The sequence below is a fragment of the Spea bombifrons genome, chromosome 4 (assembly GCF_027358695.1).
Source record: "Spea bombifrons isolate aSpeBom1 chromosome 4, aSpeBom1.2.pri, whole genome shotgun sequence".
NCBI lineage: Eukaryota > Metazoa > Chordata > Amphibia > Anura > Pelobatidae > Spea > Spea bombifrons.
Window position 1 is genome coordinate 87,037,243 of NC_071090.1, and position 68,563 is coordinate 87,105,805.

The 68,563-nt window shown below is 40.4% G+C and overlaps 1 protein-coding gene across 1 annotated transcript; it reads right to left on the reverse strand.

Annotated features, from left to right (window-relative positions):
• Positions 1-17,632: 17,632 nt before the first annotated feature.
• Positions 17,633-41,037, reverse strand: RHCG (Rh family C glycoprotein). The gene is made up of 10 exons (XM_053463525.1): positions 40,735-41,037; positions 30,079-30,265; positions 24,982-25,132; positions 22,619-22,766; positions 21,795-21,961; positions 21,350-21,487; positions 20,711-20,847; positions 19,757-19,881; positions 19,090-19,163; positions 17,633-18,084 (listed from the first exon to the last, which is right to left on the reverse strand). Exons 1-10 carry the CDS (start codon positions 40,919-40,921, stop codon positions 18,025-18,027), a joined length of 1,374 nt encoding a protein of 457 aa, XP_053319500.1. The 5' UTR covers positions 40,922-41,037; the 3' UTR covers positions 17,633-18,024.
• Between the last annotated feature and the right edge of the window lie 27,526 nt (positions 41,038-68,563).

Here is a 68,563-nt window from a genome sequence, read left to right on the forward strand (position 1 = left end):
CAGGCTGGTATCGGAATTATCTACCTGGATACCAAAGGTATGTACATTTCTAGTTTCCTATTTTTCCTTCTTGCTATATAACCCTGCACCCACTGATCTTTATACTTTTTTAACCTGGTCCATGCTATAAGCACATAAGCTTTCTAGACTTCAGAGGTCTTTTCGTCACCATTTCTTCTTCTGTAGGAGAGTCCAAACATACACCTTTCAATACAAATCATACAACTTATGCAGTTAAGTGTCCATTTTGCTTGTGGAGCTCAGTAAGAACAATACCAAGACTTTGCTACACTTTTAATTTCATTTCAAATATTTTAAATACACGATGGATACTTAGACACAACTGTACAATGGAACTGACAACATGTTGATATTGTTTTAAAGATACAACACCTGGCTTCTTCAAAATATACATAAATAAAAATTCATTAATTCAATCTGAATCCCGTTATGAGCGATGTATTCCTGGTTTTCATCACATTGGTTACAGATCTTCAATTTTATCTGGCAAGTGGGTCCAATACAAAAGCCTGACAAATGGAGATATTATTATATTGTGGAGCCTTGAACAAGTTTTCTAGTGTGAACTCTTAATTCAACTGTTTCTTATTCATTTATTGAATATCAATGCACTTATTTCACTTTTTTCAATTGTTTTTTTTCCCGCGAATTAATGATATAATTCGTTATGTTTACTATGTTTTCGACATGGTAAGACGTGGTAAGTGGTAACTAGGTACCGGATAATTTAAGAGTTCCTCTAGACATATATACAGTGCACGCGGTCCCAGTGTCCTTAAACAGTTTGGTGGTTTCATGGGAACGTGAAAGTGGCCATACCAAGTCAGGACTCTAGGAACGATTCTTAGAATCATGTTTATGCATTGTCATCTTTAAAGAGTTTCTTCTGAATCAATGTCATCGGGAAGGTTCATACAGGTTATCAGAGAAATATAGAGAAGAGCATCTCTGGATAGCTTCACCCTACTAATGGGAATCTCCGAGCGTGGTTTCTCCTTCTCTGTAACATAAGTTACATGCACGGGGCCTTTGAAGTCAGTTGTGGAGATGTTGTCATGTGTGTTCCGATTCATGTTGACACTTGAGTACTTCTGCGTACTCTTTGTAAGAGGAGTCGCAGCCACCCCAACGCCTGTGCGAAGGACAAAGAACCATTTACACAAGTGATATTCATAAACTGAATTGCAAATCTGATGTCATAATCCAACTCCATGAGTAAAATGACTACATTAAACTTATTGCACGGCTTAAGGACAGCATTAGAACTCTTTGCTGTGTGATATGTATGCTCTATGTATGTTGTGCGGATATATATATATATAGGCAATAAAGGTTGCTAAAATTGTATGTAAATACCCTTCTGCTCTCAAGCGTTACCTGCAAGAGGAGTCCAGACCGCCCAGTAAAGGGTTATAGATTTCCACATATCCACACAACTATTTCCAAAGCGGGCAGAAAGGCCGGGTGCCCCGGGAAGGGCTCCTCGTAGCTGCGAGTTTGGGAGTTGCTCTCAGACCTCCCATATACGTGCCAGCCTTCCTACCGCCTGACACATCGCATCTCTCTCCTTCTTCGTAGCACGGGCTGAACAATGACAAGCGCAGCGCACATACGAGGTTCTCTTCCTGGGTACAAATAAAATGTTAGCTGCCATTGGCTGCACTGTTCAGCTCTGGAGTTATTTTTGTATGGCACCATATGATTGGTCAATACATAACAAATCCCCTGCAATGCATGTGTTCTTCCTGTGTGTAAGTGTAAAGTGTCAGAGAAATGTATGCCCCGGGGGTATCCTAATCTCATTCTATTGGTGAGATTATTTCAAGTGTCACAAATCAGGGATTTGTATTGTTAAAGTGATGCTAAAAGGAAATTTGGGGCTTTAGTCAGGATTTTGGCCATCTTGCCTTTGTTAAGGTCACAGACTCCAGCTTTTACTGACTATATCTCCCCAAATTAACTGGATCAAAAAAACACCCATAAAAACTTCCTATTGCACTGGATGGTGAGTGTGTGGCTTTGTAAACCAGTGGCCCTCTGGGAATTTGCCTCGTATGCCAGATGACCAGTCCAGGCCTAGGTCTATTTCTTAAAGGGAGCTGGAACACATTTACAGAAGGGGGGTACATAGAAAACTAATAGTCACATAGAAAGGATCCAGTTGTGATGGAACTGCTGCGTTTAGTCCTTTTTACACTAGGCATCACAATGGATGTGTGGGGGATTGCAAAACGAACACAAAAAAGCTTCAGTGAATTACCTAAAGCAGGAGTTGACAAATTTGTTTTGAATCTAGGAGCCAACCAAAAATTTAGGAGCCAATGTTTTTTTCTTCCCCAAACATGTTTTTCTTTTCATTTATTACCTCCTGGTCTGCTGTATCACTTTGTACAGTACTGCAGTTAACCCCATTATGACAAAGGGTTATTTTACACCATAAAAAACTCAAGCTTGTATGTTTAACCATTCTTCTTACACTTACACACACTAACACATACAGTAACTGACACGCGTGTGCTACACTCATGTACACACATGCTAACACTATACACTAATTCACACATCATATGCTGACATAATGCCAACATGGTGGACATACTGACTGGCACTATACATATACACACACAGACACACTGACTCTGACATAACAATGTAAACACACTCAGACTGACCCCAGTAACTATACAGATACACACTGACTGACACTACAGTATACACATTCATGCATTACCCAAACCCGCACACACACATACGCCTCGTAGAGACCGGCAATGCTGCTGTCCATTGTGAATCTGGCAACATATGCTTTTTGGGGGGGAGGGGGTTGTAGTGAAGCAGGTGCCATGAGGCGCACAGCAGGGTCGCATAACATGCATTACATGACCCCGCTGGGGTGTCAAACACACAACACATGGTTTACAGACCATTTGATGTAGCACCTAAGCAACGCAACATACGGTAAATAATGCATGACACAGTGCAGTAAATAAAATATGAATACAAAGTATGAATACAAAGGTCACATAAAATAATATGGTATTCTTCCATACATATACCAGTGACTTGTTCTAGCCTTGGCTGAATATGCCCACGGCAGCAGGTCATGAGGCATTAGACCTTTTAACACAACCGGGAGTAGATTACCCTACTGAGCAATCCAGATCCCCTATGCACTACAGCATTATGGGTTGATTGGGGAAATCAATGATCTCGATTGTAACCAGCCCAATTACATCTGGATGGAATAACCCCCTGTGGCAAGCTTCCACAACACTACAGGTCCTTAAGAGACCAACACTATTATATTACAGTGCCCTGCAGAGAGGATGGCAGCTGCATCGGTGCAGGATGTGGGTAATGTGCTGCCCTGTGTCAGGCCTGGCATGTGCATTACTAAAGGAATCGAGGAAGAACGTTCAGTTTCAAACAGATTTATGGGTCCTGCCATTTGTTTTGGTTAGTTACACATTACTATGTTTGAAGCGATAAAATAGAAACCACAATAGGCTGAGTGTAGTGAATGATTAATAGCCACTGGACCTACTTATACATTGATTTTATGTGGTTTTATTAAGGATATAATTGAGTAACATATTTTGTCAAAACCACTATATCTATTTTTAGCCCAAGGCCTATACCTTTTATTTTTTGCTTGGGACATAGATACATATAATGATTATATATGTATATATATATATATATATATTATGTATATACATATTATGATGTCATATCTTTGTGTGAAGCAGTGGGACTGTCGCCTCAGGATCACACACAGGATTTCTGCAAGGTAAGTGAGTAAGAAAGGGGTAGTAGGAACATGTAGAGATAGGAATAACGATATGGATAATGAGGAGAAGAAAGAAAGGGGAGAGAAGAGAGAGATAATGAGAAAGAAGAGAGAAGAAAGGAGAGAGATAATGGGAAAGACATGAGATGGAGAAAAGTTATAGAAATAACAAAAAAAGGAGATAATGAATTAAGACAGATAATAGATAACAGACAGATAATAGAGAGGTAAAGAGAAAGAAGAGGGTTAAAGAGGAAGAGAGATAAAAGGGAGAAGAGAGAGCAGGAGAGATAAACTGAAAGGGGGAGAGAGATGTGGACAAAGGGTGAGGTATACAGAAAGAGGAAGTGGAGAAAGAGGAAGAGATGTATATAGATGAGAGATGTAGGGGGAAAATGTGATATACTTACAGCAAGTCAGCTCTAGCACTGGATCGGTGAACACTGCAGGAGAGGGTCTATTCAGACCCCCATGCACAAGCACGACAAGCATTCCCATTGATTTGAGTGAATCAGTGGCACACAGTGACCACAGACAAGCAGGGCCGGACTGGGACTGAAAAGCAGCCCTGGAAAAATTTGGAGACCAGCCCCATATAGTTTATCTCACGGTGAAGCTCTTATACCCACACGCACCCCTTATACACACCCGAGTCACACTATGTGCCATTCTTTTTATCTCATTATTTGTATTAAAATGCCAGAAAGCAAAAGTGTTAAAAGGCTCTAATAAATGAAATACATTACACATAATGGGATCAAAACATTTACTACTGCAAACATTTTTAGATGAAAGAGTTCCATTTTATTAAGTGGAACAAAACACTGATCACATTATTCTTCACAATATTCTGGTAAGAAACTTTTATTTCTTTATTAATTCATGTAGACTATTTTTTCCATATTTAATAAACGCTATGAGTGAGACATGTTTGGTTTTTATTTCCTTTCATTTGACAACCTACCCCCGAGTTATGCACCTCTGCCCCCAGGCTTGCCACTCTGCCCCCCTGATATGCCTTCTAACCCCCTATATGCCACTCTGCCTCCAGAAATGCCTTATACCCCCTATATGCCACTCTGTCCCATGATATGCCTTCTAACCCCCTATATGCCACTCTGCAATATAGGGGGTTAAATGGCATATCATGGGACAGAGTGGCATATAGTGGGTATAAGGCATTCCTGGAGGCAGAGTGGCATGAAGGGGGTTAAAAGGCATATCATGGGGCACTCTGCCTCCAGAAAAGCCTTATGCCCCCCTATATGCCACTCTGCCTCCCTAATATGCTTTATACCCTCCTATATGCCACTCTGCCCCATAATATGCCTTTTAATCCCCTATATGCCACTCTGCCTCCAGAAATGCCTTTTACTTCCTATGTCACTCTGCCTCCAGAAATGCCTTATACCCCCCATATGCCACTCGGCCTCCCTGATATGCCTCAACCCTCCTATATGCCCCTCTGCCCCGTGATATGCCTTTTAACCCCCTTTTTGCCACTCCACCTCCAGATATGCCTTTTGACCCCCTATATGTCACTCTGCACCCAGAAATGCCTTATACCCCTATATGCCACTCTGTCCCATGATATGCCTTCTAACCCCCTATATGCCACTCTGCCATATTGGGGGTTAAAAGGCATATCATGGGACAGAGTGGCATATAGGGGGGTATAAGGCATTTCTGGAGGCAGAGTGGCATAAAGGGGGTTAAAAGGCATATCATGGGGCACTCTGCCTACAGAAAAGCCTTATGCCCCCTATATGCCACTCTGCCTCCCCAATATGCTTTATACCCTCCTATATGCCCCTCTGCCCCATGACATCCCTTTTAACTCCCTTTATGCCACTCTGCCTCCAGATATGCCGTTGACCCCCTATATGTCACTCTGCATCCAGAAATGCCTTATACCCCTATATGCTACTCTGGCATATAGGGGGTAAAAAGGCATATCATGGGACAGAGTGGCATATAGTGGGGTATAAGGCATTTCTGGAGGCAGAGTGGCATAAAGGGGGTTAAAAGGCATATCATGGGGCACTCTGCCTCCAGAAAAGCCTTATACCCCCCTATATGCCACTCTGCCTCCCTGATATGCCTCAACCCTCCTATATGCCACTCTGTCCCATGATATGCCTTCTAACCCCCTATATGCCACTCTGCCATATAGGAGGTTAAAAGGCATATCATGGGACATTTTTGTTTACTTTATATGGCAAGCCGATCCAGCTTGCCATATTAAATAAAAAATAATATATGCCACTCTGTCCCATGATATGCCTTCTAACCCCCTATATGCCACTCTGCCATATAGGGGGTTAAAAGGCATATCATGGGGCACTCTGCCTCCAAAAAAGCCTTATGCCCCCTATATGCCACTCTGCCTCCCCGATATGCTTTATACCCTCCTATATGCTCCTTTGCCCCATGATATACCTTTTAACCCCCTTTATGCCACTCTGCCTCCAGATATGCCTTTTGACCCCCTATATGTCACTCTGCATCCAGAAATGCCTTATACCCCTATATGCAACTCTGGCATATAGGGGGTTAAAAGGCATATCATGGGACAGAGTGGCATATAGGGGGGTATAAGGCATTTCTGGAGGCAGAGTGGCATATAGGGGGACACACTTACATACACACACATGCCGATTTTTTTTGTTTTTAACAAATACAAAAAACATTATACAGTACAAAAAATACATTATTTTACTCACCTTCTACTTCTCTTGACTTCCTGGTAGCTGCACACTGTTCTCCTCTATGCTGACAGGATGCCACTGACCTGACATCCGGTGCTGCAGCAGTCTGAGTGCGAGGGGGCGGAGCTTCCACCTCACGCTGCTCCCATCACTATGCAGCCATCAGACTGCTGGGAATGTAATCTAAACGGCCGATGCGTGCTGATGCCGCCGGCCGGAGCTACTTTAACACTTTTTTTTTATTTATATGGTAAGCTGGATCGGCTTGCCATATAAAGTAAAAAAAAAGTATTAAAGCAGAGGCGGCCGGCGGCATCAGCACGCACCGGCTGTTTAGATTACATTCTCGGCAGTCTGATGGCTGCATAGTGATGGGAGCAGCGTGAGGGGTGAAAGGTCAGTGCGAGGGGGCGGAGCTTTCACCCCTCACGCTGCTCCCATCACTAGACGGCCATCGCACACGGTTGCTGGGTGCTGATGCCGGCCAGCCGCATCAGCACCCAGCGGCCGCTTTGATTAGATTTCGGGCAGCCTGGGGGGCAATTGTCCCCCTGCCCAGCCCGCCCCTGGCACCGAGGGAGGCGTTCAATGCCATTTGCAGCCGCTCAGCGGCTGTCTTCATGGTTAGTCTGCCGGCCGCCCAGCCCACGGACCTTCCGGCCCACCGGGAAATTTCCCGGTATCCCGGTGGGCCAGTCCGGCCCTGTCTCTTACCCATGACTGGTTTGCACATATGTGAATATATTTTGTAATATCAGTAAAAATGAGAATACAGGAATGCAATTTCCTCAGTATTCAGATTCCAGTAGATGACATGTTCCGGAATATATTGCAGGTCACATGGATAGGTATGAAGCCTACCTGGGAACTTCTGGGCTCCAGCTACCTTCCCTTGCAGGACGCGGCCAGAACTGCCCACTGACGTAAGTGGGCGGTCCCATGACCAAATTTGGTGTGTTACTTACCTTTAATAAAAGTGTGGGGTTTTTTTTTGTTTAAAGATGGGGGGGTCATTTTTGGTTTCGGCCAAGTGAATGCTGAATTTTTTGTTTCGGTTTCAGTTCAGAATTTTTATTTCGGTGCATCCCTACAATATACTAAGCCAGACACTGAAGTGGTAGGCCTTTACCACATCAATGTTTGGCTTAGTATATAGTGACATTATTGTCAATGTCTGGCTTAATGTATAGTGAGGGGGATTACACTGTACCACCGCCAATGTTTGCCTCAGTATATAATGATAACAGATATGCTGTACCCTCCGTCAGTGTCTGCCTCAGTATATAGTGATAGGTGTTATGCTGTACCACCGCCAATGTCTGCCTCAGTATATAATGATTGCAGCTATCCTGTACCACTGCAATGTCTGCAGTTTTTAAAGTGCATGTGTGAAGGGGTGCCACATACAGGATCCGTCCCAGGTGCCAAATACTCTAGGTACGCCCCTGATTATGATACAGATTATATCACCTAATTCCTATCAATACATCCTTGCCCAATAACCCAGATTGCACATGTAGAACTTGCCCAGCACCCACACTGCATCCACAGGGCTTGCCCAGCACATAGATTGCATAAACATAATTTGCCAAGCACCCAGATTGCATCAGCAGGACTTGACCAGCACCTAAATTGCACACATAGGACTTGTTATCTTCATTATCATTATCTTCTTTCTTTATATCCCCATCTCTTTCTGAAGTCCTGTGGTGTGAGCACAAAGACAGACCTCTGTATAAACTTACCTTTTAAGATCTAAAGAAGAATCAGTGCTATATTTGCAGCCCCTGTATAGGCATTACCTCCACAGGTGTGAGCGGTATGATTAGGTCACAAGAACACAGAAACACACTTTTACTGTATTTGTGAGCAGAGGATATCTTGTAGCTATAGAGTGTCAGTGATCCAGAAATCTTGCCATTAGTTGTGGAGTGTATCCCGGGTCCCACAGCTCTGAGGTCAGAAACAAGGCTCTCTCACCTACATTCTTGTTTACTTTTGGTGTTGTCCTCTTCGCCAACTGGAGGTTTGGAGAGGACATCACCTTCTGGACTCACCTTTCACAATATAAATTAAAAAAAATTATATACTAGAAAGATAATAAAAACAACTTTACATATCCACAAATTACCGTATTGGCTCGGATATAGGCCGCCCCCGTATATAGGCCGCACCAGTAGCGTACCTAGCGGGGGGCGGGGGGGGCGGTCCGCACCGGGTGCCGCTCATCAGGGGGGTGTCAACTTGCCGGCACCCGGCACCCCTCCAGAGACGGACAGTAATGTCCGCCGCTGGAGGAGCAGGCTCGCAAGAGAGCGGTATCGGAGGTCTTTAACAGACCTCCGGCTCCCTTGAGTGATTTTAAGCCGGTTCCCTTGAACCGGCTTAAAATCACTCAAGGGAGCCGGAGGTCTGTTAAAGACCTCCGATACTGCTCCCTTGCGATCCGCGCGTCAACTGCCGCTGTGCAGAGGGCACTGTGGGCGCGGCTTCAGTGCCGCCGGAATCTGACAACAAACCCCGGCGGCACTGAAGCCGAGCCCACAGTGCCCTCTGACCCGGAAGAAGACAGAAGAAGAGGAGCGAAGAGGAAGTCTGCTGTAAAAAGAAAAGACTGCTGTAAAAAGAAAAGACTGCTGTAAGAAGAAAAGAGGTAGAAAAGAAGGTAGGAAATCATTCATTAAGACTGAGTGACAGTGAGAGTGGACTGGTATGTGTGGAATCTGTGGATTGGTATGCGTGTGGATTGGTATGCGTGTGGATTGGTATGCGTGTGGATTGGTATATGTGTGGATTGGTATATGTGTGGATTGGTATATGTGTGGATTGGTATATGTGTGGAATCTGTGGAATCTGTGGATTGGTATATGTGTGGAATCTGTGGATTGGTATATGTGTGGATTGGTATATGTGTGGATTGGTATGTGTGGAATCTGTGGATTGGTATGTGTGGAATCTGTGGATTGGTATGTGTGGTATGTGTGGTATGTGTGGATTGATATGTGTGGAATCTGTGGATTGGTATGTGTGGAATCTGTGGATTGGTAAGTGTTGATTGGTAAATGTGTGAGAGTGATGGGTGTTATGCTGTACCATTTCCAATGTCTTTTTCATTATAATTATGCTCTAAAGTACATCATAACTCCCATCACTCTATACTGTTCCGTACAGTGGCAGAGCTGGGAGACAGAGGCCTTGCACCCCCACCGCAGGGTGCTGGTCAGGTTCTATGTGGGCAATGTGGACGCTGGCTTTGGGGTGTGCAATCTGTGATCTATGCCTGTAATTTAGGGTGTTTTATCTATAACTTTAATGCTGAGTTTTTTATGTGAATTCCAATTGATCAATACCTGCAAAGCTGGGTTTGTGTGTTAATGTGTTGGTCTGTATCTGCTATGCTATGTTTCTATACATTATTTATGTTTACCAGCAAATACAGGATTTGTATGTCTTATTCAGTTGATCAATACCTGGGGTGCTGTTTCCATGTGTTGTTTATTTGATCTATACCTTCAGTGCTGAGTGATTTCCAGTTGATCTATACCTGCAATGCTATGTTTCCATACATTATTTATGTATACCTGTAATACAGGATATTTATGTCTTATTCAGTTGCACGTGTTGTTTATTTGATCTATACCTGAACTACAGGGAGTAATTAAAAGAGAGTTGTGGTTTAGTGACGTAGGGGACAAATGGACTTTGGGGATGATTACGGGGAGAGGACCTCCCAATGTCACGGTGCAGTCAGAAGAAGGGAAGGCTGTACTGACTCTCACAGTCTTCCCCTGATCTGCAGTTGAGGGCAGTACAGCATAATCCCTATCACTATACATCGATCTAGACATTTACAATAATGCAGCATAACCCCTACCACTATATACTAAGCCAGACACTGAAGTGGTAGGCCTACACCACATTAATGGCTTTGTATATAGTGATATGGGTTATGCTGCATTATTGTAAATGTCAGGCTCAATGTATAGTGATATGGATTACGCTGCCCCACCGTCAATGTGTGCTCAGTATAAAGTGATAGGTGTTATCCTGTATCGCCGGCAATGTGGGCCTCAGTATATAATAACAGTTATGTTGTACCACCGTCAGCTTGTGCCTCAGTATATAATGGAAACAGTTATGTTGTACTACTGTCAGCGCGTGTCTCAGTATATAATGATAGCAGTTGTGCTGCACAACTGTCAATGTCTGCCTCAGTGTATAATGAGAGTTATGTTGTACTACTATAAGTGTCTAGCTCAGTATATAAAGATAGCGGTTATGCTGTACCACCATCAATATCTGGCTCAGTTATAGTGATAGGTGTTATGCTGTTCCACTGTAGTATCTGGCTCAGTGTATAGTGATAGGAGTTATGCTGTTTCACTGTAATGTTTGCCTCAATATATAATGAAATTACTTAAGCTGCACCACCGTGAATGTCTGTCTCAGTATAGAGTGATAGGCATTATGCTGTACCACCGTCACTGCCTGGCTCAGTATATAGTGATAGGTGTCATGCTATACCACAGTCAGTGTCTGGTTCATATGGTGTATATATAATCATGAGTCGACATGGCAACACCACTATATATGCAAATGCTTAAATGAAAAGAGAACAATGTTATGGTGACTCCTGATTATAATATCAGAATTTTTTTTAGTTTATAGTGTCTTTAGCTGCTTAGCCAGTACTTAATTTGTAATGTTTGTCACTCATTTGTTAGGTCTTCTTAGAAACTTGTTGTGTTTGTTGTTTTTTTTTTGGGGGGGGGGTTATTAAATAAAGCACTATTATATGTTCAGTAAATGTTATTTAAACATATTTATTTTACTTATAAGTTATTAATTTATTTTTTCAGATTTCTTGTTGTTTACAGTTGACATACAGTTTACAAATTGGTGCAATAAATATTCTTGCCAACATAATTTTGTAGATGTCTTTACATTTGGGGGGGGGGTGCCACTTACAGGATCCGCCCCGGGTGCCAAATACTCTAGGTACGCCCCTGGGCCGCACCCTAAAAGTTTGGTGCTTTTTTAAAGAAAAAGTACCAAAAAAACATGCTGCCACTCTGTCCTCCCCCCCCACCGAGATATGCTGCCACTCTGTCCCTCCCCCCCGAGATATGCTGCCACTCTGTCCTCCCCCCCCGAGATATGCTGCCACTCTGTCCTCCCCCCCCAACCTATGCTGCCACTCTGTCCTCCGCCCCCCGAGATATGCTGCCACTCTGTCCCCCCCCCCCGACTTACCAGAACAGACTCCCGGGTGTCTTGCGGGGCCGGAGGGGGACATCTATGCACATCGTGTATACAACTCCCGGTGCCAGCACTCAGCGGAAGTGCCGGCACCGGAAGTTGTATACGCGTATTGCGTAGATGTCTTCCGCCGGCCCTGCAAGACACCCGGGAGTCTGCTCTGGTAAGTCGGGGGGGGGAGTAAAATGCATCATGCGGACGTTCACGCGATGCGCTTAGACAACCTCCCGTGCCAGCACTCCCCCCGTGGGAAGTGCTGGCAGGGGAGGCTTTCTGAGCGTATCAGACAGTAGGATACAGGTCCCCTGCACCGCTGCGGGGATCTGTATCCTGACCCCGCTGCCTGCCCGGCGCCCGGGACTGCATGTCCCGGGCGTCGGGCGCTAGACCCCGAGTATATACCGCACCCCCACTTTAAAGACTTAAACTGGGGGAAAACAGTGCGGCCTATATTCGGGTCAATACGGTATAACTTTGGCTAGTAGCATAAATGGGCAACTATCTTACTTTGCTAAACTGAGATGTCAAAGAAGTTATATTTGAATGTTTAGTGGCTAAATGTTATAATTTATAGAACTGCTCTTATTACCTTATTATTGTTTTATCAGTTAATAAACGTGGGCACTATTTTGCCTTTTTGCCCCCGGAATCCTATTGTTGTTATTGTGTTGTATTACAAGGTCCTGGTTAGGTAACATAGCTTGCATTATAGGTTTGTAGCCAGGGGGAGGCACTGCCAAGGACCCAGATACTCCAATCTCTCAATTTATTGCAGAGGCACCACAGCAATAACCATGGAGATGACTAGGAAATGCAGTTCATCGAGCCAGGGAGGTGCTATGTTTTATTGATCTATATTGAAATCTGCAGCATCCAATTTTGCAGTAGGAACTATTATTAAACAAATCAAAGAAGTATCAGAGCAAACAAAAAGCCCCCCCCCCAAAAAAAGTACTGCTGCCAAATAAAACTAAAAGAGGCATTAATTAATTTGCCTTCCCTTCTTTATCTAATATCCCTTTGAAGGTTCTGAGGAGTATGCCTGCATGCACTGAGTGAGTCCTCTCTCTGTTAATTTACTTTTTGTTCAACATTTCGATGTCTATTTGATTCTATAGTGCAATCACTGCAGACTGGGCAAACTCCAAAAATACAAGCAATTAAAACACAATATGTCAACACAATAAAAGAGGGCATAAAAAAGTATACCAGGAATTAATCAAAGTTAAATACTGTAAAAAAAAATATGGGTATCTGAAATAGCTGTATAAAATAAATAGTAAAATAATAAATACAATTCGCAACACACTCAAATGGCATCGGTGTAACTAAAACAAAATGCTGAAATAAATGCTGTAACTTGTGAAAATTCATAAAAATAAGAAAAAGATTAATACATAAATAGAACATATAATTAATAAAGCAGGTCAAAACAGGTTTATCATACATTACCCAGTCCTCCGCATAGAAAACCTTAAACGTGGTTTAAACGGATCTGGTCATCATCTAAAACAAAATTTAATTGGCAGAACATTTTCAAATCATGCCAGCCCAAAAGGTGATTGCAACCTGGCCCCATGCCAGTATTAGCCTTCCGGCTATAGTGCAGATCCACCTCTATTGAAAAAGATGATGACTTTGCAACAAAGCTACTTGGACTAAGCCACACCATGAGCATACTTCATTAAGTATATGTATCAATATTTAATTCTAGGTTACTATATGCCAACTCTAAAATTCTTATTGCTTACCATGCTTATGTTATTCCCATAAGCATGGTAAGCATGCAAGGATTATGACACAATAAAAGTGACCTGATCTCTATAAAACTAGTTGATAGAGTACAAAACATTCCAAGGCAGTCTGATGGTATATGAATTTATTTTACATCACAAACCTCACTGAAATGCGCTTTGAGATAGATCTTACCTACAAGTAACATTTAAAAGGCTGTTTTATGTGACATCAGATTATTGGAGCTGTTGTGGAGGATGTGACTGGGTGTTTAAAATACGTACCCTTAAAGTGCCCTTTAAGGTTTTAAATATCATATGTACTCATAGTCATTTCACAAGCAAACAGGAAAAATTATGAAAAAACCCTAAAAGTTTTTTTTTTATTTTTGTTTGTTGCCAATCCTTCTCTTGTAATAGCAATTGTGCTGGGAGGCCACTGTTTCCAAATAATTGCCCCTTAACTATTGCTCATCCTTCTCCAACCCTTTGGCATGTCCCACTTTTCGGATAAGGGAGCGCATCATGGAGAAGATAAACATGGATGAGATCTTTCATTGGCACAGATCTCTTTTTTTGTGTTCCCTGTCTGTCATCATAAAGACTCCATAACCTGCAGAGTGCAAACATTCCCTGAGATTTTATTTTTTCAGACAATGCACATTGGTTTAGTAACCCACAGGTGCCCTTCTTTCTATTTCTCGCTTTTATCCACATATCTTATATAAACAACAAAAAGTTGTTTTTTTAATGTAGTCGTAAAGGATTTGTTTGTCACATATAAATAAAAGTTTTTTATGTTGTTTGGAAAGGAATACCTTAGGGTGCCTGCCTACCTTACCCATGGCGAGGTGGACATCAGGAGCTGTTAGAGGTATGTGCTGTATCAACTTCACAGCTCATTGGACCGCTCAGGTGAGATTGTCTGAGAAAACTGACTCATCCATGATCCTCTTGCCAGAATGGACAGTGGGACAGCTCCATGGGTAAAAATCGTGGCATGTGTATCATGAAAAGCTGGAATGTGGATGTGATTCAAACAAACATTATTTGGGGCAATGAAGCCCACAAAATGGCAACATTTTGTAATTAAATTAGAAGGACCAGTTGTGAATACAAACAACATCTGCACAGTATCTAACTGCTGAGAGAGAAAGGGCATGTCATATCTATATATATAATAGTTGGCTTTCCTCTGTCCAGTGTTGAATTAAAGGGTAAATTGAGGGCAGTTAAGCTATTCTCTGCTTGCAACCCAACCCATGCAGCGAACAATTCTAATTGATAAAGGGGTTAATTAAATCCATGATTTTTTTTTATTGTTTCCTATCGATATTCTGCGACTTCAAGTCATAGAAACATGCTCCTTTCCATATTACCACATGAATAGGGACATAATTAGTGTGAGCTGGCCCTACTGTCCACTCATGCATACAATTTGGCCAAAAAATTGACATAATTACATAGAACAGAGAAATTGGGGACAATGTTCTCCCTCCTGCCTATCAAGGCTTCTTCCAGCCCCTGCCGAGTTATTTAGCCTGTGTGTGAACTTCAATGCCAGGTACTGATTGGGGACCTTGTGCCCTCTTTAAGGGCTGTAAGTGATTGGCTTTCTTAATCTGATTAGAATGTACAGAGCTTGTATGGAAGGAGCTTTTGACACACACTCACAGACGCACAGACACGCACAAGTCCTTTCCTCTTAGACAGCAAAGTTCTTGTTTTAACCAAGAAGCCAGTGATCTGAGTAGTTCTCCTTGCTTTAAGTATCTCTGTGGTAGGCCTTTCAATCGATGGAACATGATCTAAGCCCACCTGCCTGCTTATTAACCACAGGATTAAAACCCCCTCCCTCCCTCTTCCTCTCATCCTCTTACAGCTCGGTATGGAGGCCTGGGGGAGTATGCCATCTTTTTACATGAGAATTTGTCAACCTCTTTTTGCTTCTTGCCCGTAGATCACAAGGGATTATAAGTAAGGCCAAGCCCAGCGACTACTTAAACACAGGCAGCTTTAGCCTTTCCTCTCATGGGAACCTGCTGTCTAGTGGATGTGGTCAATTGCTTTGTGCCTCCTATCCAATTTGTACTCTTTAATCCCTTAGAGCTTCCACCCCATAGACTTAACGTCTCTTTTTCCCACACTTCCTCCTGACCTCCAAATGACCAAAAACCCCGATATTACACACAATTGCCCTCTCATATGTTCTAACGTCTCCGTTTAATGAATTGTTACAATCAGTCCTTATGAATCTTGATGCTTAAGTATAATGTAGCCAACCAGAAAGCAGAGAGGTTTAATGTACCTGATGCCGAAGAGGGTTTTAATATAGTTAAACTCTTCCTGCATTAAACCCACTTGTGTATTCTGGGGCACTTTACAACTGCATTAAAGTCTTCTAATTAAAGTTTTGCCTTTATTTATTATGGACTATATCCTTAACAGATTTTGATATCAGCACCTGATCATTTTCACAGAGAAGTGGCCGTGATTCTGAAAGTGTAGTAAGTAAGCTTCTACAAAAGGCGTAACAGATGTCAGTGTTAATGAGGCATGCAGATTCTGCAGAATATAGGGCAAGTTCAGGAAATTAAATTGTAATAACCTAATGGAAATTCTGCAGTTCTGCCACCTCCCAGTCTTCTCTGAGAAAATGTGTTAAAGATGTTGTAGGATCAAAAAATACTATGCTGTTGATGACTAAAACAACAAGAATGTATATGGATAATGGTTTAAATATTATCTTCCCTGTCCCTAGACTGAGGTGCTGAAGAAATGACCTGGTGGCCGCTTCAGGACACAAACTCTTCTTTCAGAAATTGCAGCTAATGGGAACAGCATTTTGTAGCAAGCGCTTGATACAAGAACTGCCCAATGGCTACAAAAACAGTTACTGTATGTTAATATTATCTTGACAGGACTGTTCCTTTATTACTTATCTAGCAAACCCACCAACCCCCAATCATGTACAGTGTTACTTTCTACATTAAAAAAACTAAACTTTTGCCTGTTTGGGGAGACTGGCAAATGGCCTGGGAAACAAGGTCAGGCAAGCCAAGCCCATGCACGATACCCAAATTTAATAAAAAGAATAACCACACTGCAGGCCAAAGGTCGAAATCTGGATAATCACAATCAAACTTGACGCAAGGAGCAAAAATAGGAACATAGAGTTCAAGGCCAGGACCAGGGGTCTAAAAAAGTAATACACAGATCAAGCAACAAAATCTTAGTAATGCAGGGCCAGGAAATAAAATGCTCTAAAAAGGAAGCCTGGAAGCACCCCTGGTATATAAAGGTCCTTCATTTCCTGGTTGTCCTCAGGTTTGTGAGGAATCAGTGACACTCTTGACAGGGGCACAGGGGAGACAGGAAGCCCAGCAAAAACCACAGAGCCTCCTTGGGGTGAGACCGGTAGATGCATGGTCTGCCATGCCCGGGGGCGATGGTTCAAGTCCCTAACAATAAGAAAGAATACATTTTCAGTCACACATGCATACTGCAGGGGTAGCACTTGCCATGTTCTGGTAAGAAACAGGTGAAATATACACATGTCCTGGAAAAACTGGCTAATGCAATACCTATTTTCTTTACTATATATTAAATTGCCACTTAGTATTTGTCCCTACCCTTCAGGAAATCTATTAGCCTTTACCTCATATAGGAGGAATTCATGTAGAGGATGTGATGCATTACTATTATTTATTGTTTTATATAGCGCCATCAAATTCTGTAGTGCTGTACAATGGGTAGGCAGGACATAACAAGTAGCATGTAATATAACAAATAATAAAACAGAGACAACAAGTGAGGAGGGCCCTGCATTACCATTGGCATATATACCTGAAGATTAGACATATGACATCATACCGAATGGCCAGTTATGGTACTCTTGGATTGCACCTGTCTACAAACTAGACAGTTATTGAACCATCAAGCTTTGTCCAAATGGAACCCCTACCTGTGTGCTGTGATATCTTTAAAATATGTACAGTGACTATGTGCTACAGGGGCACAGGTACATACATACTGACTAGCTCCATTGTGCACTGTAGGGTTATAGACCATTCTAATCCTAGAAGACTTGAATCTGATGTCTAAAGAATAAAAAAAAGGAATGGACTTTAAACATTTTATTACACTGTTCACATGACAAACATCTTGATTGGACAAGTGCAGAAATTTTAGCTTTGTTTTGTAGCATAAATACATTTTTGATTTTCACAGATGCAGGTGTAAGCAGCAAGAATATCATATAAAGATTATGTGGTTATTATTCACATAACTGGGAATCCCGATGAATTACACTGCATTAATGCTCAAAAGAAGTATTTGAAACAATATCCATACATTTATCTTCTTTATAAAAAAGGTTTCATGGTTGAAAAACTAACAAACATAAAACTAACAAAAGTTAAACAATATGGCGCAGAGCAGCAGCAAAACTGCATTATCCAGTTTCACCAATGAAGACGTTCTAATCGTCGGTCTGAAAGATTCATAGATGTTTTTAGGGTTCATGAGTTATGTATTGTTTGCCAGGTTCTGGTTCCTCCTCTTCTCCAGGAAGCTGTGGAAACAAAACAAATGAATTACTACAAGGGGAACTCAGACACTAACTATGTTATTCCGTGGTAGAGCATCCCAGAATTACCACCAAATCAAATAGAATGGAATTCTCTCAGGGCAAAGGCTTATATCCTACAGATGGCATGTTTTATCCAATATGTCCATTATTAAGCACCCAAGCAGTAAATGGAGATTAGTAAAAGTGTCCCCCCATCTTGTGAATGAACTACTAGTGGAAGGAGCACACCCTACACAGAAGGAGCTAGGACATCTGTTGGAGGTAAAACTTGTTTTTTTTTCAAATGAGCTCATTAAGTTGTATTTATATTTTTGAACAATAAAGGATCATGCTGCCTTATACATGGTTGTGGTGAAGGTACAAAACTCAATCACCAAGGGCAGTGCTCTCAAACTGTTTTGCAAACAAGTACCATTGGTTACCAATTATTCCAAACAATACTCCAACTTCCATCAAGTTTTTATCCTTGGTATGCATGACAGCATGCAGTCACAGATTAAATAGTATTCAAGAACCTGGTCAAAACTAGTCCACAGGTTATATGTGCTACAGAAAGGGCCTACATGACTACACACAAATGACATGTGAGAAATCATTACATTTGTATTAATGCAATGGGGTATATTAGTGGTCGAGTAATTATTGAAATAATGTAGGTACTTTAAACTAATATGAAATATATTCTACTAACAAGCAATGCCATTTCTTTTTAATAATTGAATCCTGATTTTTTCATTAATATCTATACGAGTGGTATAACTAATAGGTAGGTAAAAGTAAGAATGCAGATGCTTTGCATAGGAAGGCTATTACTATGAAAAAAGTGCAGCCAGTTCGCATTATGTATTTCAGTCTGTGTATTGTAAATTATTAAGGCAATTAAGAAAAAGGTACCGGTAGCTCATATTTTTGTTATGCTTTACTGCCACCTTGTGGCAAGAGTGTGTATATCTATATATATTGTCAGTATCTTCATTGTGCCCTTACCTCCCAATAAACGCCATCTTCAAAGCAGTTTTCATCAGCAGGATCTCCCCAAAAGGGCAGTTTTAGAATGAATCCTAAAGTAATATTATATAATTAAATTAAGAAATAGCTCCAGAGAAAGCAGACAAAGTTTCCTTTTAGAACGTCCTTCTAGAGATGCCTTAAAGCAGTCCATAGTAAATAGGCCCATAACTGGCTGGTGTGTTGCTGGCCGACAATAATTCAAACTAACCTGATGCCTGGCCACACGGAATAATGTAATGTGCAGCTACGCATATCTAGCTGCAATTATGTCATTTGTAGGCCACTGGCCTTAAAGTGCCAGGATCTCCTTGTCATCCCCAGTCCAGCCCTGATAGCAAAGGCCTCAAGAACAACACAGATGTACTGTGCTTTATTTTGGGACTACTGGTTGTTTTTGATAACACCCCTGTCATTAGTCCCAAAAATGTTTCAGGTGACTCCAAAATTGTAGAGATACTTGTCAATGGCGTTGTTGCGATCTAATCTAATAATAAAATTGATAATGTATAATCAATTAATGCAATATAATGCACATAGTTTCCTACAAGATTTAAGAAATCGTGAGAATTGAGATTTAATTTTTCATTACAATATTTCTTTCTTAATTGGTACCAGTTCAGAAATAATACATGATTTTCCTTACCTACAATTGTACCACCTACAAATGCAAATGCAAGTGATACAAAAATGCCGGCTGCTTGATACCCGCCTTGCATGCTGGTAGTTCTGTCTTTAAATTCACCTTCAAATTTAAATAAGGTAGCCAATCTACAGAATGAAAAATAAAATGATCCAGGTTTATTACAGTTTAGATCCATAATCCGCCCCCAAATTAATACACTTCATTTTTCACAGTTTTGGCCTTTACTGGCAAACCATGTAGGGGTAGAATTATCAATGGATAATAAACATGAGATATACAAATTTTGCAGTTTAAATTGAGTAATTTCTTTTGCATACTTGTTACCATTTAATTAACCAGCTCCCCAAATGGTGACTAGTATGCATGCTACTGCAAGACTTTAAAAAAAACAGCAATCTCGACCCTTGACAAATGAAGATGTTAAAGTAAATTCCTGATTTCTTCAATTGTATTCCAGGAGAGGCTTCTTCTAGTAGTCTGGAAAGATTCTGTTAAAAATTGAATGTACGAACCCCATCATGACCAGGTTTTTAAACACCCTAGGTGCCTTTTTGCCATTTCTACCAGGTTTGTTCAACCATTATTCCCCTTTTTAATGCTTAGGGTGACAACACCCCTCATGTCATTATTACACCACTGGAGTCTGCATATTGAACTGTTGTTTTTCTTCTTACTTTGATTCCCCACTAGCTGATGACGGAGCTCCATAGCCCTGCATTACTGATCACGGTACCTACGATCAGTCATTTTTCCAGTGGCGTTTGGGCATTCGCTAGTATTCAAATTTAACCAGTGCTTGTCCATCTGTACAGAGCCAGGGATGTTGGATCTGACTGACAGGGACTCCAAGCTGGCATAGACAGCCTGCTCTGGTATAGTATCAAAAAAAGAATATATATAAGAATTATATTGCAAATGGCATGTAATGGTATGTACAAAAAAGCAATATCTTACCCTTCTGCACTATAAACTGCCTCTGTGGCAGCAGCTGCAGTGACTGCTCCCACAATTCCTCCAATCACGCCTGGCATGCCGTGAAGGTTATGAATTCCACATGTATCATGCAGGCGCAGTTTGGATGCCAAAATGGGCTGGAAAAAAAGATTTTTAAAAAAGTAGAGTTTAAGAAAACCAGCAAAATAAAGTGCCTTCATATCTATATGGGCATCTCAAGCGATTGGGCTCTGAATTGAAAAGTCCAACGTTTCCCAATGCATTTTGAGGATCCTAAGCAGAGACATGCAGACGGGATGCTATTTTCGCTCCCTACCTGACGTTTCATGGGCTCCTTTGTTTGTGAAAGCCTGCTTCTTTATACATAGCTTTGAGCAAAGAAACAATTGAGGATACATGGAAACAATTTGTTAGTGTTGACAGCTTTAATGACTGAGTGCTAACCGAAAAAGTGATAATTGTGATAATTGTGCAGGTTAGAGGAAAATGCAGTAGCTTCTCGTAAATTATGCGATGGAATCCAAGGCAAAGTCTGGTGGTTCATTTCCACATTTTTGAACACATTTTACAAATCACTTTTTGCTGGAAGTATGTTTCGACTGCAAGGTAACATGTTTTTCTTCATTCTTTGTGACTTACCGAAAGGTATGTAAATCCCAAAGTAGAGACGATGCCACATATAAAGCCTACAATGAGGGACCCATATGGTGTCAGCATCATTTCTGCAGCAGTGCCAACTGCTACACCTCCAGCCAAGGTTGCATTCTGGATGTGAACCTGCGGAAAAGCTCCAGTCAATATTCTCTATATCAAACGACACGTGGCAATAAATAAAAACAAATGATTTAGGGATGTTTCAACATTTGTTACTTTTATCTTTATAGTAAACCCATATCCTGATTGCTACGTATTAAAAGGTGGAGTTTCGCCAAAGTCTGAAGCCTATCTCTTTCACGTTCTTCTTAGTCCATGTTTTTCCTGTTGCTTTAAACCACTGAATAAAGTAATTAAGTACTTAAGCTTGGATAGCTACAATGTTATGGTAAAATTACATGTAGTCACTGATATCATATATGACAATTACCATTTCTATTTTGCCCTTTTTATTGACGACGCTGGAGATAGCTACAGTTGTGAGAACGCAGGAGGCCAAAGAACAGTAAGTGTTGATTGCGGCTCTGTGTTGGGCATCACCATGATTAGAGATGGCGGAGTTAAAGCTAGGCCAGTACATCCACAGATACAATGTTCCTGTGAGCACAAACAGAAGATTAATAAGTCCAAACATTTAAAGCTTTGATTAAAACGACAAACGAAAGGTTTTAGTGCTGTGGTGTCAGGATTCCGACCTTAATCTAGCACTTGTGGTGTTCTATATACATTGACACAACCATATCTTCTACAAAGAAAAGCTTGATGCTTCTGCTGTCTCTATGCCACCTAAAATGGCCAAAGGTGACCTTTGTTGCATTGGCTTCTTGTCAGTACTATTTTTTATTTTAAATGTGCGAAAGTAATAATTTCTTATCTTGTTCCCTGCTACTTTTGCAACATCGTAACTTTGTATATATTTAATAAATATCTGTAAATTGTACCTAAAAATCAGCATTTTTTAAATATACCCTCTGTTTTATTTGTGAAAACTTTCTATAAGCTAGTGTAAATGTAAGTTGGTTTATTATTTTTTTTATAAAACATTAGTAACTTTTTTTTTCAAAAAATGTATACTATGCTATAGGTGGGAAGAGAAGAAATGACCTCTGGCAGTACTTTTATACTTCTGAAATTCCATTCCAGTTTGGAATCTGACTGAAGTTGCTTTATAGACAGGGTTTACTATTAAACAACCCCTTCCCTATTAAGACTTTATAGTTTCAGATGACAACTGATATCTGGAGACAAACTCACCAATCATAGAGAATAGATCCGAGACATAGTTTGAACCTTCCTTATTGTTAGTTTCTTTTAATTTTGGACGGCTTAGTATCAGGGCAACAGTCAGACCGAAGTATGCACCAAATGTGTGAATTGTCATGGAGCCACCAGCATCTATCACCTGTAGGTCAAAGTGAAGATACAGTTTAACAACAACTTATAATCAGCATGCAATCTTTGCGACCCATGACCTCCAAGTACTGGCAATACTTGTGTCCCTCCTCCCTGCTTTTGTTCAAAATTCGATATATTTGTTTATCATTTCCTAAACTTATAGAGATGTTTGTATTTAGTGTTAAACGCTCAATGGCTCGTTGTTTTTTGGAGAACGTCAGAATGTATTAGAATTTAAATCAAATTATCGAAGATCAAAAATATGCCAATAAAATACTCCATGGCTGTTATAACAATACTTTTAAAATACATAATTGGAATTCTTTAAGGTTGTTTAAACAGAATTGAGCGTTAACACTGACCTGTCACCTTGAAATAACTCGCCATTTATTAGTAAAAGAATAAAACACAGCCAATATATGTCAACTTGTACCACCTGCCTCTTCTCTTTATACAATGCATTCAATCATGCATCCAACCTCCCTTTGACACTCGTTTAATATAACACATTTTTGAAATTCACTAAAACCAAGTTAATTTAAGGCAAATATGGGGAATTAACAGTAAACAATGCATTGAAGTTTACTACAATAAGTTTACTCCCCATAGCGGCTGGGGATGGACCCTTAAATAATTAAATATATATTTCTCAACAACTAACATCTTATGATTCAAGGCAACCTAGCATTTAATTATTAAACCTCCTTCTTGCTTCTAAAGGTGAAAGACACTAAGCTCTCATGTGTCTATGCTTTATCAATAAAATGTCTTTTATCAAAAGTTTTTTTAGGGGTGTTTTTTCTTGTTCTCTGGCAGAACCAACTATACAGTATTGCTTCAAACAAAAACAGCTATTTTCACAGGCTGAAAAATGTTAAAAATGTACATTCAGTTACAGTATAAAACACTGAGCTTGTGAATGCTAAAACTCTATAGGAATGTTCTCATAAATCTTCATGATGTATCTAGATGCATACTTGTTTTTGTGAAATTTTTATTGAATTTAAATTTAGACAGCATGTTAAGTTGGTCTAGAAGGCCAAACTAAGACGTGGAGACTGACCATCCCTTTTTATTAGTATGGAGCCACACAGAAAATATAGAATGTGACGGCAGATAAGAACCATTCGGCCAATCTAGTCTGCCCATTTTTCCTGATTTAAAGAGTTTAAACCACCAACTTTTCAACATCTATTCGAGACTTTCCATATCTTAATAGAAAATTCAAACTATTTCATCGTTTGCATTTTGTTTAGTTTAAACCTTATTGTGTGTTGGTTTTATTCCAGACCAATTTTCAGTTGCACAGTTTTATGATTATTAATTATTATAATTCTTTGCAGTTACCGGTTTAGCAGCATTAAACTGCAAACATCTGTCCTCCACCCATGCATTACTGACTGTGGCAATAACTGAATGGCCTCGATTATCTTGGATGTGTTACTAAAAACACACCAAAGCATGTAGGCCAGGGGCATTGTTAGGTTCCAATAAGATCTGGGGCCAAAGACCACTAGTTATTGTGACCTTGCCTTTAAAATAGATTACTCTTATTTCCATGATCCTACTCCACCTGCAGGGTTGCTGTTTTTTTTTTTTTATATATATATATATATATAAATAAAATGAATTATTCACATTTTTACAAAACATAGATGTATTTTCTATAAGAAATTGACCAATACTCACAAAACATTAATAAATATAGTATAAAAATTAATTAACAACCAGTTACTTTGTTCTGTATAAGGTTGAGTTCATTTTAGAGACTCAGAGCTGAAATGTAATTGAGCCCATGAATTTTAATTCAGAACCGCAGCCCACATAATCCCCCCGCCACAGCAATGCCTCTGCTATAGTTAATTTGCAGTGAAAAGTAGTAAGATGATGCGGACAGCCTACTCATTCTCAATTCTCAGCAATAAGAGTCAGCTGTATCTATGAGGTGGTGGCTCCATGCTTTTTGGCTACTTCCCATTGAACTGAATTTATGTTCCCATTGTTGGGTGGAACTTGAAATAAGTTTAAGCAATTTGGCTAATAATATATTTATGAATTTAGACTGGCCTATGTGTTTATGCAAATATAGTTTGGCATTTTTGAGTATTAGATTTTAAGGCTGACTGCCAAAATATGTCTTCTGTATATCATGAGAGCAACTGTTTTATTGCCTTCCCACTTAATAGGATAACATCTTATTACTGACGGTAGCAGATTCTTACATGGAGTTGCTCTAGGAGGACATATTCATTTACTGCAAACAGGGTAACTTGAAACAAGGTCATGATCAGCAGTTGTACTGGGCTCACTTTGCCCAGAACTCCACCATAGGCAATGCAGACTGATGCCACACAGAAGTCAGCATTGATGAGGCTGTAAAACAAAGAACACAACATAATTAGGAACAAACGGAACTATGCGGCACCATTGTGCAGGCAAATGAAAAAAAAAAAAAAATGCTTAATTGAAGAGATGGATATATATAGACAGACAGACATATAGATATATAGATAGATTCTAAGGAGGCTCATGGAACAATGTAATTTGCTTCAAAGCAGTGTGTGCTGACAGTTTCGTCATCACAGATGTGTACCGTACATGTGACCTTTATTTAACATAGGTCTGTTCCCAACATATTCAGCTTCTAACAAAAAACCCTCATATTTAGTTTTGTTAATTTGTGTTACATCCTTTTACACCATACAGACGATAAGTCCGTAATCAAACTTCTACTACCATTAATCCTGAAAAGTTATTGTAGATACTGTGCATTCACACATTCACGTGTTCGACAACAACCTCCTACCTTTTAACTGTACCCTTTCACATACACGTGTGCATTCGGATTTATACAAATTCTTTTCCTCATTTCTTTTACTCCTCCCTTAATTTAACATCTCCACATTTCTTAACCTTGCCATTCCCTCAGCTTGCTTCACCTTAACATCATTCACCATACTTAACATTAAAAGCCATGTTGCTTTGCCAGAGTGGGTAAAATTCCACAGAAGAACAAGTTCCACACCCTTGGGCTTGCCTGACAAAGACCATGCAGCGTCAAAAACAGTCATTGACTTATATTAACATATTGTAAAAATGTAAGGCCTTTCTTGAGGACTTAAGTAGGACATACATCAAACAGACTAGAAGCATGTTGCTGGGGGCAATTCTCAAGCTTTATTTTTAATTTAATAATTGGTAATAGTTATTAGATAAATGCACATACAGGCATGTTGGCTGCTCTGTTCTAAGTGGTGGTGCTTCCATTCAAGAACAGCCCCGTAGGGAAAGAATTGGACGGAGGGGCCCCATGAATGAAGTGCCGGACTAGGTACCCCATTGAAAGCCTAGTGTTAAGGGTTAAGGCATGACTAGGCAAAATTTTAGCACCTAAGGTGTTAAGCCTTTGAGGCACATGCAAGACCAGAAGGGAGGGGGTAATTGCCTCCCTGAGGGGGTATATAAAGGGGGGGTTTATGCTATAGGGTCAGCATTTTAAAAAATAATTTTCCCGCCCATCCCTCCCTGATTTTTTGCATTAGCCGGGGGCTCAGGTTTTTACGCTGGTACGGTGCAGGAGTTAACCATCTAGGTGTGGTTACTTGTGGTGCACAGAGGTGTAAGTGCAGGACACTCCAGGGGCAGCTGCCCCTGTGAATCGTATGGTCGTGTGACTGCCGCGCTGGGGGACGCCGGCAGTTCCAGCAGGGATACAGGTGGATACGCCCATACCAGCAGGTTACTTCATGGTTATGATTGGTTATCATTGTTGTTGTTATTTTGACGGTAAAATGTTTATATACTGGGCCAAAATATGTTTGGCTAATAAACGGTTATAAAGTTATCAATGATGTAAACATTTAATAAAGGTTGAGTGTCGCGGTGCTGTGTTATATGCGGTCCGCACCGCGGACAAATAAAATCCATAGTTGACAATTAATAAAGTTTTTGAAATAAAGAATGGTCTCTTGTTTTATTTAGAAGGGAGGGGGCCGAAACTGGACGCTACTTCATTCAAGAATAAGAACCACATTACAACAAACGCCACATAGTGTCTCAATCTTAACGTTCTATCATTTAGTAGGATGAGCAGTGCTGGAGGCTAGAGGTTACCTTACATTTCCTGAGACTGTATTTCCTAAACTTGAAGTTATTAAAGCATCGAGACAGAGATCACTACGATCCCCTCCCTGATGAATCACTAAAGAGCAACCGAAAGAGATAAAAATCACTCAGTACTGGATCTAATGTAAGAGGCTTAACCAGTCATGCAGCATCAGGTTGTACTGTAATTCAGGTTTGTGGTTACAAAACTATAGTGTAATGCAAGAATCAAGCTCACACCCTTGCCTTGTCAGTATTCATTTTGTGTAACAAGTACAGTGCTGGAAAGGAGACAGTAAATTCACTGTGAACATGTGTTATTTCTGAGTTAATGAAGAAGTAAATGAAAAAAAGGAGAGAGAGAAAAAAAGAAGACGATAAAATGGAGTAAGAAAAAAAGAGGAGAGTGACAGGAGGGAGAAGAGGGATAGAAAGAAGGGAGAAAGAAGAAGAGGATATCAAAAATATAACTATTACATCTTAAAAAATACAAAATCTATTGAAATGTTATTCACCTTCTTCTCTCCAAAAATAGGACCATGGGTTGTATCCATAATCAATACATCTCCAGGGCATGTAAACCTTGATACAGTAACTCAACCTTGCCCCTGTGCAATAGGGAAAGGATGCACATCACATCAACTCTCCCCTAACCACAAATAACATTGTCCAGGGTCCTACAAAATGCAACAATCACCCCCTTTACTTGTTCAATGGCGACCTGTATACCCCTATAAGATGTAGGCTCACATGGCACCATCTTAGCATTTCCAGGACATAAAGGGGTACATCTGGGAACCGTTTCTGGGTCTGTCCTGGTTTCACCCTAAAGTTAAGCATGAAAAGTATTTACTTGTATACTTCTCTTTTCTTATTGTGCCCTAAATACAGGTTTCACCCTACATTGTCCTCTCATTGCAGATTAATGCTGTGGTTCTCCTGTATGTATCCAAGGGATGGATTAATAAGATAGGGAGTTTCTGGGATATAGTTATGAATTTCATCTTGCCAAATTGACCGCCCATTATATACAGTCATCCTAACCAGACCAGATTCTGGTGTCTTCTGCAGGAGGGACTGAGCTGGTCCTGCCCTGACTAATATATAGTGAACAGATTGAGATTTCTTAAGATTCTTTAATTATGCATTATATCTGGTCAGCTTAGCCCTTCTTGCTGGAGAATCCTGAAATCAATAAACAAAAACAAATGGCGCATTTTACTGTGGAATAGTTCTTCATAAATATGAATTTACTGTATATGTTACTCTATCATTCATCTTAAGTCCTTACATGTGATTAGTTCTAGAGGGCTTATTTTTGATCGGTGTGACAGAGAAAATAATTATGTCCATGCGTTTAAGATTAATACCAGAAATACCTCTTTAATGATGGAGAAGTAAATGGGTTACCGAATTTTGATTGCCTTAGCATATGTCCCACCTCTTTAAATGGCCAAGTCTAGTGCACATAGTATTCTCAACTAAATGACCTATACTCAGATATGGATAAACACCTAAAAGAATACTCGGGTGCACATTTATTTGTTGCAATAATCCACAGGCCACAAGAGTTTATAGCCTTTTTCTCAATGCACCACCTCTCAAATTGGGTTTGAGCAATAACTAAAAGGTTCTCAAAATTCTGACATGAGTTTTAGGCCCTGCATTGTATCCAGGAGTTCCGTGTGCACTACCTATGAAAATGATGCAGCATGATGAGAGGACATCTTGATGAAAGTAGTTGCAATGGTGGCATTGTCTCTCTTATTTGGAAATAGGAGTGTGGGTACTCCCTCTTCAGGTTTCTTTGATGGCACAAATCCCTACTCTACATGTCATAAGGTTTATGTCCTTCCCTAGATCTCACCTAAGGCTGCCAAAGTAAGGGATCATATCCATGTTACTTTCTGCAAACTGCTGAGAAGCTCAACAGCCATGGATGCTTCCTTGCTTAAAACACCATCAATTACCACACTGGAAAAAATGTATTTATGGGGATGGATGCAAAATATTTTTGAAAACATTTCAGTACATAGGACCCCTATTGCCCTGTTCTACTACATCTTGCATCTACACAAAAATACTCAATAATCCTTCAACATTTAATGCACCTCTGTAAAACACAACAGGTAACATGTAAACACCTATAGGACTCAACTAGCAAGCAGCTACCCTTTAAATTTTACATACATGTGTTTGTACAAAAACAAATAAACTTAATTTTCTTGTTACTACTGTAAATTATTAACTGTGTATAATGGAGACACATCTTGTGTAGGAGGGAGCAATGTCAAAATGTCATATATTATTGTGTGAAAATATTTATGCTTCTGTAAAACAAGCAAGGTGACACAAATAATCCTTGTTAAGGTTACCTATTAAACTAGAGTGGTTCAAATTGTTTGTATGGCTTACAAGCCAGGTATATTAACTTTCATTAATTGTTAAACAAAGTATTTAGGAAGCAAAAATATGTAATAAAAATTAATGGAACGACTTACTATTCCCAGTAAGACATGTGCCGGCTATACACAATAGACAACTTCCAGAGACCTATGCATTTATAATTCAGCCGTGTAGTTTTTCTTGAATGTCTTTACTTATCTCTTTACTTGTGTTGTTTTATTTGACTCTGCTCTTTCCTTTACACCTCACATCAGCTCACCAAACCCTGTGGCCTTTACTTGAGAAATTTCCTTTAAATGTTTCCTTTCTTCACACAACACAAATAGAACACTAATTAATTATTTTATGCTATCCTATCTGAATTAACTCCCTACCGATTTTCTCATCCCATCACTTTTCATCTGGTGTCCCACTGCGCCCATCAGGGCTGGACTGGTGATGATTTGATGACCTGGACACTTTAAGGCCGGTGGCCACCTAATGACGTAAGCGTGGCCGACGGCTGCGTATGTGTGGCCATACGTAAAGTTTTTATGCTCAGTGTGCATAATCAGTGTGCAAATGTGAGACTCGGCGATATCCTTCCATGAATTTACAACATGAACCACATGAAAATCCAAAGGGAGTCTCTTTTTTAAGTAAAATGTAATCCAGATGTCTATTTTTGTAACTCAGATTCTATCCCTTGACTTTCTACAGTACGATCCACGCCCTTTGGCATGCCTGGTTATTTTTTGCAATTAAGACTGCAGAACAAGATAAAAAAAGTGTTGCATTTCTGTTTCAATGTGTACCTTTACTTTACTCACCTTGTTACACCTATAACGATCTCGCCATCTTTAAATGTATGGAGCCATCCTTGCATTAGGATAGCCCACTGGACACCAAAGGCAGCAAGTAAGAAGTTAAACCCAACACTGCTGAAGCCATATCGTTGCAGAAATGTCATCAGGAAACCAAACCCAACAAATATCATTACGTGGACATCTTGAAAACCTAAAAACAGAATGAAATAAAAGTAATATATTAAATGGCAATACTCAATGTTCTTAAACCTGGTAATATTGACCCTGACTAGTCAGACACAGAATAGTATCAAGGGAGCTGTACTGGAAGTGAGAGACTTTAAGGATACATAGAACAGATAAGTTTCCACTTGCAATCAAGGCTTGTACAAGTTATGGATTATAGCAAAATACATTAATTAAATAGCATTAGATCACAACTAAAGAGTAATGTAGTATAATATGACAAGATAAACTCCTTGCTAAAGAAAATTCTGTGGTTACTCAGTTTGTAAAGTTAAGTGTTGGTATTAAGTCCAATAATAGACATGTAGAGGTTAGAGTAATTGATACAAGGCTGGTACTAAACCTGTAGAAGGCTGATATCAGACATACACAAATGGGTTAACCCCTAAAGCTTCTCCTTCACTCAGCTTGTCTCTTCCTACCCCCTATTTTTGTTCATCAGAGCAGTGAACAAACCAGGATATATGGAAAAGTTATACTTAGCTCTTTTGACTGATGTACCCTCGATGTCCGGGCCAGGCCGACCCAAACAATTTAGCTACCCAATAATTAACACAACACCAAAAAGTGGGGTTGAAAAGGCCATAGCCGAATTTTTTTTTTTTAACCAAGCCATCGTCATGCAACCTAAACCAAAAACGTTAACAGGTCAATGACTACCAAACTGGACACAATAAATAACATAAATAATTAACAAAAATCGAAAACACCCCTAAGCTTACCAGGCTATCCAGGTACTACCAACACAGGGAAGGACATACCCGGATGCTCAGCCCGAGACCCGAGGCTCCGTGCACCACAAGCAAGGAACCTTCCACCAAAATGCTCTCTCCCAGAGCATTCACCCTCTAGATGCCTGGTAAGCTTCCAACCCCGACTGTGACAAATTAACTGCCCAACCAACACTACAAACAATCGGGAGGGAGGGTGGTACAAACTACACGATGTAGGGTGATACACAAAATGGCCCCTAACCTAGTGACACCTTCCCTTAAATAACCTCCCAAAAACTCCACTCCCAAAACATAAAAAATGCTGTCAGGCCTAGCCCTACTTGGCATCCCAGTCAAGGCACACTCCAGCCTATTCTGGCCCCCATGGGCATCAGTCTATTCACCTGCCAAATTCACCTCAATGTGTAGTCAAATAATTTGTTTGACTTTGGAAACCTGTTGTCTGGTAATTATGCACACAGCTCAGTTCGGATAAATGTATGCCATGCACCTGTTTCAAATATCCCTTAGAGTGTACTCATGCAAGGCATGACCTCTAAATGCTTATTGAAGGTCATCTTGGATCTTAATGCTATTTTGCTCCTGCGTCTGATAGTAATCAGGAATATTTGGGTTAAGTTAGTAAATAATTAATCCATTAAGCCAAATCACTTAAATTGTGACCCTGCTTAAAGGGCAACAATAACATCCATCAAGGTACAAGACTCTTTGTTCAGAAGGAACAGGATATTTAATAAAAGATCATTTCCATATGCGGGGTGTGTGTTCAACATTCGGTTAGATTTCTATGCATAACAATTCATAATGGACATTATTATTTTGGAGTATTAAAAGTGACAATATCTCTACTTACCCAACTTTTACGTTTTTTAACTGAAAGAGGTTATCCCTCTCTGATTTCTGTAGGTAAGTGGTGCTTAGTGGTCACTCACCAGCTTCAGGAACTATGTGTAGGGAAGGACTGGGATTAAAATTGCCTCTGAATAAGCCATATAAGTGTGGCCGCCTGTAACCTGCATTTTTGCAGCATTCGGTCTGGGGTATCCAGCTGGCAACCACACACTAAGTGATGGGATCTGCAGCAAAATGTACTCGGTTTGCCTGATAGCCAGTATAGGTACAGGCAAGTATTATGGTAGCTGAAGATCAAAAACCAAAGATAATTTTGTTTGGGCTAGCCTCTTGATTATCTTTTGCATTTTAAAAAAATACTCTGTGTCATCATTAGTTCAGATGTGGTTACTTTGCACATATAAACTCATTAGCATTTAATTAAGGCTATTCTGACTCACAATGAAGATGTGGCACTGTAAAGTAGAGGTGTGAGCTAAGGGCAGGAGAAAACATAATTATACAGTTAGTAAGTAAAAAGGTAGGGCTTCCTAGAACCGTAATAATTAGTAATAATAGTTTTTATGTTAGTATTAAGGTACATTTGATTAGACACAAAAAAGTATCATATTTCCCTAAAAAGCAAGTTACCCTGGATCCCATAGGAGTGGTGTGTGTACTTAGTTCAGGCTTAATTTTTTTTATCAAAGTGACAAATGTCTGTCAGATTTGTCTCTGGGTTTAAGGGCAATTTGCATAAAAAATTGCTACTACATCTCAAATTGGTAGGCTGTGTGTGCATGGGTGTCCGCAGGTTTTTCCCAGGGGGGAAAATCGTTCCCACTTTTCCCCTCTCCCACCCAAATACCATTGCCTACCTTTATTGGTGCAGGAACATGGTTTCCTGGTGGGAGGCAAATGTTAGTTACCCATTAATAGGAAAAATGATACGACCACAGTAGTATACAGACCAGCATGTACCTGCACGACACGAGAACTTTAGTTTACAATCGCTGAGCTGGTAAAGATTAGCCACAACTAACCCAGTCTAGATTGTAAGCTTGCAAAAGCAGGGCCCTCCTTTTGTACTAGTTTGTTGTTGTTTGTGATTTGAAATTATTTACTGTACCAGCCCGACGGAATCTGCGGGCGCTTTAGAAATAAATGTAATGCTGTTCAGTAATGGTTGACTGTAAATCATGGGAGCTCCAGTTAGTGTGTAGTGTCGGCCACCACAACCCCAGTCTATAACTACAATTCCCATGAAATTCTGTCAGCAATGTGGCTGCTGAATATTATTATAGATGCAGTCAACAAAAGTTTGTGTTGGTACTGAAGACTTATTTCAGTCCCCTCCCCAAAGAAAGTGCAATCTACAGTTACCAACTACTATTCGTACTATTGCTGGCTAAACATAATGGTAGTTGCAGTCAAGAAAAGCTCATGTTGTGTAGTATAGTGTAGTATTTTGAGGTATTAATAGAAGGTACTCAGAGGGGAGTAAAAAGGGACATAAAGACTTGGAACCAAAATTGGGCGCTTGGTAGTTTTCCAGCAGTTGTGCTGCTGTTATTGCATTTGTCATGATGTTCAGCCAACTAAATGGATGGCTGAGAATCATAAAATGTTCATTCCACAGCAGCTGCAGTGGCAGTCCATAAGTATATAAAAACTAAGCTTTGATATTCCAGTTGTACTCCCTTTCCCATAATTAACATACCAGACTGGCAGAGAGTCATAGGAGCTGTAGTATTAACTAATCCTAGCTGCAATACATAGATTTATAGTGTGCCTTTTAGTATTTATGAATGAAAAGTTATATTTTATTATATCATATATATTTGGGTTTTGGTCTTTGAACCCTTTGCTTTTGGTATCTAGTTGAATGCATTATCTCTGTATTTATTATTCTATTTATGATCTAGCACCTCTTTCTTTTTTTGTAGCTGCAATACATGTTTGAAATAAAAACTACCTTCTGTCTGCAGCCTGCCAACTGTGTCTTTCTCCAGGTGGAGACTCTGTGTCTATGAAAAGCAGCGATCAGACTGAAGCTAGACCAGCTAGAGGGAGAAAAACAGAGCAGAGCAAAACTTTTTTTGCCAAGTAAGAGGTGTTATTTCTTCCTCTATGTCTGGTTAACCTACTCTAAGCAGCTTACTCTTTCTCCCTTCCCTGCTGCTGCTCCAGTGGACCCCTCTTGCCCCCCAGGACGCCCATTTGCATGTGGCCTTCTCAACATTTTTTGGTTGACTAAACCATTCCAAGTGCTGCCTTTTCTACTTCTTGAATATAATAGAGGAAACACCTGCTTAGAACCTGTAGACTCTCAAGAAATATCTCATTAATCAGGGGCAATGCATTTTTTTAGGAGAACCTCAATGTAGTGCATAGTGAAATGTTCTGTTCTCTTGCAAACTGCACATTTAGTGTACATTTGAATACCATGTCATCCTGAGTCACAAAGGGAAACATTTTTTTGCAAAACATCAAATAACATATAGCAAAAGAAATATACTTGCAAAAAAATAAAGTCCAAAGTCAAATCGAAATAGAAGCAAAAACAACAAAAAAGGCCAAAAAATACAAAGTGACAGGTGAGCTGGTCTGTGGAGACACACCCAATGTTTTGGCAGGTTGCCTCTTTGGCCTTTTTTGTGTTGTTTTTGCTTCTATTTCGATCTTGCATTTTATTTGGTCTTTTTTTTTTGGTTTTGGCCTTGTGTTTGCTTCTATTTCGATTTGACTTTGGACTGTATGCTATATTTTAGTTTGCAAGTATATTTCTTTTGTAATATTATGTTATTTGATTTTTTGATTGAAATTATTTTTTTTTACTTTTATAGTTTTGTGCACCTCCATTTGCATTCAGTGTTTGTTCATGTAGCTGTCTTAATGTGATCAGCTTGAGAGTAAGTTTTGCCTTAGGCGACAGCCTCTCTATACTTGTGTTGTAGTTTTCCCCTGAGTCACAAATTGCAATCCTACAATTTATTTAACATTGGTCCAATATGTGAGAGAAAATACCACTCAGTCCTTCTTTTCTCTCAGCAGCCATGAAATAAAAACAACCGAGCTGTCTTATATGGCACTTTCATTCATTACTATGTGCGACAAGCGCACATACATACAGACCACCACAAATTGAAACTCCTTCTCTTACACAGTAATGGTAGGCAATGGGAGACTAGGCTTTAAAAAATAAACATTGTCACAGAACTATGGCCCCAGCTTTGCTTAAGTTCAGTGTAAGCAACTACTAATTCACAGCTCTGTAACTCAAAACTATGTACAGTATTAACACAATCTCTTTAAAAAATTACAATGCCAGTATAAATAGATTTGAAATGGTCAGTGCCAGTGGTGATTTGAGTATACTTACTTGAGTACCTGAAGTAATATTCATTTTCATTGTCACTCGAGATGTTGTGAATTTTCTTGTACTCAATCCAGTGTGGGTCAGATTCAATGTCATTGCGTACAAAGACTCCAAACAAGACAATCATGACAATTTGCCAGACAAAGCAAGTAAAGGGCAGCTTCCATCGCATGTTTGTATTTTTTGACATTTTTGTTAAGCTTTTCATCTACCTATAGACTAAGCTATCACTTGATAGAGGCATCAAAATATTGTCCTGCAATCAGAATCTAGAGTTTCTTACAACATGTGGCAAGGTTTCATTTCATCTATATAGTCACCTGTTAAGGGTGTGACAATTTTTTTTCTACATATAAAAAAATCTACAAAGAAGGGAGGAGAAATAAGATGTGTAATAGACTTGATATAATTTTTGTATTTGACTGGTTCTGCAAGCTAATTAAGATACAAAGTTGGATTATATCCAGTGAACATCCTTTGCATAGTTTAACAGAGTTATCCAAGGTCTAGTGTGTTCATGGTTTTGAAATACAATTAACATTTGTTTACTTCACCCTTGTGGGTCTCTCTCTGTCAATCATTTTTATAGCAAGGATAGGTGACATGTACTTAATTGTATGCCCTATAGGCACCAACATCTTTAATACCACTTGCATTACCAATTGGTGTCCTCACATGGGGTGACAGAAACAGGATGTTATGAAAGTCACAAGGAATGACATCAAAATGAGAGGGATGAAGGTAAAAGGCTAGGTGCCATTAGGGAAAAGTCAAATTAAGTGTCTAAAATTAATGTGAAATGGTTTAAAGACGAAGGAGGGAACCAAGAAGGACATTTATTATTTTGAGAGATTGGATAAAATGCCAAGGGAAGAATGGTGATGTTACGGTGAATGGAATAAAAATTATGTAGTATCTATGAGATAATATATATATAGAGATCAGTGCCAATAGCTACAAATACCCCAAGTTCCTTTCACACCACCAAATACCCTTCTTACTCAAGATAAACAAGTCTGCAGACCAGAATGTCCCCTGCCTTGTTAGCTTATATCAGGGGTGTCCAAGTTTTTCTGCAGTGGGCCACTTCTTCAGAAATGTATGTGTGCGTGGGCCGCACTCATTTTTCACTGAGAGAAAATATGGCCTTTCTAGCTTTATAATGCAAATTGGCGATAATCAAAAAAAAAAGCTGGTATATGTCATTCTATCAATACTAAATTACTTAAACTGTAAAACAAAGTCAGTCCACAAACCATTTCAAGTTTAGCCAAATAAAACCGCACAAGGCTGGAGCACACTGTGGGTACAAGCTGGGTTTAAGCTGGCTGACGCACACTGAGTCGATCAGGGTCGGATTAAGAGCATCATGGGCCTGGTGCTGAGGATTTTGGTGGCCATTTTATGGAAATAAATAAAATAGACCGAATCTTACCTCCTCAGCATCGATGTGTACTGGATAAAGATTACATCAGTGATCGGCAGATAATACAACATCAAATTTTATGTGATAGAATTGGGAGTAATCAGAACACTAAAAAAAGTAATCATACACGGGATGCCTGAAGCCACAATTTAGTACCACTGATCCTTTTTAATAAAATATGCAGATTGAAATATAGTAAATAACACAAAACTTTTACTTTTCCTCTCACTGATTTCTGGGCCTAGAAATAGGATCTGTTCCTATTTCTGCAATTTTTCAGTAGTTATCCTGCATACCGGACTCCACCACCTATCAAACCTCAACCGGCAGACCAACATTCAAAACAGCTGCTGAGCGGCCGGCGTCTAATACCCAATGGCCGTGCCTCAGCTCAGCTTTTAAGACGTGGGACGAAGTGCTGAGGCATGGCCATTGGGCGACGCGGTACATACATGCCAGCCCCTTTAATTTCATGAGCGGCCTCCACCTGCTGCCCCAGACATCAGGAAGCAGTGGTAAGTCGGGGGGGGGGGGTGTTTAGTGTTTTATGGGGGCATAAGGTTTTTCTGGAGGCAGAGTGCCCCATGATATGCCTTTCCACCCCTTTTATGCCACTCTGCCTCCAGAAATGCCTTATACCCCCTATATGCCATTCTGTTCCATGATATGCCTTTTAACCCCCTAAATGCCAGAGTGGCATATAGGGTATAAGGCATTTCTGGAGGCAGAGTGCCATATAGGGGGTATAAGGCATATAGGGGGTTAAAAGGCATATCATGGGGCAGAGCGGCATATAGGGGGGTGTAAGGCATTTCTGGGGGCAGAGTGGCAAGCCTGGGGGGGAAGATTGGAAAAAAAAGGAAATAAAAACAAAAATCTCAATCATAGCTTTTATTAAATATGAAAACATAGTTTACATGAAGTAATAAAGAAATAAAAGTTTCTTACAATAATATTGTGAAGAATAATGTGATCACTGTTTTGTTCCACTGAATAAAATGCCACTTTTTCATCTAAAAAGTTTTGCAGTAGCAACTGTTTTGATTCCAAAATCAAAGGAAGGAGGCCAACATTAGCCTTTTTTAATTAAATAAAATCTCTGCTGCTGTGGACTACTCTTCCAATGATGGTCAGCCAGCATTATGGTGGACACCTGGCTGGCTGAGAACCATAGGAATTTTAGTTCACACCTAGCATCTGCAGCTGCACTTCCCATGACGCTCAGCCAGCATCATGGAAATAGTATGTCTGGCTGAGCCTTATGGGAATTCAATTCAATGTGTTGGTTATTTTTAATTAGCATGACTGTGCTGACAAAAATAAAGCGTGTTTTAAGTGGTGATGAGAGCTTGACATTTTTGACATTTTGAAATGTTGGGAGGTATGTTGTACTGTTCAGCTCTATATAAAGTATGTAAGTGGGACAGCTACTCATTTTATTTTATCTTTGGTATAGAAAAAATCCAAAGACATAAAGGAGGAGAAGATTGAGGGACAAAACTGGACAGCAAGGTTTGGCTGCAAAGGAGATAGGACATTGAGGGATGGAAGCACTCTGCCCCTGTTCACTGGGCTGGTTATTAGAGAAATCTCTGATCTCCCCAGCTAGCCCATTTACATTATGGATTACTGTACTGAATCGGTACAACCTCCATAGTGTTTTACGGTGCATCCTTAAGAGACAAAGTGCTAGGATATGACATCATATCTAAATGGTTAACAGCAACGACTGCAGCTGAGGCAATGTCCTGGGTAAGGAATATGTGAATAGGTCACTGGTGACAGAAGAAATAATACTAAGAACTACCTGCATTCCCAAGTTTAGATTTCAACATCGGAACTTTAAGCAAACATAATGCACATTTTATTTTATGTATAAGATGCATATGTTCGCTATACAAGTATGCATCGAGATCATGTTTTTCTAGTTATCAGGTGTGACATAACGCTGAAAGATTTATATATGTATGAATTTTTAGTATGAGGTGCGTAAAGGCAGCGAACAGTAGACTTTTTCTTGTTAAGTCAAGTACTTGACCTCTGATTCAAGTAATGACTTACCTTAAACTCTCAATCAAAGCAGAAAGATTTTCACTTGCACCAGGCTGTGAATGAGAATGCGCAGCCACCTGATTATAATCTGTTTGTTACCATCACATAGAACTGCTGCTCGGTGAGTGGATTTTTCAGGGCGAGGAACATTCAGCTCTCTCAAGCAATATTATCTCATTTACAACCATCAGCAATTTTTTTATTGTTCAAAAATGCTGTGTAACAGGAAAAAAACCTTTATCGGAAACAAAACTGTTTTTTTGTTTTCTGGCTACAAGCTGATGCCTAAATATCTAGTCTTTCTGATGTCTTTGACCTGCTGAGTGCCAATGATTTGTGAATGTACTGCCCCCCCCCTTAAGATGCTGAAGAGCTGAATTGTCTTAAGGTAAGATTTAGGGGTTTAGTCAGAAAACTGTGGAGTTTATTTACTAAAGGGAGAGTTGGTGGTTGAATTTGTAGTTCACTTTGCTATTCATTTTAATGGACCAACACTGCCAAGTTTCTTCAGCAGGAAAGAGCTGAGTTGCACCTGCAATGCATGAACCAATGTGTAAGGAGACCGAGAACGTTAACTGATTTAACAATACATAATACAGGGCCAGTATAACTCTCTGTGCAGTAGAAGCTCTCTAAGGGTTGGTTCTTCATATTGTATGGAGAAGTGAAGGAACACTGAAACATCGGCACTCTCCCTTGTCAATGTTGCTTTAGAGAATAACCCCCTAGGCTTTTTCATACGAGTCAAACATTTCAGTTCGGCATGCAAGGGTACTACCCTAGTTTTCTTCCAGGGTTGAAATGAACCCTGCGCAATGAAATATGCATTGCGCAGGACCACCTTAACCCTTCACTTCATGTCACCTGTAAGCTACTTGCTTGCTGAATTGAGACAATCATCCACAGCTATTATGCCATTCTATGGAATTTATACACAATTCTTTTTTCCAGCTTTGGTACGCAGGCTCTTCACAGAAGCTGTAGAGTTTTCAGGTAATTTAGTACCTGCTCTCCAAATTTTCATACCTCAGTACTACATTACTGAAGGTTTATGAGAAGGTTAAGGTTATCCAGTCAAGTTATCTATGCCATTAAATTTTATTTGTTTGGCTTCTCTGTACGCATTATTTACACAGTCAGGGTTCACGAATTGTATTTCTGAATCGTTTTTAGAAAAAGCCGCTGTGGCTGAAATTATTCAGAAGAATTTCAACTACTACTATTGTTATCTAGCTTCTTTTAAAATAAGGTTATTAGAGCTTGTAGTTCACGAACAGATGGTTACGCAACATTACCTAATCCTGGTGAATTTAATTATTTTTTATTTTTTACCAAATAATAACTCTACTTGGTGTAATATTGACATAACACGAATTCTTCTCAGGTTTTCCAATCAGGGTTACCACTGACAGATTATTATTGTAAATTAAATATCATTTAAGACTCCATTCTTAAGGTGAGGTTTGCCCTTTTATTTTTTCACATTTCTGTTGGCTGCACAACCCAAGTATTTATCACAATTGGACTGTAAATTAACACACATGTTACAAATTAAGATTATTTAATGAGTTCCTTAATATAGTCACGTAATTATGTGACTCTTTAGACTGTTTAAAATGACTAAATGTAAATTTCGTAGGTACACCTAGAGATGTGATGTGGTATACAAAATGAAACAATGTTAGAGAGAAGTAGAATAATAGATCCGAAGGTTATGATTTAAAGTTGGAGAGTGGAAGGAGTTATGTCAAAGTACTAATTTACACAATGGGTAGTAGATACCTGGAATAGCTCTCCAGCGAAAACACAGTCAATACTTTTTGACGTAATCCTAATTGTATCAATTTAGGTCTTAAACCAAATAAAGCAAATGGCATGGTGGATAGAATGTGCATTTAGACTCTTTCCAATTCTATTTTTAACAAGAATATGCACAAACGGTATAAAGTAATTGTTCCAAGAGTCCAATCTGACTTGGATTATACGATTTATTAACTTTTAGGCATACTTACTTGGGTACCTGAAGTAAAAGTCATTTTCTATGTTGCTTGTTATGTTCTTATTCTTCTTATACTCCTCCCAATGCGGATCAGCCTCATCACCATAACGTACGAAGACTCCAAAAAGGATTATCATAGCGATCTCCCATATAAAGCATATGAGTGGTAGTTTCCATCGCATGTATGTATTTTTTACCATCTTGATTACAAATTATTTCTTTTAAAAAAAATTAATATTACATTCATACGCACGTCCTGCTTAAAGTGCTGGACGGGCAGTTATCTAAAGGTCCCAATGACATTTGAAAAGGTTGCTTTATTCTTTATAGGAGTGTTTGGGGTGTGACTCAAGGCACCTATCCCAAACTACACACCTCTTATGAGGAGGAGATACATGAGAAAGATTCCTTTATGTAATTGTGTTTGTATGTATAAAACTTAACTTTTATGTTCAAATTATTTTAAATTACACAATAGGTCAGATGGAGCTCTCTTTAAAAACCTGCATGGAAAAAACAACAGAAAAAGGTTCAAACTTAGGGCACATACATTCTGAAAGAGCTAATCACCATTAAGTGCAGTCTTATACAAAAGCAAGGTCCTCTGTCTAAAAAGAACAGAAAGAATAAGGTACAATGCACCACATCATCACCCTAAAAAATGGCGCAGTTTTTATATGCAGGTCTAAACATTAAAAACATGGGCTTTCATATGTATAGAGATGTAGCTAACAAAGTGACACAGTATTCTCGATTATATTACAAATGGGTGTAGAAAATGTTGAATTGTAAGGACGCCATCATTCTGTTTTGTAAATGAAATCAACACCAGACATCATGCCATGACTGGCCACTGGCACACACACTGGGAGCCCAACAGCACCACACGCTCACCCAAATCTGCCTCTCCGGCCTTAAAGTTCCAGGGCTGCCCTGCCATGTCCAGCCCTGGTAGACATCAACATCATAGTAGAATTCTGATTTTTTTCAGAAGTAGCCAGGGAGCTACTTTTTTTTTTTTTTTTTTTGTTTTTTTTTTTACTATTTTTACCATCTACTATATGGATTGATATTTATTTATCTTCTTGGTTGCAATTTTGAATGACTCCTTTGAATGACTCTCCTAATTCTATTCACATTCTCAATCTTTAACTTTGTAATCTCTATCTCTGTAAAATAATGACTGATATATTAATTTAAAAGAATGCTGTTGTATATTTAGAAAATATATGTGGAAATAAAGGCAGCCCTGGAAACGACTAGGTGTAAGGGCAGTAAATGGGGGGCTATGGAAAGGAGAGCAGGGTTAGGTAGAGATACTGTCCTGATACAGCTTGCCAGGCTTGGGGGTTATCAATGGCAATTGACTGACTTAGCTGGGAGTGGGTGGGCTGGATCTCTAAAAAAAGGTTAAAAGTTTAACCGTAACCAGGTTAGTTATGAGCAGTTATAGTTAAAGTTTTAATAAAAGGTTAAATTGTTTGTAGCTATCCACTTGTTACAGGTTTCAACTTCCTTCTATTTCCTGGAAAATAAATCGGTGGTCTTCTCTATCCGGATGTGTGTCCCGTGTTTAACTTAAGGTTTAGCAAGTGAAGCCCTAGTCATGTAAAATATGCCATTCTCATATTTTCATGCCATTGGTGATAAACCAGTTTGACGCTAAAATGACAAATATCAGGCAGCTATTGCCACGCATGGTCTCCTTCCTAGAAGGTTTGTTGAAAGATGATTTACATAGCAGAGACATAATAGAGCTTATGTGGTGTGGCTTTACGTGACATTGTCACAAACAATATTTACCGTTTTAACTGCCACCCTGTTCTATTTCTAGCATTGACATTACTACACTACATGAATGAAGTAGCGTCTGGTTTTCGGTACTTACAAATAAGACAAAAGACACTTCTTTGTTTCAAAACTTTGTTAATTGTCAGATATGGAATTTATTTGTCCGCGGTGCGGACTAAAATAACTACAGCACCGCGACACTCAACCTTTTGTTAATGTTTCACAAAGTGTCAAAGATTATTAACACAACACATTTTGACACATTATATCAATATTTATTGTCAAATGAAAGTAAACATATAACCAAATAATAACCAAATTAATAACCAAATAAGTAACCTGCTGGTATGGGCGTGTCCACCTGTATCCCTGCTGGAACTGCCGGCGTCCCCTAGCGCGGCAGTCACACGACCATACGATTCACAGGGGGGAATGCCCCTGGAGTGTCCTGCACTTATACCGCTGTGCACCACAAGTAACCACACCTAGATGGTTAACTCCTGCACCGTACCAGCGTAAAAACCAGAGAACCCGGCAGATGCCGAAAATTAGGGGAGGGATGGGCGGGAAAACTTACTTTTAAAATGATTGCCCCTATAGTGCAAGACCCTTCCATATATACCCCTCAGGGAGGGTAATTACCTCCTCCCATCTGGCCCTGCACGTGCCACCAATTTAACACTTTCAGTGCCAAAAATTTTGCTTAGTCATCCCTTAACCCCTTAACAAGGCTTGACCATAGGTACCTCGTCCGCACTACATTCATGGGGCCCCTCCGTCCGATTCTTTCCCTCCGGGGCTGTTCTTGACACGGCTAGACTAGATGACTTCCGTGTTCAACTATGTAAAGATAATTAAAAAAGGTCTATATCTTATATAGCGGAGGCATATAATAAGCGTTGAAAGTCCTTCTTTAGGATTCAACTCACTCTTATCCTGTTTCCTCCCTTGATGTCCTTCTTTTCAAAGAGAAAAAAAATTCACTCTCACAACAATTTATAATTAATTCACTTTATTAAATACAAAAAGCCAATGTTTCAATCCCATTACAGAGGGGGTGTTCATCAGAGCAAAAGGGACAAAAGATTGCAACAGGCAATGCTTTTCATTTTTGTTCCTTTATGCCCTAATCAAGAACTTCTCTGTAATAAGGTTGAAACATTTATTTTTTGTATTTAATAAAAAATGAGTAAATATATATTTTTTTTATTGCCTACTGTGTATATAATGGTAGCGTAAAGCAGCAGACCTCACTGATCTGAGCACATCATTTTGCTGATTTATCGTCTGTATGTTTTGATGGTGTGCACACTTAAACCGTCCTGTCAGTGGCAAATCTGAAATGTTGGGAGATATGTGGACATAATCAATAAAAATTGTTTATGTATAGATGTACAGAACTTGTAAAGTCAAGTTACATATTAAATGCATTAAAGTTATTGCCCCAAACTCTTACAAAAGTCTGTAAAAATAAGGATGTATAAGGTGAGTGGGAAAAACCCATTGCCTGGAGGGACTGTTCTAAAACAAAGAAGGCTTTAAATAGCTTGAGAGTCTGAGTGGAATGCAGTCTTGCTGATTCAGCTCCTTGGTAAGCAATATCGCCATGTAAAATTAGATAGGACTCATTTTCGGGGTCTAGTGCCGGCACCGGAAGTTGTGTAGGCGTATCATGCAGATGTCCCCCGTCGGCCCCGCTAGACACCAAGGAGTCTGCTTTGGTAAGTCTAGGGTGGGGGGTATATCTGGAGGGGACAGAGTGGCAGCATATCTCGGGGGGGATGGGACAGAGTGGCAGCATATCTGGGGTGGGCAGAGTGACAGCATATAACACTAAGTTGTTTTTTTCTAAGAATCTAGATTTTTATTTGAAAAAGCACCTAACTTTTAGGGTGAGGCCTATAATCAGGTGTGGCCTATAATCGAGCCAATACGGTATATAGCGTGACGGAATCCCCAATACCCATGCCTTAGATAGTTGTTTCTTGAACGGTATTCACTGGGTATGCGCTGAATTCATACTTTGTTTTAAAAACATTGAGGTATAGACCCCATCTATACCCATTATACCCATAAAGTAAAATGAACCTTTTTGAGGCACAGACCCCACACATACCTCTCCTCTTCAACCCACTTTTGTATTAGTGCCCTGGAAACACGTACATCACTGTTTTTATAGATAATATCATGCTTCTTGCCTAATGGCTTTATCTTTAATTCTTTTATCTAAGTTCTCTTGGGTTTGTTACACCTCTATTATTAACATTTGTAATGCTAATTGTGCCTCATTTGGTATAATGGAATTGCAACTTAAAGAGCTAAGTGCATGCACAAAATTAAACAATAATATATTGTTGTATATGAGGGACTATTATCATATAGTAAAACTATGATTGAGAAAAATGCATTTTTCATTTTAATTTCCTTTTATTTGCCAACAGCTTGCTATTCTGTCTCCCTGATATGCCTTATACCCCCCCCCCCGGTATGCCTTATACCATGCATATGCCACTCTGCCCCTCAGATGTGCCTTATACCCCCTATTTACCACTCTGCCCCCCCAGATATGCCTTATTTCCTATATGCTCCCCCCGACTTACCTCTGCATCCCTAGACTTGTCCCCTGTGCTCCAGGCTCCCTGGTGTCAAGTGAGGGCAGGCGGTGACATCTGCGCAATGCGCGCAGACCACCTCCGCTGCTACCCGGGACCTCCGTCGCGACTTCTATGAGTACCGGAAGGTCACGTCATGCCGGTGCTCCATCATAGAAGCTCAGGTGGTAGTGTCAGGTAGCAGCAGAGGTTGTCTGTGCGCATCGCGCAGACGTTCACCAGCTGCCAGAGAGGAGTATCCAGGTCTCCTGCAGCGCTGTGGGGGATCCTCCTCTCTGGCAGTCTGTGAACATCTGCCCGATGCACGTAGACAACCTCCGCTGCTGCTGGCCAGTACTTCAACGGGGGCTTCTATGGTGGAGTACCGGAAGGTCATGTCACGCTGTCGCTCCGTCATAGAAGCCCCGGCAGAATAACCAGCAGCAGCAGTGGTTGTCTGCACGCAATGTGAAGACGTCCACCGGCTGCCAGAGAGGAGGATCCAGGTCCCACAACCACAATTTATTTGTAATCCACGTATGCGGATATTAACAGAATTATACAGAACACACATTCCCTATAAACAAAAACCTAGCTCGTCTGAGCGTTAACTGACATAGAAGTCCCTCACTACTCAGGGTCTAAACAAAATAGAACGTAATCTCACAAACCTTTTTGATGGTCTCTTTTGTACATAGCAAGCCCTGCTGCTTCCAAACAAATCTCACTCCCCTCTGTCCAACAGGTAAGGCTTTATTGCCGTCAGTGCAGCTAATTACTTGCAGCTGACCAGTGCATTGGAGTCAGCCTAAACTCCTGGCCTGGATCCGGTGTCAGTCCAGGTGTATGTAAACTACGGGGTGAAGCATCAGCCCGCCCTACTCTCCATATGCTCCACCTCAGGGGCCCATATAGATACGTGTTATCTGGCGCAACACATACTCCCCCTGGGGCTATATATCATACAAAACCCTGACAAATTGAGGGGGGAAGTATACGCCTTCAGCAACAACACCCTGGACCTTATTACAATATATATATATATATATATATATATATATATACTCAGCTCATGATCTTACCCTCGAGCATCAAGTCTCGGCTGATGTTTCTTAAGGGAAATGCGGCAGCATAGCTGATAATCAGCTACATTACCGCATTTCCCATCAGCCAAGACTAGATGCGCGAGAGTAAGATCATGAACTGAGTTTAATGGGAAAGACACGGTATTTAAAACAGTGCAACGGGGTAATTTACATACATTAGCAACAGCAAAACACACATAGTTCTCAGTCAGGCCTTCCTTTGCACATGGCCCAGTATTTGCACTCAGCCCACCAGTATGGAGTTCCCATTGTAGTCTGTGGGGAAGATAGTAAACAAGGGCAGTTCCCTGACTTCTGGCTGAACCCGGCTGGATATCAGATCTTGAAGCAAATACTGGTCATAGAGGTCTATGTCCTGTAAGTCTTGACCTGATGGAGAGTAACACACGACACATAAAACCCCCTCCCCAAATCAGGTAACCCAACTTTGCAACATATATACATGGTAGTAGAAGCATTATTAAACACTTATCTCCAGACACCAGACAAGCCAGAAGGTATTCTGGGTAGGCCCATACAAATAAGTTCAACAATGATCACCTTTTGCCTCTATATCCACTTTATCCATTGAACCCTTGAAAGTAATTGCCCGCTGTACAAGACAGCCTTTAGACAAAACTCGGGTAAGAGGTGCAGTAGCCAGACCACCACTCATGGACAGCTGTTTTATCCTTAATGGGACTCAGGAAAATAAAGTTGATGTAGTTGAAGAAAGTAAGCAATTTGAAGCTCCATGAACCCCAAAGTTGCATGCATGGTGACACCAAACAGATATCTTAGATGCCTTACATAGGTGTTTTTAAATGGTATTCCCTGAGTATGCAGTGAATTCCTGCTCTGTTTTGTGTACTGAGGAATCTGAATGTGTATGGCCTTTATGCTATTTGGGCTATGCTTTATTTTTTGTAGCTGTTGTTGCACATATTTGCAGGTTCTGACCAAGCCTTGGGGTTGAGCTGCCTCTCCCACCACACAGGTGCCTCATTAACTGCGTCATGAGAAGGCTTCAAATTAATTGAGAGCCTACTGTGCTAGTTGTAGCATAATATTAAGATTATGAATCATTATACATATAAATCCTATAGAATACCCAAAATGACCCAGACAAAATGGGGTTGCACAGTTACCTATCATTATCAAATCAACCTAAGGCTGACCCACTGTTTCACATTCTAAGAAAATGTGTTATTTGTGTCACAATGAAAACAAGGTGGCTTGATAAAAGAAAAGGGAAATTCATGACACCAGCAAGGATGAAAAGTTCAGAAATTGAGTACCTTCATAGACCGTAAGGCCATTGTGACATTGATCTCAAAAAATTCTTTAGTTGTCTGTAACTAAAGCAACATATTTTATTTATTTATTTTAGCGTCTTCCTGTCTCTGATCACACTTAACAGTGTAATTGGCAGCAGGAAACTCTGATAGGAGACCTGCTGGTACAATTGGTACTGTTGTCCTTGTGCTTTACCCTAGCGCCAGTTCCTACCACCCCCCAACATACCACTAGGCTGGCACAGAGGCCCATGCTTTCTTAGACTCTGTTTCTTAGACACTGTTTCACATTCCAAGAAAATGTGTTATTTGTGTCACAATGAAAACAAGGTGGCTTGATGAAAGAAAGGGGAAATTCATGACACCAGCAAGGATGAAAAGTTCAGAAATTGAGTACCTTCATAGACCGTAAGGCCATGGTGACATTGATCTCAAAAGATTCTTTAGTTGTCTGTAACTAAAGCAACATCTTTTATTTATTTATTTATTTTAGCGTCTTCCTGTCTCTGATCACATTTAACAGTGTAATTGGCAGCAGGAAAATCTGATAGGAGACCTGCTGGTACAATTGATACTGTTGTCCTTGTGCTTTACCCTAGCGCCGGTTCCTACCACCCCCCAACATACCACTAGGCTGGCACTGCGGCCCATGCTTTCTTAGACTCAACACGCGGAGTCTGAGCGCCAGAATATGGCTTTGTTTCCTAGTGCTCAGAGGGAGCACGTTGATGGAGCAGACGTTTTGGCGCCAGCCTACCCCCTCTTAAGCCAAGAAACATAGGTTATATGTTCATAAGTGTATGTTAGTACCATATTTGCTCTGAAAAATACCCCTCGTCTTATATTTGAGGTTGTCTTATAATCAGAGCTCAGAGGTCTGACTACAAGACTAAGATTCAAATGCACCGCAGCGCTGCAGGAGACCTGGATTCTCCTCTCTGGCAGCTGGTAGATGGCAATCTCCACTGCTGCCGGCACTTCTGACAGAGCTTTTATGACGGAGCGCCGGAGTGACATGACCTTCCGGTGCACCACCATAGAAGCCCTGGAAGTACCGACCAGCAGCAGCGAAGTCTATGCATTTTTCTCAATCATGGTTTTTATTAAAAATGAAAAAATTGTTAACATGTGAATACAGGGTAGTTTTATATTCAGGTTTTAAATTTTTTTTCTAAATTAATATTCAAATTTTGGAGGGTCGTCCTATCATCGAGCAAATACGGTAAGTTTGTGTATTTTAGTATATGGGTATCAGTATGTTAATGTGTGTAAGTATGACACTTTGTGTGTAGGTATCTTACTGTATGTGTGTGTTAGTTCATGTGTAAGTATGTTTGTATGTTACTGTGTATGTGTGTAAATATGTTAGTGTGTGTGTGTAAGTATATATGGTAGTATATATGTGGAATTTAGTATGTTACTGTGTGTGTGTTTAGAGTGAGTAGAGAGGCAGAGGTGTGTGTATGTATGTGTACTATACTGTTGTGTTGGTGTCACATCATTGCTGATGTCACAGAAAAAGGAATGCCAATTTAACTTTCCTGAACATAACAGCACTCACATTTGCTGTCATATTTGCCTTAAATTATGGCCCCAGCTAGCAAAGTGGACACAGGCTAACAGCCTGACTACCCATGCACCGGCAGGGATTTAGTCCCTCTGATGCTTACAGGCCCAGGACAAAGCACTGCATCCTGCAGCGTGAACTTCTGGAATTTATGTCCGTTGTGGTGAAATGGTTAAAAACAGGACATTGACATCTGCATAATCTTAGTTATTAATCAAAAGAAAACGGTAAATTCCTCCCAATGTCTGTCTGGCGGTTCGAATGCAAGATCTAACTGAAGCCCAGTGGAGCAGTGGAGGTAGTAAAACAAACAAGTACCTGTTATGCGGGACCGAGGACAACACGGGTGATGCACCCACTATGCAGAGACGGTAGCGTAGTCACAGAACGAAGGGCTAGGTAGTAAGTCCAAGGCAAACAGGCTCAGTGGCAGAGAAACGTAATTGTCTCCTGGAGGAATGTGCCTAGAAGCACCCCCAGGTATTCTATGATCCCAACAGTGAGGAGGCCCTCCCTTACGAAAAAATTACTGCAGTTTTTCTGAAGTAATACTGTACAGTGAAGTACAAATGCAGTAAATGTGCAGTAATACTGCAGTAAAAGTGCAGTATTGCAGTTTTTTCATGTCCAAAAGACAGCAGTATTACTTCAGAAAAACTGCAGTAATTTTTTTGTAAGGGCTGGAGTAGGTAGATATGGTAAGGTAGATAGTCTCTGGGTATAGCTGGGGAGATCCACACGAAATAGGGATAACAGAGATAATCAGTCAGGCCACAATTCGCTAAATGAGGAGTCACAAAAGTGCAGGGAATGGCAGAGGGCAAAATCAAATGCGGAGTCAGACGAGCCAGGGGTCAAACACAGGACGGGTAGTCAGCCAGATAACGGGTCGAATCCAAAGTGGGTGAGCGCCTCGTGTGTGCCACACTGGCAGATGCTGGGGTGGCCAAGTCGTGGCAGCTCGTTCATTGATGTTTGTGTGTCGTGGGCGTGCCACGGCGGATTGCATATCGTCATGCGGGTCGGCGTGCACGTCACCGCGCGAGTGCCGCCCACCAGTGGCTGACAGACGAGGGACTACGGGGGACACGGTAGGTATCACACAACCCAGCGCCCCGAGCGCAAAGGACCAGGACAGTACGGAAAGTGAGCATGGAAGCAAGAGATACAAAGGGGGGCATGGACGGAGCGAGCAGGAAGCCAGGGCCGCTCCTCCGGGACTTAACCCCTCCAATCGATCGGGTACTGAAGGGAGCCACGGTGCCAGCGAGAATCGAGGACACGACTGTCTAGCTTGTCGTGGGTTAATCCATCGTGCTCCTACTATATACTGCTGGTTTTTATGGTCAGTCATGACTATAATGGGTTGTTTGGTACCCTTGAGGAGGTGTCGCCATTCATCGAAGGCATTTGGAAGTGGTTGGATTGCGTTGCGAAACAACAGCACCAGCACCGTTCTCAGACGCGTCTACTTCCAAAATGTACTGAAGGGCGGGATCCGAACGTTGCAGGATTGGAGCAGATACGAAAGCTATCGTAAATCGATGGAATGCCTTGATGGCCTCGACTGACCAGACCTTGGGATTAGCCCCCTTTTTCGTGAAGGCTGTGATAGGAGCTGTGATGCTGCCGTAATTCCGGATGAATCGCCGGTAGTAGTTCGCGAAACCGTTTTACGGTCTGAGGGATCGGCCAGGCTGAGATTGCCTTTAGTTTATTGGGGTCCATCTCCAATCCCTTGGCAGAGATGAAATACCCCAGGAATGGAAGTCTGTGTTTTTCGAATTCGCCAGGCATGTCAAAGGCCGACCGTAGAGCTTCCATGAAGGCAGGGCAGTTGTCGAGTAGTTCTGATCCCTGCTCAATCGGAACCCACTATGCAGAGACGGTAGCATAGTCACAGAACAAAGGGCTAGGTAGTAAGTCCAAGGAAAACAGGCAGTACAGGGTCAGTGGCAGAGAAACGTAATCAGGTAGTTTCAAGGTCGGCGCACAAGTCCCTCCGTATACGTGCTATGCGCACGTCACACTGAGAGGATGTGTGCGTGTCACCCACCAGTGGCTGACCGGCGAGGGACCGTGGCGGACACGGTAGGTATAACAGTACCCAGAAAATACTAACCAATATTAAGGGAATAAAACAAGTACCCAGTAACTGGGCCGGCGCCTGCTTGGAGGGCACGCCGGCAGCCTGCGGCCGCGGCTCACGGTTACTTGATGGGAGCCAGGCAGCGGCGCCTGTCCTGCGCATAGATGTTGGTGGGAGGAGGGAGGGGACGGCTCATGCTGAGCTGCTGTCTGCTGATACTTGGTTGGGGGTGGCCCAGCATAACAAGCATTAAAAGAGGTGGAGTATAAGTGGGTGTGGCAAAGGGGAGGGGTTTGTGGGGGGTGGAGCCAAGGGCAGCAAAACTATGTTTTGCCTAGGGTGGCAAAAATCCTTGCACCAGCCCTGCCCGGTAAATCCATAAAACCATCATAAAATGTCCTGAACACAGCCTCTGCTATGCTTTTGTCTAACCTGGAGTATTTTCCAGAGGCCCATGCAGTAAACTTTTTGATTATTGAGAGGAACTATTAATAGCATCCTCTCCTTTCCTTTCGACTAAAGTTTTTTGTGAGCTGTCTGACCAGGCCTCTCTTTAGTGGCCTAGCAGTTGCTTCCATGCCCACCCACAAGTGTTCAAAGTGAGAGGCTTTCCTGTGTGACAGGCAACATACTTAATTCCCAGAGAATACAGCTCTCCCCATACCTGGTTGAGCAGATTACTTTCTTGAAAGTCAATCTTCCCAAATTAGGTTACCGAGCACTCGATATTTAAACTAGTGAATTCTAGTGCTGGTGCTCTGTCTCCTTCATAACTTTGAGTGATATGTTTTTGTTAATTTTGTTTAATTCAGACATTAATGGCTGTGTGTTGAGTTATTTTGAGGGGGCAGCAAATTTACACTGTTATACAGGCTGTACACTCACCACTTTACTACTATTGTAGCAGAGTGTCATTTCTTCAGTGTTCTCACATTAAAAGATATAATAAAATATTTACAAAAATGTGAGGAGTGTACTCACTTTTGTGAGATACTGTATATTAATTATAAGGAAGTCTTGCAAATGTTGATTTCAGATTTAATAATATACATACAATCATTACAGACACAAATAGATTGAGAGTGTTAACCCCTCTATTACTAGGCATGCAGTGACAAACAGATACACACATCTCCAGGCAGTCAGGAGAGTTGAGAAATCTGTCCTGATTGGGTGAGACCTCCTTCACCCGAATTGAGCCTGCCCAGGACCGGGGACTTAAAGTCCCATTGCGGGCAATCTGGGACATGTGGTCACCGTACCTGAGACACGCTAAATATTAACCCTTTAATGGTCCATTATGCAGATTATTTGTAGAGACTCATCAAATATATTAACCAAATGACTCTAATACCTGTCTACATGGCAACCTTGGTGTGTCACTATTTAAAGATTCTTCTGATTGAGTAACATGCATTCAAACAGAGATATCAGCCATAACATGCTAGCAGTAAAATCACTATTTATACGAATAAAAGAGCATAAGGAGGCAATAGTAAACGAGGCATTAAAGAAGCTTAGAGGCAAATGCTAAGAGTTATAAAGGGAGGTCCATTCCTCCCAACATTTAAAAATGTGAAAGAGGGACACTTTTTTAAAAAAATCTTGCGGAACTCATCAATACAAGCAATTGAACTTTAAAATGTCCCACTTGCATCGCCACTTAAAACACGCTTTGTTTTTGTCAGCACAGTCATGCATATTAAAAATAACCAACCCATTGAATTCAGTTCCCATGATTCTCAGCCAGCCAGGTGTCCACCATAATGCTGACTGAGCATCATTGGAAGAGTAGTCTACAGCAGCAGAGATTGTTTTTAATTAAAAAAGGCTAATGTTAGCCTCCCTCCCAGTACCCCTACCAGGCCCGGACTGGGACAAAAAATAGGCCCGGGCATTTAAGCCTGAGCAGCCCATATTTATTTATTTATTTATTTATTGTTAAAGCCCACCCTTCATGGTACCATATTTGCATTTAATCATTCACACAAATCATTAACACATTCATTAATGCAGTCTCACAAATCATTCAATCAATTCATCCTCACATGAATTCATTAATTGTCATACGCATTCACACAATTCATCCACACATTTATTCATTCATTCTCATACGCATTCACACTACCCCCTCTCATCATCTTATCTGCCCCTTCTCACTATGTTCCCCCTTTTCACTATGTAACCCCCTTCCCCACTTATCAATATGTACCGCCTCTATCTATCCCCTCTCCCCCTTTCTCACTACCTAACCCCCCTCTGCCCCTTCTCACTGCAGCCCCCTCCCTCACCCTACTTACCTTGTTGCCAGAGCAAGCAGCAACTGCGACCGCGCCTGTGGCAGGGCAGGATTGACTTAGGGGCTGATGGAGCTGCAGCTCCAGGCTAGTACCTTAAAATATGGCCGCATTAAGGCAGAGCCCCTTAAGCCCGCCGCAACTGCAACCGGGTCCGCCACTCTAAGGCAGAGCCGGCCTTAGGTGTTCTGGCGCCCTGTGCGGACTACTCCTCTGGTGCCCCCCCATCCCAAAAAAGAAAGGAATAAAAACTTGTAACAAAACTCCCCTTTCTCACTATCTATCCCCCTGTATCACTATCTACCACCTCTGCCTCTTCTCACTGTTATCATCATATACTGAGGCAGACATTGACGGTGGTACAGCATAATACTTATCACTATATACTGAGGCAGAAATTGACGGTGGTACAGCATAACACCTACCACTATATACTGAGGCAGACAATGACGGTGGTACAGCATAACACCTATCACTATATACTGAGGCACACATTGACAGTGGTACAGCGTAATCCCTATCACTATACATTGAGCCAGACATTGACAATAGTGCAGCATAACACCAATCACTATATACTACGCCAAACATTGATGTGGTGTAGGCCTACCACTTCATTGTCTGGCTTAGTAGTAGGGATGCACCGAAACGAATTCTGGACTGAAACCGAAAATGCAGCATTTACCTGTCCGAAACCGAAATGACCTCCCCACACCATAAAAAAATCTAACACTTTAATTTAAAGTAAGTAACACACCAAAATAGGACAAAACAATTAAAAAAACAATATTATATGTATATATATATGATTGTTAACAGCAATCACATTCCTATCATGCCCAGGCATACCCAGATTCCAGGATGTACTCGCAGACTTGGCATGATAGGAGTATGATTGCCCTATCTACCCCTTCTCACTCCCTTCTGCCCCATCTACCCCTTCTCACTCCCTTCTCCCCTATCTACCCCTTCTCACTCCTTTCTCCCTATCTACCCTCTTTCCCCCGTCTCACGCCCTTTTCCCTACCTACCCCCTCCTAACTATCTACCCTCTCCCTCTTTGAAGTTCACTTACCTTTCAGGAGTCCTGCGGTGGGGGTGCAAGGCCTCTGCCTCCCAGCTCTGCCACTGTATGGAACAGTATAGAGTGATGGGAGTTATGATGTACTTTTAGAGCATAATTAGATCATGAAAAAGACATTGGAAATGGTACAGCATAACACCCATCACTCTCACACACTTACCAATCCACACATATATACCAATCCACACGTATACCAATCCACACCTATACCAATCCACACATATATACCAATCCACACGTATACCAATCCACACGTATACCAATCCACACACACATACCAATCCACACACACATACCAATCCACACACACATACCAATCCACACGTATGCCAATCCACACGTATGCCAATCCACACGTATACCAATTCACACATATATACCAATCCACACATATATACCAATCCACACATATATACCAATCCACACATATATACCAATCCACACATACACCAATCCACACATATATACCAATCCACACATATATACCAATCCACACATGCACCAATCCACACATATATACCAATCCACACATATATACCAATCCACACATATATACTAATCCACACATATATACCAATCCACACACATATACTAATCCACTCTCACTGAATATTTTCCTACCTTTCCTCTTTTCTCCTTACAGCTCCTTTTCCTCCTCTTCGCTCCTCTTCTTCAGTTCTTCTGTCTTCTCTGTCTTCTTCCGGTTCAGAGGGCAACAGCTGCTGTGCGCCGGGGTTTGTTGTCAGATCCCGGCGCACAGCAGCTGTTGCCGCGCAGATCACAAGGGAGCGGTATCGGAGGTCTTTAACAGACCTCCGGCTCCCTTGAGTGATTTGAGGTCTGTTAAAGACCTCCGATACCGCTCCTATGAGAACCTGCTCCTCCAGCGGCGGACATTACTGTCCGTCTCTGGAGGGGTGCCGGGTGCCGCTCATCAGGGGGTGCCAACTTGCGGCACCCGGCACCCCTCCAGAGACGGACAGTAATGTCCGCCGCTGGAGGAGCAGGTTCGCATAGGAGCGGTATCGGAGGTCTTTAACAGACCTCCGGTTCCCTTGAGTGATTTTAAGCCGGGTTCAACCCGGCTTAAAATCACTCAAGGGAGCCGGAGGTCTGTTAATGACCTCCGATACCGCTCCCTTGGTGGTGACCGCCCCCCGCCCCCTAGAGTGTGACGCCCTGTGCGGTCGCACACCCCAAAGGCCGGTCCTGCTCTAAGGGGCCGGGAAGCCCCCACCAGGGCCGGCCTTAGGGGTCTGTGGCCGCACAGGGTTTAAATTAAAACATCGGGGTTTTTTTTCAACTTTATTTAACATCCTCCATGTTAAATAAAGTTAAAAAAACTTTATTTAACATGGAGGATGTTAAATAAAGTAAAAAAAAAACCCGATGTTTTAATTTATACCCTGTGCGGCCGCAGACCCGTAAGGCCGGCCTTGGTGGGGACTTCCCGGCCCCTTAGAGTGGCGGACCCGGTAGGTAGGGTAGGGGCCTGGAGCTGCAGCTCCATCAGCCCCTAAGTTAATGCGGCCCTGCCGTGGCCCGGCCCACCGGGCAAATGCCCGGTGTGCCCGATGGCCAGTCCGGGCCTGACCCCTACACACTGCTTTTGCACACACCTGCCCATAAACACACAGACATACACATACACTGCCTTTACACACACATATACACTGCCCTCACATAGTTACATATGAAAGACATGCGTCCATCAAGTTCAGCCTTTCCTATATCTGTTAATTTGTTGCTGTTGATCCCCCCCAGTTTCGCTCTTTCCAATTTTGCACTAACCAGGGAAAAAAATTCCTTCTTGACCCCAAAATGACTTTCTGCTTGTCATGATTTCTCCTTGGATCAATAAGCTGTTTCCCCATAATTAAAGATTATATCCCCGAATATTATGTTTTTGCAGGTATCCATCCAGTTGCAGTTTAAACGTCTGTACAGACTCTGATAAAACTACCTCTGCAGGCAGAGAATTCCACATCCTTATTGTCCTTACTGTAAAAAACCCTTTCCTCTGCTTTAGTCTAAATCTCCTTTCTTCCAGTCTAAACGCATGACCACGTGTCCTATGCATAGTCCTGTTTATGAACAAATTTCCACACAATGGTTTGTATTGACCTCGAATATATTTATATAATGTTATCATATCCCCTCTGAGGCGACGTTTTTCTAAACAAAACAGATTTAAATTTGTTAACCTTTCTTCATAACTATAGTGCTCCATTCCTTTTATTAATTTTGTAGCCTGCCTCTGCACCCTTTCTAGTGATATCCTTCTTTAGAATAGGTTCCCAAAATTGCACAGCATATTCAAGGTGCGGCCTTACCATTAATTTATACAGAGGCAAAATTATATTTTTATCCCGCGATTGGATGCCCCTTTTTATACACGCACATATACACGTGCACTGCCCTTACACACACACATACATGTACATTGCCCTTACACACATACAGTGCCCTTACACGCACATACATGTATACTGCCCTTACACACACACACATACATTTACACTGCCCTTACACACCTATACACATACACTGCCCTTACACACACATATACACGTACACTGCCCACACACACACACGTACACTGCCCTTATACACACACACACATATACACTGCCCTTACACACACACATACAGTGCCCTTACACACATATACATGTATACTGCCCTTACACGCACATATATACACTGCCCTTACACACACACACACATATACACTGCCCTTACACACCAGCTGGCAAATAACTATACTACCCTTACACACACTGGCACATACACAAGCTTACAAACACATACATATACATACACTGCCCTTACACCCATTTCTCCCTATCTCTTACCTCTTCCTTCATCCTTCTTCCTCCAGCCTCCACCCTGTATCCTGCATCCTGTGGTGGGAGTGCGAGGTCACTTCAGAACTCGCTTTACTGCTCCCTCTTCACTACGCGTCGGCTATTGCTGTAGAGAGCAGGGATGACATTGTATCCGCGCGCTCGGCATTACTAACTGATGCATAGTGATGAGGGAGCAGTAAAGTGAGGTCTGAAGTGACAGACCTCGCGCTTCCTAATGTTGAGCCGACTAGAGGGAGATCGTGATCTCCCGCCTAGTCTGCAGGCTGCAGCTGCTGATCAGGCGGCTGTGCGCCCCCCGCAGCTGAACCTGAGGTGAGTATCGCTCTTGCCTCACCCTTCCTCTGCCCCTGCAAAGCAGGAGAGAGGAAGGGATAGGAGGGACAGAGACCGAAAATAGGGAGTTTCTGATTTCGTACATTTCTCATACTCATAGTTAATAAGAACAGAAACTTTTATCCGTGATCTTGTAGATCAGCATTTCATAATCACAAGATAATTTGTCCTACTACCCCCAGTCTGTTTTCAGTCTAGAAAATACCTAACCCTGGTCAGGGCATGTGTGGTGACCAGCAGAGAGCATAGTAATAAGGTAGGAAAGATCTCAGAGGAGCCTGGTAATCTCAACCCACCGGGATGATCCCAGAGGCATAATCAACAGAGCCATCTCCAACCAGAGTTAAAATGCCTAAAAACAAATTTAAGGTCATGTGGCTGATCCAGCTACATATGAATCTATCTGAAATGTTTTTTTAGATAGATTGGTTCGCTTTAACAGTAGCTAATGCCTTTGACTTGTTCCCTTTGTAATATTTCTATAAACAATAATTGCTTAAATGTCAAGCATTTGTTTACTGTTCTTTCTCTGTGATTGATTGAGGCCATACTGATTTTCAATCATTATCACTTACAATCTGCACTGTAAAATATTATATATTTTATCTTTTTTAGGTAGAGAAAAAGTGACAGCCTACATTAGGCATTAGCTGAGCAAAACTCAAACACTACAATGCTCCAATAAAGATTGGTTTCTATTAGGAGTTCCAATTGGAAACAAGCCACTAACTAAAAAATGAGTGTATGTATTTGGAGGAGTCTTCGGTCTGATCTAGTTCCTACTGGATCCAGTTACCTAAAACAGATTGCCGCTTTGCTCTGTTCAACAAAACATTAATTAGCAATAAAAGGTACGGCCAATGTTCCGTATGATTCCATTCTCGGTTGAATTTAAACCTCCTTGTATGTTACTTTGTATGACGATAAGTAGTCTCAATTCATGAGCCAGGTCCTTAAGATAAAGAATGGTCTGAGTAAGATTTTGTGCAGTCTGTTATAGCACTATGTTATAAAAGACTGGATTTTTTTACACGCACAAATTATTTCTCAAAATTCAAGTTAAGCCAGACTTTAAAGAGACTGCATAAAGCAAGTGCGCTGGTAGATTCATACCAATTTGGGGTGTGAACTAGAAATATGCTCCCACATTACATCCAATATTCTTGTACCCCTCATTGTGGTCAATGTTCTATGTAAACTATGTAACATTTACAGATAAGGTCACATTCCAAACCAAAATATACACAGCTGCATCTCATACTGTATATACACCGCATTTGTCCCCAGATTATCTTTAAAGGTAATAATTTTTGGAAAGTCAACATTGTTCCATTAGAGCTGGCATTTATGAAAGTCCAGTCCATTGCGTTAATTAGTTCTGAGTGATAATATCTAATAAAGACATGTTGCATGAGTGAGTACTTAGAACACCTCTTGATTGCAAGCTTGTTTGAGCAGGGCCCTCCTTGCTTCTTGTTTCTTTAAGTCAAATTCTTAATCCAGAAAATCAGCCCCTAAAAGGACCAATAACCTGCTGAATTTATTGCAAATCAGCTATGCTTCTGCTTTCAGCAAATTATTTTTCAGTTTGCATATTAACCTAATAAAAACCAATGCAGCTCCCATGAAGTCAACAACTAAACATCACAATCTCTAAGCACCTTGGGCATTGAATTTATGGCAAAACTGGGCAAACTTGTGTAGAAGTTAGGAGCCAGGAAAATTAATCTAGGAGGCAGCTTAATATTATTTAGAAGACAAACAGAGGTTCACCCATAAAGATCAGTCTGAAATAGCATAAAAAGTTAGGAGCCAGACATGAAAATCTAGGAGCCATGACTACCTGACTTCTGGGGTGTGTTAAGATCTGACGTTGGGAGTCTGCAGCATTCACCTCATCTCTGTGGTAACTCAATATTAGCATGTTGGGAGATAGATTCTTACCAAGCTGTCCTAAACAACGCCTAATCCAGTTATGAAAATCCAGAGCGTAACCAATAGAGCCCAGTAAGCAAAACAACTGAAGAGCTGATGTCATCGTGCCAATAAAAATAGCCAAAATAAATGTATTTCTATTCCAAACAAACTAAATTTTCCAAGAAATTGCACAGCATTTGAAAAAACATCCTAGCAATATTTATGTTTAAGGTAACTGACAGATCTGTCAAATTATTGTGTATTTTTGGTTTGTTGAACTGGAAATACATGGTCCACTACCACCATAGAAGTATACCTGGAATTCTAGATTACAAAATAAGGCTTCGTGGAAATTTACCCTCATACTTTGTAGGTAGATAGGCATGAAGAATGAGCAGCTTTTACTAATGGAATTCAATCAGGAATGCAAAGGGAGTGATACATAAGGTTACCTCAAGTTCACAATAGTGGTAATAATGTCTTTTGTACTTGCAGGATAATGATATCTAGAAGCATAGTTGGCAACATTTATACTTCTGTTTAGACTGATATGTTGGTGGAGATTATTCCTCGTTAATGGCACAAGTGAGCTAAAAGTTTTGGCTTTAAGGGTATGAAAAACAACGTCTGGTAGCCTCATGCATTGTCCTGGAACGAGGGCTCTCAGCAGAGCTGTATCTTGGGGTGGCACTTTAAGAAGCTGCCCCCATCCATTGGAAAAAAGTTGACCTACCCCAGCCCCGCTCAATAATTTTTGTGGGCAGCGCCAGCTCCACTCAATAATTTTCATGAGTAGTGCCAGTGTGGCAGTGAGAAACTATCAAGGTGTGGGAATAAGAAACTGGGGACAAAGATGGCTATGGGAAACTATTTAGTGACTGTTGGCAAACGTGGCACAGTTTAGCTATGTAGGTTTAAAGACGGCACAGTTTATTGAACAAATGCAGTGACAAAAACAATAAAGTCAGAACATGCATATGCTGAATGCTGAAAAAGCACAGATAAGATTATATTGCGGTGATCAGCAGCACTGCTTCGCAAAGTGGCAACATTTTCACGATTTTCCCAGTCCACTCTACTAGCACCTAAAGAGTGTTTGGATGGACCTCACGCCCCACCCTTACGGGGGTAGGTTTACAAAAGGTACTGGATTGGGTTGCCATGGAATGGCATCTAAACCCCTAATTTTATCATCTCCTCACCCCCCCATGCAACTGAGCAGGGTTCTATAACCCATGAGGATATTTGTTTTCTCCCGCCACACGTGATAGGGGAATGGGTGGGCAACCACTGTTTTTTGTTTTAATATTGTTTCTTTTTTTTTACTAAAAAGGATTAAAAGTTATGCAAGTGACAAAAACCTATTTAGCACATTGCTAGGTTCCCTAATCACAATATAAATATGTAACATACATAAAAGAAAGAAGTGGGAGTTAGTGTGGTTATTTTAACACAGTATGGTCCAGCATGTGGTGATGGAGGAGGTTGACATTGAAGGAAGGAAGAAAAAACACAGTGAGAAAAATAGAGCATGGGAAATCACTGGTGTAATAAAACATGCTAATGAACCCTACTTGATGATGAACACCAAAAGCCACATTTTGAGGCAGTTTCCCCATCAACTGTAGACACTGGTTAGTCGTTAATATATCCACACAACACATTGTTACACACAGGCTTTGCCCTTTTCACTAGAAAGCATGTTCCTAAGCTAAAGGACATAGCTTACCTACCTTGCTATATCCATAATATTTATGCTAGAAAATAATTGCCTTAAAAACGGCTTGGCATATCTCAGACTCATAACAATAACTAGCTCACCTCTGTAATTACATGACATTTAAAGGTAGAATCTATAATTATTAATCACAAATTAGTGTTTTTTCTGTAGTCAAAACATAATGAATGTAAATGAGAACACAGCATGCTGAATTGAATCTTGTTTAACTGTGTTTTCAAGTTATTACCAAACATCACATACATAGTAAGCACATTTTTTTATATGTTTCCTTAAGCAACTGTCAATATTGCATTCATGTTCTTGGTGGAAAAAAAACAGATCTGAATGTAAGAATGTTTTCAAGGCCCCACCTAAAGAATTCTAGCTTCTATTCTTTTTCAGCTTTTCATCAATCAAATGTCACAGCATGGTCCTCCAAAACAAGTTTGCATGAGAAATAAATGCTATAAACCTTGCATATTCCACAAGTAAATAAAATAGAAAAACCAACAACTTAGACATAAAATATAACTTAACCTATAAATAGAGACAACAACATAAAACATATTTGGGAGTCTCCATACAGGTAGTATCGTGATTGGATCAATGTGAAGATTAGATTTGTTCCAATGTATCGTTGGAGACTAATAAATGCCATTTCTTTAAAACCTGATCTGCTATTGTTTCATGTTTGCCTTCAATAAGGCCCTTTTCCATTTGCAATTGATAACTTATTTGTGTTTTAAGTTTTTCCCAATGGGGAACTTCTTGGTTTTTCCAGTTACGTGCCAGAAGAATTTTAGCTGTCATTAGTATATGGAGGGCTAGATATTTTTGTATATTGTTTTCATTCGCCCATGTTAAATGGAAAAGGAAACTCTCAATAGAATGTTGTATACCAATAATTCCTAACGTATCTAACACTGAGGCGACCATAAGCCAGAAGTTGTCGAGTTTTTTACAATTCCACCAGATATGGACATAGGTGCCCTTCTCCATGTTACATCTCCAACATAGGTCAGAGACCCGTGGGAACATCTTTTTCAGCCTTTCGGGAACCAATTGCCACCTGTTCATTAATTTAAATTGTAATTCGTTAGTGTATATATTTTTTAACTTAGAAAGTGATCTGAACCAGTCTTCCTGATTGATTTCATCTGCCATTTCAAATATGCTTTAGATTCACTCTGGGAGCCCTCTTCTTTTTCTTTACATATCCTGCTTTTTAACACTATTTTGATGTTTAACTCTTTCTCCATCAAGGTTATTATCTTAGTTTTATTTTCATTAACTGTTCTATTCTGAGTATATAATTCTTTATTCGCAGGTAAGTGAATACCTCCTTATGAGGTAGGCCGCAAGCATACCATTTATTCATATCTAAATCCTTAATGATTATTTGAAAAAAATTTAGTGAGGCATTCGGGATCATAACGCATCCTACTTTTTTTGCCTTTCTTAAAGCTCCCCAAAATTTTAACAGATTTCTTAGGATTCGGTTATTTCCAGTGTTTATATTTTGTAAATTAGATGATAATAAGAAACTTAAATCAACAGCATTTATTATTGAAGATTCTATTTTGTACCATGACTCATCCTGATCGGAATCTAGCAACCATCTTGAGATATGTAAGATCATGGCTTCTTGGGGTTTTGCCCCCCCATATAAATTTAGTAAATGTTCTTTGTATCTCCATGAACCAAGACTTAGAAAAAAGAAGAGGTAACAATCTGAACAGGTAAGTCCATTTTGGGAGAATATAAGATTTAACACTATTTAGTCTTCCCCACCATGAAATCTCTGTTAGACCAAGAATTAAAAATCTCTCAAGTGTGAGCTAATAGAATTTTAAAAGTAGTTTCTATTAATTTAGCAGGATTTGCTGTTATTTTTATCCCTAAATACGTTACTTCCTTAGAGACCCACGAGAATGTATATTCATTTCTTAGTATCTGGGTCAGAGGTTCAAGTGGATTCCCCAACATTGCACTGGTTTTTGATACATTAAGTTTATAGTTTGAAATATTCCCATATAATTTAATTTCTTTTAATAAATGTGCTGTTGAAGTTACTGGATCCAGAATCATGATAACAATATAATCGGCGGATAACATTATTTTGCCTTCTTTTCCCTCCTTCAGACATCCCTTGATTAATGAATGGTCTCGTATATTTTGGGCGAGGGGTTCGAGGGAGAGTATGTATAAAAGAGGGGATAAAGGGCATCCTTGTCTGGTACCATTCGCAATCGGGAACCACTGAGAAGATATGCCCTGTCCGACAATCCTAGCAGTAGGAGAAAAGTATAGGGCCATTATCCTATGTAGTATGTCGCCTATGAAGCCATATTTCTCTAAGGATGCCCTCAGGAATTTCCAGTTGACCCTGTCAAATGCTTTCTCCGCATCTAGAAACAGGGTCAACATAGGGTCTCCATTGTCTTTATTTATATCCTGAATGTGTATTAGACGTCTGATATTACTGCTAGGGGTTCTACCGACTACAAAACCTACCTGGTCTTTATTCACTAAAAGAGGAATTATATTTTTCAATCTTGCTGCTAATAAGGCAGCATATATTTTAGTGTCTGTATTGATCAGGGGGATTGGTCTGTAGTTTGGGATCTTTTCTGAATCTTTATCCTGTTTTAAAATGGGGACTATATTAGCTCCCAACATTTCCAGAGGAAAATGGGCCTATTTTCCTATTGTATTGAAGATCTTACATAGTCTCTCGACCAGTTTCTCTTTTAACATTTTATAAAATAAATTAGTAAAGCCATCTGGCCCCGGCGCTACGTTATTCCTTAGTTTGTCAATTGTAAGTCTCACTTCCTCTGGACTAAAAGGAGAATTCAGTTGTTCTAGTTGTTCTTTAGAGAGTTTAGGCAGATTAATTTTCTCTAAGTAATTTTGTATAGGAGTTCCTTCTGCCTGATCTGGGATATTGTATAAATGTTGGTAAAATTCCCCAAAAGCAGCTCCTATATCTTGTGGTTTGTAAAAGGATTTGCCCTTTTCTATTATCTTATAAATTCGATGAGAAGCTACTTTTTTTTTTTGTTTTACTGTAAGGAGTCTGCCGGCCTTATTATTCTTATAATACCATGCCTGGTTTAGTTTCTTAAGATTTTCTTTTATTTTGGCCATATGGTGGACATTAATTAGATTTTTAACATTCATAAGTTTCTCTGTGGTTTCTATAGATGGAGACTGTTTGTTATCCCTTGAAAGTCGATCAAAATCTATATAAAGATCTGAAAGAGAAGGAGAAGATTGTCTTTTCTCCTTGGCACTCAACATTATTAGATGTCCAGATGTTTACTAAAGACTTGTCTGGGGTGTCATTCTCGTTGAAAAAGAGATCTGTAGTTTTCATTAGGTATTCCTGGTTTACTTTGTCTTGTAAAACATTATTATTCAGTCTCCAATCTCTACCGGGAATTTTAAGATTGTTTTCCTGAGTTATCATTGTAACAGCATTATGATCCAACCAAGTTGTAACAAAAATAAATATCTTATCCATTTATTTTATGATACTCTGAATTCCTAGGAACATATCTATTCTTGAATATGACAGATGAACTTTTGAAAAATGTGTGTAATCCCGTTCTTCTGGGTTAGGTGCCCTCCAGATGTCATGGAGACCAGATTCTTTTAATAGTTTTTGAATTCTTTTTGCCTGTTTTATTAAGTCCGCAGGGCATTTAGCTCCCGTAGGAAGCTGTTTGTCAAAATTCGTGTCAACTACCATATTAAAATCACCTGCTAGTAACACCTGACCCTGTTTGATTACTTCAATTTTATCAACTAACTTCCTTAAAAAGAAAACTGGTGTTCTATTAGGAGCATAGAGGTTAACAATAGTAAATAATTTCCCATTGAGTCGACAAATTAGTATCACGTATCTGGCTTCTGGGTCTGATTCTTGATATACATTCTCGAACTTTACCAATTCAGAAATTAATATAAATACCCCCCTTTTCATTGGCCGCTAAAAAATAACCTCTCATTTTAGTTTTTATTATATTTGCTTTAATCCAATGATATTCTATATGTTCTTTTTTTAAAGTTTTACTTAATATCTCTCTTTTGTAGTTTGTGTTTAGCCCTTGGACATTAATAGTCATCCATTTAACCATAAATGGCCAGGTCTTCTTGCTACCTTAGTATGGTGAAACTCCCTTACATGAACATAAATCAAAAAACACAACATTAATTGGACTACATACAACATAACAAATGTCAGAGGAGCAGAGCCTCTCAAACTCCTCTGTGTTTGCGCCTCCCCACTAAACATGGCGCAAGAGTAAAGACTCAGTAAAAAGTCTAAAATGAGGGGGATTGAGCTCGCCGGGGCCCTACATGGAGAAAAAAAAAGAAGGACTCCAAGCTAAACTTTCATCAATAACTCAATCCATTCCAATATATAATTTAACCTGCCAACTTTCTCTTTTACCTTTAATATAACCAAAATTGCAGATGGTTGGCAGGTTAGGGATATTAGGACATTTGTATATTTGTATATAATTTTTTTTTTTAATTCTGCAGTACTCAGGGTGTATCCAGCCTCATATCTCTCTTGTATTAACAGCATTATGCTGTTTGTAGACTAAGCTTATTTATTCTGTCATATGTTGCTTTCAGTAGATACAGTATATGGGATGTCACCCCTTCCTAGATCCCAATTAATCTACTATCTCTTACTTGTGTTCCAATGAGGGATACTCCATGGGTATGCTACCAAAGAGTTTATTTTATATTACATAAAATGTTAAATCCTCAATCTATATGATATTTATTCTATTGATTTGTGTAAAGAACATTGTATTTTGTAGAACAAGATGTCTATTCACAAAACAGACAATATCAAGTCAATTTAAAAAGTAAGGCAAAATGGCCACGTTTAATTAATTGGATTGTGTCTGAGTGTATTTGCACCCCACATACTGGCAGGCTACACGTGGCATGCTCTTTCTGCACCATTTGGAAAACATGTGTCCCTGGAAACATGATCCATGCTTGTAACAGTAGAAATTTACAAAAATACCTTGACAAATTTCAACTTCAATGGAGAAAAATAATTACTCAAAACTAAGACAGCAATAAAAATTGAAGAAAGACATTTTGTAATAATAATATGTGTCAGGAAAATTTGGAGGAGTATCCCTAGTGCAAAAATTATGAACCATAAAAGCTACAGAATTGCAAAATTAAGTTTTAAAAAAAATCAACTGTAATTAATCAGGGTGTTGCTCTCATAGGACTTGACGTGATTAATGAACCAGACTGTCTGTTTTATATGCATACTGCCAGGCAACACGCTGCAAGGAATTTCTGGTGCAATCCCTTTTTATATTTGAATAGAAATGATCATTTGTTTGATACACTATTATTTCTGTATTGATTATTCGCATCTATTATCTCATCCGACATATTTGATCGAAAGAAAAGTTTTTAGTGAAGACATGCCACAATTTAATTTTTAGTTCCACAAAGAAGATCAAGATGTGATGATCAATTGGTTGACGCTAAAGGAAGCCTCTCCCGGCAATCATTAGGGTCTGTCTTATGGACCTTTAACTCCAGACGGCAAACCTACAGATCTCCTCTCCTGTTATCTACCCAGTTTCGGAACCAGGATTTTAAAAGTCTGTACGAGCGACTCTATTGGTCGCCAGCAGGGGCCTCATCTGCCATCAACCAATGAAGTGCAAACCACCATATTCCTCCCCACCCTCATTTACACAAATGTCTACACATGTACTCATACACAGTCACGCTCATGTACACTTACACATTTATGCACTTACACACACAAGTATGCATACATTCTCATTCTAACTTACATACATACATGTTCTCTCTTGTACCCCCTTAGCAATCTGCAAGTCTGTTCTTGCATTGTGCAGTCTGCCAGTGCATTTTAAACTTCGCCCCAGGCGGCATTGTGTCTTGGGCCGGCCCTGCATAAGCAGCTTCTTTAATTTATGTATGCATTTATTTTGTTTGTCAAGTCAGGGTCATCATTTTTTTTTCTGATGGACAGGCTAGTTGTCAATGGAAATTACATTAGTTTCCACAAAACACGTTACTTTTTTTAGTTCTGCAATATGCACAACTGTTAAGCTTATTGTTTTACCCAAATATGTTTTGAATAAGCTTTATTTAAATATGACTCTCTGAAATGGAGATCCCATAACCTATGGATGGAATTGATCTAAGACACAAAAGCACTTAATGGGCAACAAAAACCACTTGAGACTTGTTTCATTTTTAATGGCCATAGACTAGACTTACATACCCACCACCTGCATTCGTCGTTCCTCCCCAATCTCCAGAATTAATTGAATCAACATAATTACAGAAGAGTGGAGCTTTGTTCCCTGCTGTGGTAATTAACAAAGGCAGATGATTTGCATCCCCATCAAAGCTTTCACTTTTCTGCCTCTTGACTCTGCCTAAGGTTTGAGCACTAATGGGGAACGATGGGCATGGAACAAGCCAAGTGGAAAACTACATGTGTGATTGGCTTTTTCCTTCATGCCAAATTACTTCTGCTTAATCAACCTTGGCATTTGGCAGGTGCACCTTTATACCCCCAAGGAATGGTTGGGCCTACTATTATTGAGGTCAACACACATCCCTAATGCCCCTTACAAATATTCAGTGGTCCTACAAATCAGATTACAGCCCCAAACAAATAACATTAGGAAAACAGTTGGACAGGATAAGGGAGAATTGCCTGTCTATTTTAGGCTTTCCTAGCATATGACTGGCCCATCACACCACACACATATACTCACAACCACATACCTACCATACTATCATGTGTCTAACTGATAGGACTGATCTGAGACATGATTGTAAAAAGAATAACAATCTTCTGTTTCTTAGCAGGTCTAAACAACCTCAGATGACATTTTACACCGTGTCATGATTTATTCAACAAAAATAAAGCCAAAATGGAGAAGCAATGTGTGAAAAACTAAGTTTTTATAACTTTATCAGTCTATTCTTTGCAACGTTGCTTCAGTTCATTGAGGTTTGCAGGCATTTGTTTATGCACAGCTTTCCTAAGGTCCTGCCACAGCATTTCAATTGGGTTGAGGTGTGGACTTTGACTTGGCCATTGCAACACCTTGATTCTTTTCTTTGTCATCCATTCTATTGTAGTTTTGCTGGTGTGCTTGGGATCATTGT

Excerpts from the sequence above, each read along its gene's own strand:
- RHCG (XM_053463525.1), bottom strand. The coding sequence starts at position 40,921 with ATGGTAAAAAATACATACATGCGATGGAAACTACCACTCATATGCTTT. Across the intron at positions 21,962-22,618 it reads GGATCTATTCTCTATGATTG|GAACATTGTATCTGTGGATG; the intron begins GTGAGTTTGTCT and ends TTGTGCTCACAG. Across the intron at positions 21,488-21,794 it reads AAAAGGGCAAAATAGAAATG|GTTCACATCCAGAATGCAAC; the intron begins GTAATTGTCATA and ends GCTTTTCCGCAG.